We start from the raw sequence: 72,089 nt of genomic DNA on the forward strand, positions 1-72,089 counted from the left end.
TTAGTAATATTACTCTTCTGTTCATCTCTTGAAATAAATACAGTTTGACCCTCACGCCTCACCTTCTGCAAAACACTTGCATGCGTACGTGTACGTCCAGTGGTAACCAGAGCCATGTCATCTAGTATGTAGCAAAGTCGAACGCTCCTCGGTGTATAGACCACATGTACTGACATGTCATCACTTTCGACTGAAGGGTCTGTAGCGTCCTGTAAGGGCATGTACAATGGAAGCAGCGGTTTGGTGCTGCCCCATACTCCACCTAGCCATGAAAATCTGAAACCACTGCACCTCGTGGGGTCAGGCAGCGTCAGAAATCTCCCATGCAGCGAGCTGAAAAGTCCCCATCCTCTCCTATTCTTCCCCCCTTTCTCTCTCTCTCTGAACTTTTTTTACTTTTTCAACGAAGCGGCTGTCTCCTCTGCAAAGCTGCGCCTGTCATCTGCAAGCTACACCTACGTCGCCACGGTGGCATCCGAACCTAGCTGGCTTGCAGGGCATCAGGTCTAGGGCGACGCGATGGCCATGCCCTAAAAGGTCGTGTACCATTTTTTGCACTGCCGGGGCCGTTGCCCCCCCCCCCGGATTTTAGTGAAGGTTGCATTTATTTGACCCTTTTTAACATGTGTATTTTCTCTTTGGCCCTCTTCTAAATCTCAGTACAACCGTTGGGTTCAGTTGAACGAGAGCATTGGTGATATGATGCACCGATGAACAGGATGCATACACATGAGTTAGCCAGCGCCCCCACTTTGAAATATGTAAAATACACCCTGAATTATGGGACGTGAATTTTTGGGATATGTGGCTACGCGCTGCCGATATCCCGGTCGTCCATCAGGGCGTTGCGATTGCTACTTTTAATAGGACTTTTGCAATACGCGCGCCGCGTGAATTCCCACTTCACATGAATACGCTGCCGTATACAACTCAGTAGTGGACCAGGCATCGTTCAAGGTACAGGCGGCGGCAAAACCTCTCGTACTAACGAAGCGTTCCCTACCCTAGCCGCCGCCACGGGCGAGGCGACTAGGGAGGCGATCTTTTCCCACCGATCTCGACCGACGAGGGCGCTGGCCCCCCCTCTCTCTCTCCGGCTACTGCTCCAACGGCAGGAGGGAGGGGGGACCCCGTTCCTCCGCTCTGTAGTTAGGGTTTGGATTTGTAGGTTGTGGTGCACCGTCGGGGTGGCGGGAGCGGCGCCCGGACGAATAAATCTGCCTCAACTCCACTCCCACATCGGCGGTGTCCTTCATGGCGGCGTCTCGGAGTTGGTGGCATCGTGTGTTTGTCGATCCTTCAGATCGGTGATGTTAGGGTTCATGGATGGTGTCGGCAAGGCGGCGGCGGCTACTCCATCAGGTATGTCTCTCCTTCTGCTCTGTCCCCGTTGTTGCGGCATTGTCTCCGATGTCATGGTGGAGCAGGGAGGTTTTGTCGTCCAGGAGTACGCGCAAACGCTTGTCTACACAAGTGATAGCTGGAAGATGGTGCATCTTGTGCTGGGTTTGTGGTTGGAGGCTGACAGTTCTGGTTTCCTCCTCCGACGTCGTAGTCGTGCGGGGGTGTCAGTTCTGGAGTTCGATGGCGTGTCCGGGGACACGTTGCCCCGGTTTGATTCTTTCAATGGCAATGGTTTTGCTTCAGGCAAACTACTTTGGAGGTCCGTTGTGACGCCCGGATAATTAAGCTACAGTGAACCTCTGTTAATGATGCCACGTCACCTCGGTTACTGTCGTCAATCTCCCGATGATTCAATCCCGTTCGAATTCAAAATTCAAAATCAAGTCAAACGGCAAAAGTTTTCAAACATTAAAACTAAAATGTTCTATTTGTGACAAATAATCCCTAGCTAATAATGGTGAAGAAACCCCATTTTTATAAAATGTTTAAATACCCTTAGGTGAATAAAACAGTAGCAAAAACCAATATTTAAATGCTTTTATAATTAAAAAAATACTAAACTAAATTGTCTTGGGGAAAAACCTTTTGTTGTAGTGGGTTTTAATGTATTACTAAATTAGGGATCATTTTAATATTAGATAAAAACTAAATGAAAGAGAAACTAGAAATAAAACAGAAAAGAAAAATAAATAAAAAGAAAAAAGAAAACAAAAGAAAAGAACCCCCCCGGCTCCCAAGGGCCTTGGCCCACTGGCCCAGCTGGACGGCTAGCCCAAACCGGCCCAGGCCGCCACCCCTCACTCCCTTATCCCCTATCCCCGAACCCTAGCGCCCACTATCCCCCCCCCCCACTTCTCCCCGATCCCCTTCTCCTCCCCATCTGGATCGGGCAACTGCCCCGAGCCCATCGCCCCACATCGCCAGCGCCCCTACCTCGTTGCCGGACTCCCCCACTGCCGCGACGCCCGCGTCGCCCCTCTCCCCAGCGGCCATCGTCGCACCTTCGTCGGATCTCCACCAACACCGCCGCCGCTCACCGTCCCCGGAGCCACCTCGACGCCGTGCCTCGTCGCCCGACGCCGCCGGATCCCCTCCGCCTTGACCTCGCCCGTCCTCGTCCTCCTCCCCAAGCCCGCGTACGCACATCTGCAGGGCCGGTGAGCAGCCGTCCCTCCACCCTTTCCTCTCTGCCCCGGCGCCGTTCACCGCGCGCGCGACGCACTCGCGCCCCTGCTCACCGCGGCCTCGCGCCTGACCGGCGTGCCTCTGCACGCGCCAACGGTCGCGCCCTCCACCCCACCTATCTTTACCTCGCCCGTGCCCGCGCGAGTCCCTCTGCTCGCTGCTGCCGCGCACGAGCGCGCCCTCGCCATGGCCACGCACGGCCGCGCCCCCTCACGCACGTCCCCGCTGCCGCGTTCGCCTGTCTCCTCTGTCACGTTGCGCGCGTCTACGCTGCACACTACTCGCTGCCCGTGCCGGCCATCGTCCTGCCCCGGACGGCGTCGCCCTCCGCCCGGGCCGTCGCCCTGCCTTGCCTCGCCGCGCCCCCCTGTTCCTCGCTGTTGCAACTGCTTCTGCTGCTGCTGGGCCTCGCCCCCTCCTCACTGCTCGCCGAAGGCCACCCGCCGGCGCCGGCGTGCGTCGTGCATGCTCAGTGCCCCTCGGGCACGCGTTCGTTTGGGCGCCCGCACCACCGCCCGTTAGCACCGTGCCCGTTATGGCCCGCTGGCCCTATGACAAGTGGGGCCTCAAGCCCCCAGAACGTTTAAAAAAACAAGATTAAAAAAATATTATTAATAATAAAAATATAATTCAATTAATTAATTAATTAATTAACTTAATTAATTATGATGAATTAACCTAATCATCTAGCTAATCTAATTAATCCTGATTAGTTAGTCTCAATCAATGACAAACGGGACCCACCTGTCAGCTTGACTGGTCAAAGGTCAAAGCTGACCGCTGATGTCATGCTGACGTCATAAATGCATTTTAGGATTAAATTAATTCTGTTAATTCTACTAAATGTCTAAATCCTTTTTAAATTAATACAAAATAGACCGTAGCTCGGATGGAAAAACTTTGTACATGAAAGTTGCTCAGAACGACGAGACGAATCTGAATACGCAGCCCGTTCGTCCGCCACACATCCCTAACCTATCGAACTCGCAACTTTCCCCCTCCGATTCATCTGTCCGAAAACGTGAAACACCGGGAATACTTTCCCGGATGTTTCCCCCTTCACCGGTATCGCCTACTACTGCGTTAGGTCACCCCTAGCACTGCGTATTGCCATGTTATGCTTTGTGTTGCTTTGATTGCTCTATTATTTATTGTGTTTCCCCTCCGTTACTTCTTTCCGGTAGACCCCAAGACTGCCGGCGACCCCTAGTTTGACTACGGTGTTGACGACCTCTTCTTGCTAGAGCAACCAGGCAAGCCCCCTCCCCTTGATCACCAGATATCGCTTATTCTTCTCTATACTCTTGCATTAGAGTAGTGTAGCATGTTACTGCTTTCCGTTAATCCTATTCTACTGCATAGCCTGTCTTTGCCACTACTGCTGTTACCTTTACCTGCAATCCTACATGCTTAGTATAGGATGCTAGTATTCCATCTGTGGCCCTACCTTCTTGTCCGTCTGATGTGCTATACTACTGGGCCGTGATCACTTCGGGAGGTGATCACGGGTATATACTATATACTTTGTACATGATACATGTGGTGACTAAAGTGGGGCCAGCTCGAGGAGTACCCGCGAGTGATTCACGGATTCGGGGCTGAAAGGACCTTTGTCCCGACGGCCCTCTGGGTGGATCTTTGTGACAGAGTGACAGGGCAGGTTGAGACCGCCTATGTGAGAGGTGGGCCTGGCCCTGGTCGGTGTCCGCGGTTACATCAATTAACACGCTTAAGGAGATCTTGGTATTTGATCTGAGTCTGGCCATTTGGTCTATACGCACTAACCAACTACGCGGGAACAGTTATGGGCACTCGACGTCGTGGTATCAGCCTAAGCCTTCGTGACGTCAGCGACTGAGCGGCGCGCGCCAGATTGGACCGCGTAACGTGACTTCCTTTGTAATGGAGGTTGCTAGGTCTGCTTCCGGCCGCCCTCGCAGCGTGCAGGTGTGCAATGGGCGATGGGCCCAAACCCCTGCGCCATAGGATTTAGACCGGCGTGCTGACCTCTCTGTTGTGCCTAGGTAGGGCTACGACGTGTTGATCTTTCGAGGCCAGGCATGACCCAGGAAAGTGTGTCCGGCCAAATGGGATCAAGCGTGTTGGGTTATGTGGTGCACCCCTGCAGGGAAGTTTATCTATTCGAATAGCCGTGTCCCTCGGTAAAAGGACGACCCGGAGTTGTACCTTGACCTTATGACAACTAGAACCGGATACTTAATAAAACACACCCTTCCAAGTGCCAGATATAACCCGGTGATCGCTCTCTAATAGGGCGACGAGGAGGGGATCGCCGGGTAGGTTTATGCTATACGATGCTACTTGGTGAACTTACCATCTACTCTCTCCTACATGCTGCAAGATGGAGGTGGCCAGAAGCGTAGTCTTCGACAGGATTAGCTACCCCCCTCTTATTCTGGCATTCTGAAGTTCAGTCCACCGATATGGCCCTTTACACATATACCCATGCATATGTAGTGTAGCTCCTTGCTTGCGAGTACTTTGGATGAGTACTCACGGTTGCTTTTCTCCCTCTTTTCCCCCTTTCCCTTCTACCTGGTTGTCGCAACCAGATGCTGGAGCCCAGGAGCCAGACGCCACCGTCGACGACGACTCCTACTACACCGGAGGTGCCTACTACTACGTGCAGCCCGCTGACGACGACCAGGAGTAGTTAGGAGGATCCCAGGCAGGAGGCCTGCGCCTCTTTCGATCTGTATCCCAGTTTGTGCTAGCCTTCTTAAGGCAAACTTGTTTAACTTATGTCTGTACTCAGATATTGTTGCTTCCGCTGACTCGTCTATGATCGAGCACTTGTATTCGAGCCCTCGAGGCCCCTGGCTTGTATTATGATGCTTATATGACTTATTTATGTTTTAGAGTTGTGTTGTGATATCTTCCCGTGAGTCCCTGATCTTGATCGTACACGTTTGCGTGCATGATTAGTGTACGATTGAATCGGGGGCGTCACAAGTTGGTATCAGAGCCGACTGCCTGTAGGAATCCCGCTTCCGAACTCCTTGGCCAAAGTCGAGTCTAGACATTGCAAAACTTTTACTAACATGGCTGTGTGTCTTACGGGCCCACGTCGCCATTGGGTGGTATTAGGATCTTTTACTCCTCGTCTATACTCTGGGACTTTAATCTCTCTTCTATTCGGGTTAAATGAATTTTGCTAACTCGAACATTAGGATCTCGTGATCACTTCCACCCGGAGGGCCCCTTGTTACCGATGACCGCCTGCTGCACCAGAAGATTCCGAAGATACTCTACGATGTGCTCTCGAGTCTTTGTGCCATCGCATTTGCGATTTCTTTCCACCGTCAACCCCTATGAAAACTGCATACACTTGTTGTTCATACAATCACGAAATACTCTCTGTTGTCCCGAGAATCCTCTGAGCTTACTGCCTTGCAGTTCTTTACCACTTGAATACCCCTACGGGTAATTCCTCACACTTACCGAGTATCCGTTCATCCACAGTTGATTCTTGTATTTCACAAATGTTTTCGAAATACCATTCGATTTTTCGAAAATCCCCAACAACCTATTGCTCTTCAAATTCTTGCTTGCAATATGATTTACCATAAGTCTGGTAATCTAATTGACATCCTTTGTCATTATCATTTCGAGATTCCTTGATTCTATATGTTGCGAATGTCCGCAATCATCAGTTGATCCTTATAAATTATCTTTCCGGCTCAGCCGTCATTTTTAACTGGAGCTGGTTCTCGACCAATCAAATTGCCGTCGATTGTACCCCTAAGCCGGCTCAGCTTATCCATCCTAATTCAGAGCGTTTTCTTCTGATCCCTTGATTTGGAAATCATACTTCCTCGGCAATTAAACTTTGAATTAGTCATTTGCTTCTATAATCCAATGCCTTCGCATTGTTTCTTCCTCTGGTTGTGTGCCGATGCCCACATCAGCTCCACTATGGACCGTCGGATCATTTGTTGAAATATCATCCGACAGCGTCCTTTGTATACAAAAACCTCGAGAAGTTCTTTCCCTGATACCTAATGCCTTAGGTAAATTGTATCCTCTGTTTTTGTCAACCATGCTCTACTATCGAGCTTGTGTTATTTACTATTGAAGCTTGTGGTATATGTTTGCATGATACCCTGACGGGTTGAACCTATGCCTTCCTTAATATGTGTGAACCCGAAAGTTTTCACGAGTCATACTCTTCTGGTGTTTTGCTAGATAAACTTTCAACACTACAACTTCTTAGAAAGTGAGAGGTGAATGGAAGGTTATACATTGAAGAAGTCGGAGTCGACCTTGAACTTTGTGTTCATGCCCATGGACACGATGTAGATCCTACCATAGAAGCTTCTTGTAATAATAACTATTTCGTTGATATAATATCATCTGGTATCTGTGAATTGATCCTATGCAATCGTGGTTCCGGCCATATTTTCTCCTTGATTCTATTTCTCGGACAAGTTAAAGTACTTGCCTTTTGCAGATCAGTACGCCTGCCCAACCTCTATTTTGATCCACCTTCGAGTATTACCCCCTGGTATCTCGAGGATATCAACCCATTGCACTTCATCTTATGAATTTCTAATGAAGTAGTACCTTTCCCCGTCATAATCACTCCACGGGTTCTGGGTTGTCGTCAATCGAGAACGCCGATTAGTGAATCGAATCCGTACTACAATTCAGTACCTTCTAGTACTTTGTTGTTGAGGAGTTTAATACTCCATCACGTCATTCCTAGCCTGATCGGCTATATCATTTTTGTGCCAAAATTTTAAACTGTGCTACCTGGTCCTTCTTCCCGTAGCACAATTTTGGATGATGAGATAACCTTACGCCGATCTTCGTCGTCGTATCATTTCGCGTTGAACAGCAAGCTTGATTTCGAGTTTGTGTCGTACCCTTGGTTTCAATAACCTTCGCCTCACCATTCCTTTGACTTGATGTCGTCGCCGATCGATTACACCTTCATGAAATCTCGCGACAAATGTGTCATGAACATCATCAACATTCTGAGCTCTTCCAATATATCAATCGAATTTATGATGATAAGTGTCATCCTCGTCCCTTGGTAATTTGAGTTACCATCGACAACATCCTTACCTTACTTTCATCACAAACTTGTTCATGTTATGGATGCAACTTGCTTTCGAGCTTGTATTATGTTCTACCTTGAAGTATTACCATCTTTTATGTCAAGGATGTTGTGAGAATTGCTCCACCTCTTAAGAATTCTTGTTACAGTGATGCTTCTCGCCATCGCCATCCTTTCTTGGACCCCGTGTTGCTTCCAACCGGAATACCAACAAGTGAACTCTGTTGTGAGACTTTAGTATTTCTAGAAACCCTATTGCTTTGAAGTTAATGGTCGAAAGTTCATTCTTAGACTATTGGTTATTGAATCACCATTCTAACATTGATCGTGCTACCGAGCCCATGTTTCGGGTGCACCTTTCAACCAATGTTTAAATGTGTATGTTTTCCTTGAGCATACATCATTATATCATTTGATCTGACAAATGATATCTCCTTGTTCACATAAATGTGGAAACCCACCTTTGGAAATCTCGATGAATTGTCACCGAGTCCATCAGCTACCCCCTCATCCTCTCCTTGGTTTAGATGATGAACTCTTGTTTCGGAACTCGCTTCCATAGTACATTTCCCGAGAATCTTAAAATGTCCTACGTTAATTTGTGTTACACCTTTTCTTCTCGGGCATCCTGAGTCTGAGGTATCCTGACACCAATCAGATCTGAATCTCGGTCAGATATGATGGTTGGAACATATATCCAAGAGTTATAACATTGGTCTTTATATGACCCGGTAAGGTGATGTCATGCCTAGCACACCTGGCCGGAGGACCTATTGTTATAGTTTCCTTTTGGCAAGGTTAGTCATTCTTCCGTGAGGAAATTGTAAGACTTATTCTATAAGTTGTTCCTGATGGATCCTTTTTATTTCCAAAGTCTGATCTTCACCTGTTAACCATGTCAATGCTATCTTGAAGCATGTCTATGGTACTCCGATTTTCAACAGGAACATTTGCAGCCCAATGTTAAGTTTTTCCTGCTCAATTATCCAAACACCGCTGTATGGGTAATGTCATGAAAATTCTCTCCCGTACCTAAAGGGTTTCCTACGTTATATCCTGTCATGGATATCACGCTCTGCTTGTCCTTGGGAAGGATATACCCCTGGAATATGTGTTTCAACACATTTTCCTTTCCATTGTTCTGTTTAATCTGATAATCATATTTTCCTTTCCATTGGTTTGTTTGACCTTTTCTTGTGATCTATATAATCTAAGCAGTAATAATTCACTACTTATGTAAACACCTCGGTGTACAACTCTGTCAGTGAGACCCTGTTTCTACTGTTGATGACATTCCGGTAACCGCCGATGGATGAGAACTTTGCCTAATGGCCCGCCTCGTTCAACGAGCAGGAAAATGGTTCTCTTCGTCCCTCACCCTTGGTACCGACGTTGTTGCCGACATAATCGACAGGCTACCCTCTGACATGCCTTGCTTGCATGATCACGCAAGACGTCTCCACCCTTCCAACTTTTAACCCACATGGTGGGCCCATAACCCACAGTTCCACAGGATCGAAACTTGACTCTCCTGTACCCCTGTTCCCAAGGTTATTCCTCGCGCTTGGCTCCGTATGTAAGTCACGGGCCACCTACGTAGTAGTCTATTCTGGTATCAGACACAAGATTCATTCTTCGACTCTTTGAACCCCTTTCACTCTGTTTCAGACATCGAACGATTGTCTATCCGCTTGGAACTCCTTATTGTACCTTCTTACTTTGCTCTCGAGGTCTTTCATTTGTTCAACTCGAGAGATATTCATCTGTTCTTTCATGGGATACTCCTAGACGATTACCCCTTATAGCATTCTATCGTTGTCGAACTGCCCCTTATTCGTAAGTATGATGGAGTTTCCGAAGGAAGGAGGCTGACTTCATCATGATGACTTGGAGCAGAGAAATGAAGACATCAACATAAGGGATCAACTTCTTCGAGAAGAGCAAGCAAGACCGAGAAGATTCGTTAGAATTTCGTAACCAGACCTTTCCCCCTTACTCCCCCTCTTAAATCTCGGGACGAGATTTCTTGTAGTGGAGGAGAATTGTGACGCCCGGATAATTAAGCTACAGTGAACCTCTGTTAATGATGCCACGTCACCTAGGTTACTGTCATCAATCTCCCAATGATTCAATCCCGTTCGAATTCAAAATTCAAAATCAAGTCAAACGGCAAAAGTTTTCAAACATTAAAACTAAAATGTTCTATTTGTGACAAATAATCCCTAGCTAATAATGGTGAAGAAACCCCATTTTTATTAAATGTTTAAATACCCTTAGGTGAATAAAACAGTAGCAAAAACCAATATTTAAATGCTTTTATAATTAACAAAATACTAAACTAAATTGTTTTGGGGTAAAACCTTTTGTTGTAGTGGGTTTTAATGTATTACTAAATTAGGAATCATTTTAATATTAGATAAAAACTAAATGAAAGAGAAACTAGAAATAAAACAGAAAAGAAAAATAAATAAAAAGTAAAAAAGAAAACAAAAGAAAAGAAACCCCCCGACTCCCCAAGGGCCTTGGCCCACTGGCCCAGCTGGAGGGCTAGCCCAAACCGGCCCAGGCCGCCCCCCTCACTCCCTTATCCCCTGTCCCCGAACCCTAGCGCCCACTATCCCCCCACTTCTCCCCGATCCCCTTCTCCTCCCCATCTGGATCGGGCAACTGCCCCGAGCCCATCGCCCCACATTGCCAGCGCCCCTACCCTGTCGCCAGACTCCCCCACTGTCGCAACGCCCGTGTCGCCCCCCTCCCCAGCGGCCATCGTCGCACCTTCGTCGGATCTCCACCAACACCGCCGCCGCTCACCGTCCCCGGAGCCACCTCGACGCCGTGCCTCGTCGCCCGACGCCGCCGGATCCCCTCCGCCTCGACCTCGCCCGTCCTCTTCCTCCTCCCCGAGCCCGCGTACGCACATCTGCAGGGCTGGTGAGCAGCCGCCCCTCCTCCCTTTCCTCTCTGCCCCGGCGTCGTTCACCGCGCGCGCGACGCACTCGCGCCCCTGCTCACCGCGGCCTCGCGCCTGACCGGCGTGCCTCTGCACGCGCCAACGGTCGCGCCCTCCACCCCACCTACCTTTACCTCGCCCGTGCCCGCGCGAGTCCCTCTGCTCGCTGCTGCCGCGCACGAGCGCGCCCTCGCCATGGCCACGCACGGCCGCGCCCCCTCACGCACGTCCCCGCTGCCGCGTTCGCCTGTCTCCTCTGTCACGTTGCGCGCGTCTACGTTGCACACTACTCGCTGCCCGCGCCGGCCATCGTCCTGCCCCGGACGGCGTCACCCTCCGCCCGGGTCGTCGCCCTGCCTTGCCTCGCCGCGCCCCCTGTTCCTCGCTGTTGCAACTGCTTCTGCTGCTGCTGGGCCTCGCCCCCTCCTCACTGCTCAACAGAGGCCACCCGCCGGCGCCGGCGTGCGTCGTGCATGCTCAGTGCCCCTCGGGCACGCGTTCGTTTGGGCGCCCGCACCACCGCCCGTTAGCACCGTGCCCGTTAAGGCCCGCTGGCCCTATGACAAGTGGGGCCTCAAGCCCCCAGAACGTTTTAAAAAAAGAGAGATTAAAAAATATTATTAATAATAAAAATATAATTCAATTAATTAATTGTGATGAATTAACCTAATCATCTAGCTAATCTAATTAATCCTGATTAGTTAGTCTCAATCAATGACAAACGGGACCCACCTGTCAGCTTGACTGGTCAAAGGTCAAAGCTGACCGCTGATGTCATGCTGACGTCATAAATGCATTTTAGGATTAAATTAATTCTGTTAATTCTAGTAAATGTTTAAATCATTTTTAAATTAATACAAAATAAACCGTAGCTCGGATGGAAACACTTTGTACATGAAAGTTGCTCAGAACGATGAGACAAATCTGATTACGCAGCCCATTTGTCCGCCACACATCCCTAACCTATCGAACTCACAACTTTCCCCCTCCGATTCATCTGTTCGAAAACGCGAAACACCAGGAATACTTTCCCGGATGTTTCCCCCCTTCACCGGTATCGCCTACTACTGTGTTAGGTCACCCCTAGCACTGCGTATTGCCATGTTATGCTTTGTGTTGCTTTGATTGCTCTATTATTTATTGTGTTCCCCCTCCGTTACTTCTTTCCGGTAGGCCCCGAGACTGCCGGCGACCCCCAGTTCGACTACGGTGTTGACGACCTCTTCTTGCCAGAGCAACCAGGCAAGCCCCCCCCCCTTGATCACCAGATATCACCTATTCTTCTCTATACTCTTGCATTAGAGTAGTGTAGCATGTTACTGCTTTCCGTTAATCCTACTCTGCTGCATAGCCTGTCTTTGCCACTATTGTTGTTACCTTTACCTGCAATCCTACATGCTTAGTATAGGATGCTAGTATTCCATCTGTGGCCCTACCTTCTTGTCCGTCTGCTGTGCTATACTACTGGGCCGTGATCACTTCGGGAGGTGATCACGGGTATATACTATATACTTTATACATGATACATGTGGTGACTAAAGTCGGGTCGGCTCGAGGAGTACCCGCGAGTGATTCACGGATTGGGGGCTGAAAGGACCTTTGTCCCGACGGCCCTCTGGGTGGATCTTTGTGGCAGAGCGACAGGGCAGGTTGAGACCGCCTAGGTGAGAGGTGGGCCTGGCCCTGGTCGGTGTCCGCGGTTACATCAATTAACACGCTTAACGAGATCTTGGTATTTGATCTGAGTCTGGCCATTTGGTCTATACGCACTAACCAACTACGCGGGAACAGTTATGGGCACTCGACGTCGTGGTATCGGTCGAAGCCTTCGTGACGTCAGCGACTGAGCGGCGCGCGCCAGATTGGACCGCATAACGTGACTTCCTTTGTAATGGAGGTTGCTAGGTCTGCTTCCGGCCGCCCTCGCAACGTGCAGGTGTGCAATGGGCGATGGGCCCAGACCCCTGCGCCATAGGATTTAGACCGGCGTGCTGACCTCTCTGTTGTGCCTAGGTAGGGCTGCGACGTGTTGATCTTCCGAGGCCGGGCATGACCCAGGAAAGTGTGTCCGGCCAAATGGGATCAAGCGTGTTGGGTTATGTGGTGCACCCCTGCAGGGAAGTTTATCTATTCGAATAGCCGTGTCCCTCGGTAAAAGGACGACCCGGAGTTGTACCTTGACCTTATGACAACTAGAACCGGATACTTAATAAAACACACCCTTCCAAGTGCCAGATATAACCCGGTGATCGCTCTCTAACAGGGCGACGAGGAGGGGATCGCCGGGTAGGTTTATGCTATACGATGCTACTTGGTGAACTTACCATCTACTCTCTCCTACATGCTGCAAGATGGAGGTGGCCAGAAGCGTAGTCTTCGACAGGATTAGCTACCCCCTCTTATTTTGGCATTCTGCAGTTCAGTCCACCGATATGGCCCTTTACACATATACCCATGCATATGTAGTGTAGCTCCTTGCTTGCGAGTACTTTGGATGAGTACTCACGGTTGCTTTTCTCCCTCTTTTCCCCCTTTCCCTTCTACCTGGTTGTCGCAACCAGATGTCGGAGCCCAGGAGCCAGACGCCACCATCGACGACGACTCCTACTACACCGGAGGTGCCTACTACTACGTGCAGCCCGCTGACGACGACCAGGAGTAGTTAGGAGGATCCCAGGCAGGAGGCATGCGCCTCTTTCGATCTGTATCCCAGTTTGTGCTAGCCTTCTTAAGGCAACTTGTTTAACTTATGTATGTACTCAGATATTGTTGCTTCCACTGACTCGTCTATGATCAAGCACTTGTATTCGAGCCCTCGAGGCCCCTGGCTTGTATTATGATGCTTGTATGACTTATTTATGTTTTAGAGTTGTGTTGTGATATCTTCCCGTGAGTCCCTGATCTTGATCGTACACGTTTGCGTGCATGATTAGTGTACGATTGAATCGGGGGCGTCACATCCGTAAAGCTGCTGATCAGCGGTGGAGCCGCGTCGAGCTCGGGAGAAGAGGTGATATGTCTCCTTTTCCTTAGTGGAGAGGGCCAGACGCTAGTTTTTCACATAGAATTATCCTATCTTTTCAGTCATGTAATATCAATGTTTACGTGGCTTGTAACTGAATCTTTATGTTATTAATGAGACACGTATTACTGCAAAAAAAAGGTACATGCAGCATTCAATGGATTAGAGAAACAAAGGCCCGGCCCGGGAGATGGGGTAACTCCCGTCCTTCAGTGGGTGTGCATAACAAGAGGAGATGGGTTCAGCAGAAACGGAGATTAACAGGCTAGTGTATCGACACTATACTTGATCTGGAGTCTTTTGTTTATTTGGTTACGACTGAACACTATACTACATCTTTTTTATTTGCCGTATTAGCATGTCGGAGGTTTCGGTGGATAGTTCTGGTTTGAGATGTTCTAGGGCTGGGGATCGTGGGAGATACAAGTTCATCTATGATAAATGATGATTGGGCGTGTCTAGGGCACATCTAGATGTGCTCTAATTATTAAGTGAGTGAATTAAGCATAGAGAGAAAGAGAAAAAAGAAAAAAAATATCTACACGAATCTCAACATAAGATCAATGACATAGGACTTAGATGTGCAATACTTATAGCACATCTAGATATGCTTTAGCAAAACTGATGATGATTTTAATCATTCCAGGGTTCCTTGATTTCCTGCCATGCATTACAGCGGGGGTGACAGCCATTTAAAGGAATGTCGGCAACATGTGGGAATTGTATCATATATGAACCTTGATTAATTTGTCAGGAGATTATCATGGTTAATGTGATTGTTGATTTTTTGTGTGTAGTCAGTCTTTGTTAGGACTCAAGAGATTATCATGGTTAGATATAGCTGGAAACCTTGATTAATTTGTAATGCTGAAGGTGAAATTGAACACACCCGCTTTGTTTATTGCTTGACGAACCATGAGACCATAAGACTAGCCACAATGGAGAGTAACATACACTAGTAACATACACATATCCCTAGACTATGTTACTACCTTCATAGTGGGTAGTAACGTAGGTGTGGTGTCATCACTAGTAGAAAAAGGGCCTATTGTCCCGGTTCGTGAGGGCCTTCTGTCCCGGTTTGTGAACCGAGACTAAAAGGTCGTTACTAATGCCCTTGGCCTTTAGTTCCGGTTCTTACATGAACCGGGACAGAAGGTCCTCCACGTGGCCGCTGTGGCCAGCCCAGGACGGGGGGCCTTTGGTCCCGGTTGGTGACACCAACCGGGACCAATAGGCATCCACGCGTCAGCATCTGGCTGGAGCTGAGGTTTTTGTTTTTTTTTGAAAGGGGCTGATTTAGGGGTTTTGGGGGTTAATTTAGGTTGTTATTAGGTAGCTATTAGAGAGAAGTGTCCTCTCTTATATCTCCGTGCTTGGTTTACCAACACTACGTACTACTATGCCTAAACATGGCTTAGATTGAAGTGAAGGCAACATGTGGTGCATGTCGAAAGTAATACTAATCCTAACTTGATCAAGTTTGGATTGTACTACTTTCGACATGCACCACATGCATGTTGCCTTCACTTCAATCCAATCCATGTTCATTTCACCTGCTAATATATAATAACTCTTCATGCGCGCATCATGCATCATCATATATAATAACAAGTCCTACTAATCATCATCATACAACTTCTACTCGTTATTAATAACAAGTCATACGATCATCATCCTCATAGTCATCGAACCAACCCTACTTAATTGTTCTTAGCACATGATCATCAGTATTAGGTAGGACCGAAATACCCTCTTTAAGGTAAAATAGCATAAAACAATATAGACCCTGACTCTCCATTATGGAGAATGGAGATCATCCTGTCTCCAATTCTTGCGCTTCGCTTCCTTTTGCTTCCAAGAACCTCCTTGCGACTGTCCATACATTTTTTCCATTCTTTGATTTGCATGTCTCCACTTCTTTTAGAAATCCGGTATGGACAGTTGAGATTCGTAGGATGACCTGGTTGTATGTTCAAAACATCAAGCCTACCATTCTGATACATCAAATGAGGCACACAATCCTCTGGGATTATCTGTTGAAAAACATAGTAATAACTTCATAGTTAGCAATGATGTACTAGTTTTAGAAGTATGCAAAATATGCACGGAGGTCGTAATAGTAAGAAATCTTACCAGGGTATCTCCATAGTAGTTACCGTAGTTCAACACGTGCACTAGTGGCACGTATTGACCATAATGTGGAGGAGTTTTACAATAGATATTGTAATTCTCAAGATCAGTACAAAATCTGGCCAGATGAGTTTTCTCCTTATAAGTTAACTCAGAGCCATCGGTGTAGTAGGTTCTGTATACCATGTTCTGCACATTGTTTGAACAATCAAAATAAGCTGTCAATGAAAATAAGCTGTCAACTATTTTGAAATGAACAATATAAATTAGCTAATAACTATGTTTGAGAAACTCACATAGCGGTAGAATTGGAGAAGTATCAACAAGGACCCAAATGTACATATTGTCTTGCTCGATGTCAGGATCACCAAGATCCATGGTGACAAGCATACCCTCATCAAAACCATACATCTTGCAAAATGCTTCCCAATTTTTGCAACCAAAATGGGTTACACTCTCAGAATTATACAGATTTACTTCAAAATCTATATCATGATGGGTCCTTAGGTGAATTTTCTTTGTTTTCATACTTTCATGGTCTTCAAAACCCATCCTCTCCAAGACGTAGCGTCTTGCATGGCATGGGATAAGCTAGCCGAATTGTAAAAGATGAAAAGTACACGTTGAAATAGTTGAAGTCGTGCTTAATTACGAAAAAATAACACTTGTCGTCGTTGCGTACCGTTTCAACATCGAAGGTCTCCTCCAGCTTAATACTGAAGCACCGATCTTCGTCCAGGTGAGGCCTGTCGCATTGACCTCGGTCGTCGTGGCACCAGTCGCACTCCCCCGGGAGACCTTCGTCGTCCGAGTACGACATTTTCTATGTTCATAATTCAAATATTAAACGTCTACAATTAAATATATGTACTAAAAACCCTAAGTTAGATCATTATTATTCATCACGGGTTGACTATCGGTTTGTCGAGTCTTTTCTTGAAAACTCTCAGCTCACGTGGTGTATACATTCGACCGTTGGTGATGGTCGCTCCTCCATTTGTCCCCAAGTGCATTACACCAAAATGTCTAGCACACGGGAACAAAGGAGAAGCGACCCCCACGACAACAGTCGGGATTCTTTGTCCTCTCATATATATATGGTGGAACTCTCCCTCACTGATTCCTCTCTGACATTTGCGACCGTCGGTGATGGTAGATCCTCCTTTCGTTCTCGAGTGCATTACACCAAATTGTCTAGCACACGGGAACGAAGGAGAAGCTACCCCGACGACAACAGTCGGGATTCTTCGTCCTCTCATATATGGTGGAGACTCGATAGACTTACAGTCAACCCGAAATATCGTTTAATTATCTTTCTAAAAGAGGATTTGGCTGGTCTCACCTCGATGTCGGAGGGGGCGGTGATGGGGACGACGGTGGGGATGATGGAGGGGCCGGGGGCTCCTAGATTTCTGCGAAAACAAAAACCCTATAAGCTATCAACTAATCATAGTGCTCTCCAATTTTAGCATTCAAAGTAGGAGTAGTTTTCCACTTTGAGCATTCAATAAGCAAAATCAAATCATAAAATAAAGTAGTATTCAAATTAGGATGCATTCAATTATAAGCAAAACTACATCATCTCCATGCGTGCGTACATCGTCGAATATTATCACTAATACACCTCGAATACTATCATACATATAGCATCGCTAGTACAGCTAGAACAGTAGCGCCCGACGGGTATCGGCGCGGGCGGTGGACACCCAAAGGGACGGAACCATCACAGGATCATAGCTCCAGTGAGATCCCTGAAGAACCTGCCAGGTATTGTCGAACCTGCCCTCCAACGCAACCATGTAGCGACGGACGTGCTGGTCCTCCTCGCTGACACGGTGACGTACCACGTCCGCGGTGTCCGGAAGCCTCGGCACCGTCACTGGCCCACGCGACCGCTACCAAACAAGGATCGGGTCAACGACGGGCTGGCTCCTCACCAACCTACGCCCACCGGAAGGTAGTACCTCCCAAAACCAGCCCGGCGGAGCCCAGTCCCGGACATGGCCCCTCTGATCAAGTCGGCCTCCTCCGCCGAGTCGACGACGAGGATGCGGGATAGGCATCGTCGACGTCGATGCGGGAATAATTGCTTTAACTAAAAAAACAAACTAGTTCTATTAGTTTCCTTGCTAAAAATAAACTACTTCTATAGTAAAATAAACTAGTTTTGTTAAATCAACTAGTTCAACTACTAATTAAGCACTTACTATAAATAAAATAAAGTAGTTTTATTAATTAATCAACTAGTTCAACTACTAAGCACTTACTATAAATAAATAAAATAAAGTAGTTCTTACTAAAAATAAACTACTTCTATATATAGTAAAATTTAATAAAATAGTTTTATTAATTAATCAACTAGTTCAACTACTAAGCAGTTACTATAAATATATAAAATAAAGTAGTTCTTACTAAAAATAAACTACTTCTATATATAGTAAAATTTAATAAACTAGTTTTATTAAATCAACTAGTTCAACTACTAAGCACTAACCTAAAATCGATATCTACTAATAATTAACCTCAATAAAAAATTAATACATATATGAAAAAAATGTATATAAACAAAAAAAATTCTATGAACATTATATTCATACATACATAGCCACATCCATTCATCATATAGCTACCACATACATATATATATACATTATATATATGAAAAATGCAATGAACAAAAAAATAATACAAATTATATGAAAAAAAATAAACAGAGCCGTGGCGTGGCGGCGGCTCACATCGGGCGACGGAGGGCGACGGCGTGGGCGGCGGAGGGCGACAGCGTGCGTGGCGGAGGGCGACGGCGACCGCGGCGGGCCGGGGGCGAAGGGCGACGGTGACGTACGGGCGACACGGCTCGGGGGCGCGCGGCGGAGGGCGATGGCGACGGCGGCGGGGGGTGGAGGACGATGGCGACGGGCGACGGCGTGGGCTTGGGGGCACGGGCGACGGCGGCGGGGTAGCCTGGCGGCGTAGATCGAGCTCGCGGCGTCGTCGGGCGGGGGAAAACTGGCGATGGAAATCTGAAAATTTCCTAAGTGCTGGCTTATATAGCAAAGGCGTTGGTCCCGGTTCGACGCACAAACCGGGACCAATGCCACCTTTAGTCCCGGTTGGTGCCACCAACCGGGACCAAAGGCCGCCGCTTCCCGCCCTTTGGTCCCGGTTGGTGCCACCAACCGGGACTAAAGGGGGGGCATTGGTCCCGGTTGGTGCCACCAACCGGTACCAAAGGGGAGCATTGGTTCCGGTTGGAGCCACCAACCGGGACTAATGTGCTGGCGCGGTGCGGTGGGAAGTTTAGTCCCACCTCGCTAGCTGAGAGAGCTCAGCACCTGTTTATAAGCTGCGTTGCAGCTCAGGTGCTGAGCTCCTTTCTAATATGCAGGCATTACATGCCTACCCTTGTCACTGCCATGTTGGGCCTATTGGGCCTGCGGGCCTGCATCCTGGCCCATGTGCAGATGGGTTTCTAGTCGTATGCAGGCCGTGTGGCCCATTAGGCGGCATTTTTTATTTTTTCCAGTATTTTTTTGTTTTTTGAATTATTTATTTTCTTTTGATTTTTGCTTTATTTTTTTATTCTTTTTGCTTTTAGCTCAGAATAATTATAAACTTTCTGTTACTCCTTTAGTTTCCAAATTTGAATAGTTTAAATTTTCATTCTTTACGAAAATACTAGAGGTTTATAAAAGCTTTTTAGTTGATTCCTTTTGCTATTAGAGTTTATAAAAGCATTTCAAATGAACTCTGAAAAAGTTGAAAGTTTGCATGGTATCATCATTTCATCCACATAGCATGTTCAAGATAGTTGAGAGGGTTACGGCAAAAACTGGATGCACTTCGTGTACAAAACGGACAATCTCTTTCAAAGTATCAGGATTTCATACGGAAACTCGTCTGTTACAAAGGATTTCATTTTTTAAAACTTATTTGAACTCCTGACTTTTTGTGTGTTCAAAATGCACCATTCAAAGCCACATCACCATTTTTCAATCCTTTCTGACTTCATTTGTTATTTTTCATGAATTTACTAATTATTTTGAGCTATAAGACCCTAAAATTGAAAAGCATTTCAAATGAACTCTGAAAAGGTTGAAAGTTGGCATGGTACCATCATTTCATCCACATAGCATGTTCAAGAAAGTTGAGAGGGTTACGGCAAAAACTGGATGCACTTCGTGTACAAAACGGACAATCTCTTTCAAAGTATCAGGATTTCATACGGAAACTCGTCTGTTACAAAGGGATTTCATTTTTTAAACTTATTTGAACTCCTGACTTTTTGTGTGTTCAAAATGCATCATTCAAAGCCACGTCATCTTTTTTCAATCCTTTCTGACTTCATTTGTTATTTTTCATGCATTTATTAATTATTTTGAGCTATAAGACCCTAAAATTGAAAAGCATTTCAAATGAACTCTGAAAAGGTTGAAAGTTGGCATGGTATCATCATTTCATCCACATAGCATGTGCAAGAAAGTTGAGAGGGTTACGGCAAAAACTGGATGCACTTCGTGTACAAAACGGACAATCTCTTTCAAAGTATCAGGATTTCATACGGAAACTCGTCTGTTACAAAGGGATTTCATTTTTTAAAACTTATTTGAACTCCTGACTTTTTGTATGTTCAAAATGCACCATTCAAAGCCACATCATCATTTTTCAATCCTTTCTGACTTCATTTGTTATTTTTCATGCATTTACTAATTATTTTGATCTATAAGACCCTAAAATTGAAAAGCATTTCAAATGAACTCTGAAAAGGTTGAAAGTTGGCATGGTATCATCATTTCATCCACATAGCATGTGCAAGAAAGTTGAGAGGGTTACGGCAAAAACTGGATGCACTTCGTGTACAAAACGAACAATCTCTTTCAAAGTGTCAGGATTTCATACGGAAACTCGTCTGTTACAAAGGGATTTCATTTTTTAAAACTTATTTGAACTCTTGACTTTTTGTGTGTTCAAAATGCGCCATTCAAAGCAGAGACTGATTTCTAATGGTGCATATTCAACACACAAAAAGTCTGTAAAGATCGCCAACCCCAACATAAAAAAATGAGCATAGATGCGCTTATAGAGAAAATTCAACCTAAATTCATAATAAATTTCTATGAATTTCAGAGAAACTCACTCTGAATTTAGGTCAAATTCCCTGTATAAGGTCATCTATTTTCATTTTGAGAGGAGCTCAACAAGGCAGAGAGGGACGGGCTTATAAACCGGTGTGAGCGCCCTTCGGTTGGCGAGGTGGGACTAAACTCTGGCCGCAACGAGGATCAACCCTTTAGTCCCGGTTTGTGGCACAAACCGGGACTAATGGTCATGGGCCAGGGGCGAGGCGCATTGGTCCCGATTCGTGCCTTGAACCGGGACCAAAAGGTCCAGACGAACCGGGACCAGTGGCCCGGCCGCCCCCCTGGGCTCACGAACCGGGACTAATGCACCCCATGGGTCCCGGTTCGTGCGGAACCGGGACTAATGGGCTGGCCAGGCCCGAACGAAAGCCCTGTTTTCTACTAGTGCATGCAAAGCTTCATTTATTAGGTTATAGACTTGTACTGCATTGGGACATGTGATGTTACAGTAACTAGCTAAGTTACTAGAACTACCTCTCTTCATTAACTCATTGCCACATAGACAAATTTGCTGAGTTGGACTTGAAGTTACTGCTGAAATTACTCCCACTATGGCTAGTCTAACACAAAGCTGTTTGTGTTGTAGGTGAACCAGGCAGCAGATACTAGAACATACATCGATGAGCTTGATGGAAAACTAATTACTAGCTATTACATGGAGGACCGCACTGAAATGAAACATTACTGGGCACTGATTGTCGTTCGACAATCTGAAAATGGGTCACAACAAAATGAGTAAGACGACGAGGATGATTGCTCGGGGTTGAGTTTCAGTGGTTGTGGACGAAGAGCACGGCGATGATGACCAGATTGGCAAGGCACATGATGAATATGTTCTTCAGACAAGCTTGGTTGTCTTCAAGAAGTGAGACGTGGTGGTGGTAGACCGTGGAGTGCAAGATCAAGTGTCTGTGCACTTACAGACCGTGGAGTGCAAGAGGTGGTGGTAGACCGTGGACTGAGTATACTTGTCCTCCCACTTACAGAACATGCATCGTCCTACATGCAACGAATTTTTGTCAGGGCATGTACAATGCATAGCCTCAAGGTGATGCCTCGCATGCCATGTAGGATCGGATATGACGTAAAGTAGGTTCCGATAGGGAAGCGGGATCCTCTCCAGGAGGCGGGTGCTTGAAAAAAAAAGTGTGGTCCGGTGACAAAAACTGAAAAAGTTGGAGTGAAAAGTAGAGATGCATGTGTGATAGTCTTTATTTTCTATTTCTTAGTGAGGCCCACTAGTTGTAGCTTGCATTGGGGAAAATAAATAAATGTAGATATCTCAAATTACTTTTTGTTATGGGGCATATGTATCCATATGCCATCATTGTACATGCCCTTAGTAGCCGGGATGAGTATACGGGATGGGTTGAAAAATCGATAATGAACTTACACCATGACATGCAGCCATCCATAAGCACCGGCCTCGCTCGTGGCTTTCACACTGATGGAGGTGGTGTGGTGTGGCGCTGCGCTGGGACATGTATGAACACATGCTTGTGAACTCCGGCCAGACTCTGAGGAGTGAAGAGTGAGCACGAAGAAGAATGGTTGGGAAGCTGGCGGCCGTGATTCCGACCTCGTCGTGGCTGCATGTCTACTCATGATTTATCGCTGAATTATGTTCTTATTAAAGCCTTTTCCTATACTAGTCTACCAGCTGCACTTTTGTTGAGCGTTTGAAAAATGAGTTTCAAGGCGCGCGCGCACACACACAAATCAAGAGTTCCTCTCAATTCTTGTTACTGTGCCATCTCCATATTTTATTGTTATATTGATGAAGTTCAATAAAATAAATTATCTTATGTTGATAAAGCGTAGTAAGTCTTTTCAATACTATGCCTATGTAAAAAAAATTAGGGCCCTCCAAAATTTTGGGCCCTGTGCGGGCCGCACTTTTTGCATCACCGTGGGTCCGTCCCTAATCCTGTCCCTCCCAGCATAATCTAATGGTGCATGATAGAGTGGAGCACCGTATCACCTGACTGGCCGTATCACCAGATACTTTCTCTCAGTTGAACTCAACGAATTTCCCTACTACGTACCAGTAGTATATTTTTCTGTATGAACCCAGTAAATTGGCAAGGCTGCACCCATCGAAGCTACAGTACACACGTGAGAAGACTTTTAGTCCAATTAATTCCCGTATACTCCATTCGTTCCTAAATATTTGACTTTGTAAAGATTTCAAATGAACTACCATATACGGATGTATATAGATATATTTTAGAGTGTAGATTCACTCATTTTGCTTCGTATGTAGTAACTTGTTGAAATCTCTAGAAAAGCAAGTATTTAGGAACGGAGGGAGTATATTTTAACGTGACTGGCCCAAGTAAAAGCCCACACAAGTAGCGTGGATTGACTCGACTGATCGCTTTCCTATCTGGTGTAGCACATAATGCAGGATGGACGCCTCCCCGCCTCCTCCTAAATCGACTTGATTGCCTCCTAGCTCGGCAATTCCCTGCCACGGTCTCTCGTCTATCGTCTCCCGGTTAAGTCTTGGGCACAACGGTCGCCAAAGGCAAGCCGACAACGGCAAATCCCAGTCCAAATTCAAGGTATGTGATATAAAATCATGACATCTTCCTCGTATACATGTTCAATCTAGCCTAGAATCATTGTGTGGTGATGCCCAATGCCCTAATTTTCTAATTATGTTTCCCATCAACTTTGATTGATCTAGGCTAGGGAACAATATTTCTCAAAGAACAATCAGTAACCAGATTCAGATGATGATGCCAGCACTTCAAGACAACCTTGGATGTAAACCAGGTGCATTAAAATGTTGTTGATGCAACTAGTCTTTAAAGAATTCTATTGGGAGCAAAATTAATTTTGATGATTTGCCTTATGATTCAGCTAATCTGAAGAGAATTTCATGGTACACAAATAATCCTAAGAAGCAAGATGAGACTACTATATGTAATATGTGATAAACTTTTTTTTACAGATTTGTTGTCTTTTAGCTATACATTTGTTGTAAGATGGTGTGAAATTGGACTTTTTACACTTGATTAACGCATACCAAATCCTCACAGTGAGTTAATGAGTGAACCCAAATAGCCGAGTTCTCTGGCTCCGCCCCTACGCCACTGACAGGTAAGAACGACTAACTCGGGCTAGGTAGGCAGGAATATACTAACGAAAATAACGTGTGACAGTTTTGTAACTCGTCCACACGCGTGGATTATCGTCCAGTCGAGTTTGCACGAATCTTGACATGCTGAGGCGGATTTTGCATGCCATGTAGGATGGGGCTGGTGTGTGGGCGTTGGAGAGTTCGCCCACCCGCCCCGCAACACGCGGTTTGCTAGCTGCACTGTGTGGACGAACTAGTTGCACTGTGTGGACGAACTAGTTTCTGCCCACACAACCACCACCTAGTCCATGCGACACTCATACATTGTTGGATGGCAACTGCAGTTACGCGTACGTGGCAACCAGGTAAACACACATGACAACTATGATTCATTGCTAGACGGCAACTGCAGTTGCGCGTACGTGGCAACTAGATAAACACATATGTCAACTGTGATTAACCATACATGACAACTATAGTTGGACCACACGTGGCAACCATGTAGTTGCGGCAGGACGTGTGGACATTTTTGCTTCGTGCCACACGCACAGGATGAAGATGAGTAGTACTTATTGAGCGTGTCATGAAGTAGCTGCGCCTACATGTGTGGGCAATTCTAATGTTCGACTACCCACAACCCGTGTAGGCTGCTTTCTACTAGTGCCACACACGGTGTGTAGGCGTTATCGGCGTCCTTATACTAATAAGAATGTGTCAGGCAGCTCCGCGACGATGGCACAATCGCAGCTGCATCGAGGGCTCTTCATCGTGCTGGAAAGAGACGGTGTTGTGTGGTGTGAGGCCGGTGGCGTGTCACAGGGATTTCAGCGTCGCCGCGTTGCGCTCGCGCCACGACGTGCAAGACGGTGTGGAAGCGGACAAAGTCGGCGGCGTCTTGTAGGCGTCCAGAGATCTCGCCGAGCAGGTCCGGCTGGAGAGGCTGGCCCACGAGCGGGAAGGTCCCACGAGCCTGTCCATAGTCATTGCCGGAGTCGGACACGTCCAAATCGATAGATCGAAGGAGACGGAGGCATCCGGACTCCAGTCAAAGTCCTTCCAAAAAAATAAGGACCAATAAAGAAGTCACCAACCAGCCAAAATACAAGCCCTACGATCACATCACATAAAATAGAAGGAAACCCTACGATCGATCTCACGTTGCCCGACTATCGCCGGCCGCCCATCCATCGATGACGATGGGACGTCGCCGCCGCAACGTGGAGATCCCCAGCGAGATCCTACACGACATCCTGATGAAGCTGACGACCAGGGACGTGGCCCGGTCCTGCTGCATCTCCAGGCAGTGGCGCGCCGCCGTCAGCGACCCCTTCTTCCGCAGCACCCACGCCAACGCCATGGCCATGGCCGGCCACGCCGCGGCCCCGGCGGAGGTCCTGCTCGTCTCCAAGACGTGCGAGCCCGGCCTGGGCGACGAGGTGAGCGCCTCCAGCATGTCCACGGGCAAGGACCTGCGCTCCTTCGCCGTCCCCGGCGGCTACGACCTCGCCAACGTCTGCCACGGCCTCCTCTGCTACGTGCACCGCGCCGGCGGCCCCGAGGCGCCGGCGGTGGTGTGCAACCCGGCCACCGGCGAGACGCTGGCGCTGCCCAAGCCGCCCCCGCTCGCCGCCAAGGGCAGGAAGCACCTCTTCGCCCTGGGATTCAGCCCGCCCACCAACGAGTACAAGCTGTTCAGGTTCTCGCCCTTCTCCATGGACGTGTACACCTTAGGCGACACCGCCGGGTGGCGGCAACATTTGCGCAGCTCGTCGTCTTGTCCAACCCAAACCACGGCCTGGGCGCCATTGCTGATCGACGGCAAGCTATACATGCCGACGAATTGCTGGAAGCGGGTGCTGGTGGTCGATGTGGTCACCGAGACGTGCCGCTCGTACGGTCTCCCCGAGGTAAAGACTTTTGACGGCGTGCCGCTAGTGGGTGCCTTTGAGCTCGAAGGCCGGCTGTGCCTCGCCATCCACGAAATCATCCATGACCTTCCCCGGGGCCTCAACCTTTGGATCATGTCGCTACCGCCGGAGGACGGCAACGAACCGCCGGAGGACGGCAACGAACCGCCCCTCTGGGAACCGCGACATAGGTTTGACATCGATGAATTCTACGCGACCAAGCCTTGGAGCGCCTGGGCCGATGATGGCGGCGAGATGCTATGCTACATGCACGGCAACACCTTGCACAAGTACGACAAGAGAGGACGCCCACCGAAAAGTGAACAACTCCGGCTCCCAGAGATACCATCAGCATGGAGATCGTCGAAATGCCGCTGGAGCATCCATGGGGGTTACCATCTCACCCTGCTCTCTCCTCTTACCTTTGCGTTGCCGCCTTCCAAGGACAAACACCAATTCAAGCACACCCTCTCACGTGTACTGTACGACGCCATCCGTCCGTGGGTGAGGAAAGCTGAGGAATATATATGAAAATTAGCCGACAAAAGTTTTACTCGTCATTTTGTGAAGAAAGTTCAGTCACAAACAACTTCGCTTCGTACTTGACAAAGTTAGTGTCTGCTTATGGTGATAAACTATAGGACTACTACAGCAACAAAAAAACAAGAAGAAGAGAGGATAAACCAAGCATGTCTGCTTATTTTCATTACTCTATGACCTGAACCATATTTGGAATATGATTTATGATACGTGCAATTTGTGAACGAAAGTGAGTTTCGTGATATGTGAAATACAATTTGTGGTATGTGAAACATGCGTGTGAGGCTAGTGTATGTGTATGATTCAGACATTTCTATGATCCAGTTTATGAAATATGTGAAAATGTTGAAATTTCAGCCTTTTGAAATTTGAAAAATAGTTGGGAAATTTCAGTTAAAAAAATAGTTGGGATATGTATTGAAATTGTGATTTGTGAAATAGGTGTAGTTCCTAATGTTTAGTTAATGAAATTGAAATTTTGGAAATTTGCGGGTTTAAAATAGTTGTTATGACTTTTAAAAAATATGAAATTGAAAGTGCTAGTTATCGACTAGGGGGGGGGGGGGGGGTGTGAATAGGCGATTTTTATGAAAGTCTTCAAAACATGGGAGTTTAGAAGACAAACAATAGAAATGAACCTATTGACATGCAGCGGAAGGTAGACTACACTAGACAAGCCATAGTCAAGTATTCAATGAACACTAGTAGAAAACAGGGCTTTGGTTCGGGCATGGCAAGCCCATTAGTCCTGGTTCAGTCACGAACCGGGACCCATCGGGGCATTCGTCCCGGTTCGTGAGCCCAGGGGGCCGGCCGGGGCCTCGTGGGCATTGGTCCCGGTTCGTATGGACCCATTTGTCCCGGTTCGAGGCACGAACCGGGACCAATGGGCCTCGCTCCTGGCCACAACCATTGGTCCCGATTCTTGGCTTGAATCGGGACAGAAGGCTTGGCTTTAGTCCCGGTTCCAGCCACGAACCGGGACAAATGAGTTGCCCATATATACCCCATCGCCGCGGCAGAACACTCCAGAGTGCTCTGTTTTTTCTAGCCGGCGAGGGGAGGGCATTTGGGTGCTCTAGCTCACCTCCTATGCACATGAGGTGTTCGATGAAATGTCTGAGCCACACTAGTCGCCGGCACCACCGTGGTGAGCCTCTTGTTCTTATCTTCTTTCTGAAAGAAAAAAAATTCTTACTTCAGATAGATACTTGTCTAATTTTCTTACTTTTATTATTCCTTGTTACTATATACTGCGATGGTTTTGGTATCCGCCCCCGTCGGCCCTCGTCCTGTCTATGATTCGGATGTGGTATATATGATCTTTTTATAACTATTTGGTTCATTTATTGTTTATGACAATTATGCCGACCAACGCGACATAGATTTTATTTATGTAGGAGGTGGTTGAACCGGAAATTCCAACCGACCCTATTGTCGAGAGGTTAAATTTAGTTGAAGAAGAAAACAATTACTTGAAGGAAAAAATAAAAAAATGAGGAGGAGAAGATGATATTGGAGTTGCATGTTGCGGATGTCGTCGATGATCACAAGATCAAGATGGATGCAATGCGGTTGAAGATTAGAAAGATTAGAAAATATGCCATTCATACCGAGGCTTGGTATCATTATGCAGTTGAATCAATTGTTACCTTGGTTGCGATTATGATCGCATTTGTTGTTGCATTGAAATGCTTTACATAATTTCAATGTATGGTTTAATTAGATGCTCTGGAGAGCTATATGTTGTTCAATGAGAACTATGTATGTACTTTGGTTTTAATGTGATGATGAACTTCTATTAATTTGGTCACTTATCTATTCATGAGAGCTATATGCTGCCTTCAATTTCAGGGTCTTATAGCTCAAAATAATCAGTAAATACATGAAAAATAACAAATGAAGTCAGAAAGGGTTGAAAATTGATGATGTGGCTTTGAATGGTGCATTTTGAACACCGAAAAAGTTTGGGGTTCAAATAAGTTCAAAAAAATGAAATCCCTTTGTAACAGACGAGTTTCCGTATGAAACCCTGATACTTCGAAAGAGATTGTCCGTTTTGTACACGAAGTGCATCCAGTTTTTGCCGTAACCCTCTCTACTTTCTTGCACATGCTATGTGGATGAAATGATGATACCATGCCAACTTTCAACCTTTTCAAAGTTCATTTGAAATGCTTTTCAATTTCAGGGTCTTATAGCTCAAAATAATCAGTAAATGCATGAAAAATAACAAATGAAGTCAGAAAGGGTTGAAAATTGATGATGTGGCTTTGAATGGTGCATTTTGAACACATAAAAACTATGGACTTCAAATAAGTTCAAAAAATGAAATCCCTTTGTAACAACGAGTTTCCGTATGAAACCCTGATACTTCGAAAGAGATTGTCCGTTTTGTACACGAAGTGCATCCAGTTTTTGCCGTAACCCTCTCTACTTTCTTGCACATGCTATATGGGTGAAATGATGATACCATGCCAACTTTAAACCTTTTCGGAGTTCATTTGAAATTCTTTTCAATTTCAGGGTCTTATAGCTCAAAATAATCAGTAAATGCATAAAAAATAACAAATGAAGTCAGAAAGGGTTGAAAATTGATGATGTGGCTTTGAATGGTGCATTTTGAACACAGGAAAACTATGGGCTTCAAATAAGTTCAAAAAATGAAATCCCTTTGTAACAGACGAGTTTCCGTATGAAACCCTGATACTTCGAAAGAGATTGTCCGTTTTGTACACGAAGTGCATCCAGTTTTTGCCGTAACCCTCTCTACTTTCTTGCACATGCTATGTGGGTGAAATGATGAATTATCAAAGTATTTTCTGTTCAAAATCATTAAAAGCAAAAAGAATTTTCATAAAGAACTTTTTTGTTACAAACTTTAATTAGCAAAAAGAATTATCATAAAATAAAATAAATAAGTAATTGGAAACAAAATAATATAAACTTTAATAAAATATATAAGTAGAAACAAAATAAAATAAAATAAAATAAACTTTAATAACATAAATGAAATTTATGAAACTAAAATTATCAAAGTATTTTCTGTTCAAAACATTATAAGCAACCTCTAGTATTATTGAAACTAAAATTATATAAAATTGATGCAACTAAAATTATCAAAGTATTTTCTGTTCAAAACCATTAAAAGCAAAAGAATTTTCATAAAGAACTTTTTTTGTTAGAAACTTTAATAGCAAAAAGAATTATCATAAAATAAAATAAATAAGTAATTAGAAATAAAATAAAATAAAATAAATAAGTATTTTGTTGTAAGTAGAAACAAAACAAAATAAATAAAGCAAAAAAGAAAACAAAAAAACTGAGAAAAAATAAAAAAATTGCCACCTACTGGGCCACCACGGCGTGAATACGACTAGAAACCCATCCATGGGCCAGGATTCAGGCCCGCAGAAGGCCCAGTAGTCCCACAGGCATAGTAGTGTTAGATTTGGCCCATAGGCCTGTAATCCAGAGGAGTTCGAGAGGGAAGAGGCAACCGAGCTTATAAACAGGTGTCGAACGCTCTCAACTAGCGAGGTGGGACTAAACTCCCACCACCACGCCGCTGTGCAAGGCCTTTGGTCCCGGTTGGTGGCACCAACCGAGACTAAAGGGGGGCATTGGTCTTGGTTTGTGGCAGCAACCGGGACAAATGCCCCCCTTTAGTCCCGGTTGGTGCCACCAACCGGGACCAAAGGCCTCTGCTTCCCGCCCTTTGGGCTGCTGAAAAGAGACCTTTGGTCCCGGTTGGTGGTACCAACAGGGACTAAAGGGTGGCATTGGTCCCGGTTGGGGCCACGAACCGGTACCAATGCCCGGGGTATATAAGAAAACACTTAGCAGTTTCGACGAAATCCATCACTTCTTCTCCCCCGACGCCCCTGCTCCTCCTCGTCGCCGTCGCCGCCCGACGCCCCTGCTCCACCACTACAAGAAATATGTCAACTTGTGACCCTCACTATTGGCCGCTGAAAGGTCATAGTTTTTCATTTGCGACCTTTTTGTGACCAAAAACAGAAGGTCAAAAGCTGGCAGACGTTTACGACCAAAACAGAAGGTCGTTGAACCCATGACCTTTTGTTTTGGTCACTGGCTGTCTGCCCAGGCCACGTCGGATCCGACGTGGCAATCTGACGTGGCAAAATTGCGACCAATTGAGAAGGTCGTTGATAAGATACAGCCCGGTCCAATTGGGTGTTTTACATGGGCCAGGCCCAACAATTCGGCCTTTTTATATTATTTTTTCTTACTAATTTTGGTCAGTTATATGGGCCAGGCCCAACTATTCAGCCTTTTTAATTTCTGGGCCATTACTATTATTTTTCTATGTGCAGCCATATTATTTTTGTGCCGGTCCCACTAGTCAGATTGGTCCCACTTGTCATGTTGATATCACAATTGGACCCACATGTCAAAAATTTCAAAATTTGTCAAACAATTTTCATAAGTGGGCCCCCCTGGTCAGGTTTCCATTTCATAGGTATTGAAATTATATACACAATCAATATTTCAAACAGACTATAGAGCAAATGAAATTCATCCAAAACAACACTAAATGTTGCAATACATAATATGCTACTCTGACTAATATTACACTCCTGATATTACAATACATAATATGCTACTCTTGCTGATACGCTTCACGGCTTCACACTTCATACTTCACCTATGCAAAAAAAGAAGAAGAATAAGAACCTGTAGATAGCATCAAACATAGCTTATAAGCAAGAATTGACAATAAGCTCACTTTAACAACACAAGATTTTGATATATTTTTATAGTTCATGAGGTCAGCTGACTATTAACGGCTTTCCCATAGATTACAAACAATTATGTGTACAAGGCAATTCAGGATTTAAGTTGGAAGGTGTTCAATAGCAAAATAGAACATGATATGTACTAAAAAACTTGAACTGGCAATACGCAACTAAATTGGCTGTTAATACAACAAGCATGACATGACAACAGCTGCTTGATAGATTTGATTAAATGTGTATGAAGCAGCAGCACGCATAGACAACGGTAGTATATATGAAGGATTATAGATTGCATAACTAGTCAACTAATCTTCCATCTATATTTCTATCAGCAGCACACTAGATAGGCCACACATTTATTCCTACAGTACAGTGAGGTAAAAACAGATTGTGGTGCCTGCCAAGTGAGGTAAAAACAGATTATCAGCAGCACACTAGATAGGCCACACATCTATATTTCTAACAGCAGCACACTAGATAGGCCACACATTTATTACATTTACATGGTGGTGGCTGGCTGACAATCATGGCTGCTAGCTCATGCTGCGAGCGTGCGTGCACATCTCCCCGCTGGAACCAACCCAACCCAAACGAAGTAACAGTAGCAAACCACACATGTACCAGTAAACTTCAGTATGAAACAGTTTCTCGCCGAAAGAAACTACCAAAGCATTTCCAAGAATTTCGAAGAAACCGCCTCAAGTCAATTCAGCTAAGGATATTATTTTCCACAAGCAAAAAACTATGGTTCAGCTCCCACATGGGCATGGGGTTTTTTGGGTTTCAAGACACAAATCACAGAACTGGATGGGCATATAGAAGGTACATTGTGAATCTACGGCATCAACCTGCTGGAGTTACTCGTCCTCGGTGATGAGCAGATGCTTCCTCCTTGGGCTTGGTCATCTGGACAGCCAAAAAAACGTGCAACTGTAAGAAGATGGATTGATGGTAAAAAGAGTGAAGAATTGTGATTCAATGAACAGAAAAGCATATGTACATTATAATACTGCAGACAAGAAAATAATAAGCCTAATATGAAGATAATTGTTTTTCTTATTGATGGCTGTAAGATGGACTGATGGTAAAAAGAGAGAAGAAATGTGATTCAGTGAACAGAAAACAAGACGTTATTATTCAGCAGTGATACTCGATATTTGACAAGTATGGTTTCATGTATACAAGTTAGGCAGAGCAATGTACAAGATAAATCGTTTTATATAAAGCGTGTCCAATCAATATCCAAAATGCTATCGAGCAGAGCATAGAAACAGAGTCCCAAAAATCTAATTAGCTGCTGCGGCGACAGCCACGCGCCATGCCGGGAGCAGCAGGCTGGGGCGAGGGTTGGGGAGGACGCAAGTGTTCTCATGTTATTAACAGGGAAACTGGGTGATTAACATCTCTCAAAAAAGAAAAAAACAACTTAAAATATTGAGTGCGGCAACGACATCTACTTGTTACTGGAGTCCCAGTTCAAGATGGCCAGAGGCCACTTGGCACCATGGAACCTGCACAATTTCCATCATATATATGAATGAGTTAGGAAGTAAAGTAGAGTTGAACTACCCAGCCTCATACATATATATATAAAGTGTGCTGCACTGCTGCTACAGGAAGTTTCATAGGCTTTCAAGTGAAGGGATACACGTTGTTCAACTGTCGTGTTTATTTTTTGTTGTTGGGGAAAGCAATAGCTTAATCAATTCACTTCTCTAAAAGTATGAACAGCCTATCACTCAAACAGTCCTTGAGTGCTAATATAGTCTTGTATTGGTAAAAAAACATGTCACCACGAAGATTTTTAACAGTTAGCACCATTTTTTATTAGAGAAGTTCAGAGAGAGATTTGAGAAATCTATATTAGAGAAAACTTCAGTGCATACAGAAATTCTCTCAAGTCTCATTGCAAATATCAAGTGCATACAGAAGCTTTGATTTGAGTGGGAATGGTATGAAAGGGGCATATAAGGACAATATACCCAAGAGTTGCATATCTACATAGAAATGATGTTGATCACATAAGTAAATAACAGTGAATGACAAACGATCTACACTTAAGATCGCACACACACCAACTAGCACCAAAAAAGTAAAGGGTAAATAACAATCTCACACTATTATCACGAGTGCACGGTTCTTCATAGAAGAAACATTGCCTAATACAGACCTACCTAGGAAATCAAAACATTGTAGGAATAGGTATATCCATATATTTTGAAGATGAACAACAGCAAAGTGATATACTTACACGCACACATGCAGTTTTAATTAATTAAATGAGCAGGTAACAAATGCAATTGGAAATCTAGGGGCAGGAGGTAGTGAGAGCAACGCATGAGGGATCGTCAAGATGTAGGGGATGGAGGTGTCTCACTTGGTTTCAAAATAAGATGCACACAAAGACAACCACATAAATATAGCAGTGCATAGTACTGAGGAAAACAGGGACATCTCTTTGCCAACATGTATAATTCGGAGCAGCAATAGCGAGCAAAGGAAGATGAGAGGGAGATGGAGATGCTACCTGTCATGGTGGGTCGGCGTGGACGTGCTTGAGCTCGGGGTAGGACCTCTTGGTCGCCCTAGGAGCAGAGCAGCAAACCCCTCATGGCCCTCCTGCTCGCGATGCCGTACAAGCCCGCCACCTAAGAATAGCAAAATATGAGTCTGAACCAGGATATGGATTCAGCAACAATAACCATCGTCAACAAGCACACTTCCTTTCATGTAGGTTTAAAATATAAACAAACTCATGATTCACTTATATATGATAAAACAGAACATATGGTTTAGTTATAGTCATACCACCTATACAAAGATCAGGCAAAGATATATTTTGACCTGAGGACCAACATGTCTGCCTCAGCAACTATCTAAAATTATCAAATATGCCAACAATTATTTATTGATGCTTCCCACTAAGCTTCATTAGCTACAGGTGAAATGATGAGAGGTCCAGGAAGAGCTAACACCTCATATAATCAACACACAATGATAATAATAGTAATTAAAAGGAGAGAACCTATCAGATAAAGCACACAATTTCATCTCTATCCGTTTGTGAAAACGATCGTTCAAGCCTTCAGAATTCTTATTCTGAATTTTTTTAAATCTACCCTCGGATAGGACAACTTGACGGGTCCTGATAAACCTAAACATATGGGATATATAACAGTTTATTTTTGCATATATATATAACAGTTTGTACCCAAGTGGAGAATTAGCAGAGAGATAAATGGATGGGTTAAGTGTGTGTCAGTAGCAACCTCTAGCGACTTGTACCCAAGTAAGATATACTGACTTAATCTCTCTGATTCTTAGATCTAGTCCTGCTCGTGTTTCGGTACCATGCGTAGAGACGTGACACGACAGACTTGCTGCTGCTCCGGGCAGAAACTCATTCGCCTCAGCACCCTGCAGCCCTGAGGAAGTTGTCGTAGGGGCTTGACGCCGACAGCTTCAGGAAATGTTGCTGGAAGGGATCGTCTGCCGTCTGCGGGTTGCTGGTGTTCATGTACTCAGGGTAACCCTTGAAGTTGTCATCGGCGAACGGGTTCGTGCTCTACGCCCCGGCCTGCTTAGACAAAGTCTCGTTGGTTTCAGCATCTTGCTAAAATGTAGTACTAACATGCTTCTCTCAGATGCGTTGTGAGAGATTGAAGAATGGTCTGCAGAGTGGAAATTATGCTACCTGAGGCAACAGTGGGTCATGGAAGAGGGCCAGCTCCATCTGGTTGGGCTGATGGCTTGGCAGCGGAGCTGCTTGCATGTTCGTCTGGAAGCTCATGAAGGTACACATCAGTCTTGAGGTCCACTCGCGGATGGCGGGGTCGATCACGTCCTTGTACACCTTGTCCTGCCCTTGCACATACACCTCCTGCACCCACCCACACACACATTCATTCATTCATTCAGCAGCATCACCAAGTGTATGCATGCGTATGGAGCAGAGCAGAGGAGAGGATTCATGGAGGAGTACCTGCCATCTGAATGGGTAGACGAAGGAGTAGCCGGCCTTCTTGTCGATGACCGGCAGGAACTTGCCGTCCGCCGCCGCGACTCCGCAGTACCTTTGTTGGGGTTGGCCAGCGCCATGGCCCTGACGGTGGCGGAGAGCAGCCTCCGCGCCGGCGTCTTGGCGGTCGGGGAAGGGAGGCCGAGGCCATGGCCGTGGAGGGAACTCGTCGCCGGCAAGCACGATGGAGTGCGGGCACTTGGCCCTGTCCTCCTCATCCAGCGGGTCCGGCAGGGACGCGCCCTCGAGGGCGTACAGGTCGGCGAAGTCGCGGGCCCCAGCGGCGGCGGCCTCGGCAGCGACCTTGCGGAGTGAGCCGCCGGCGCGGGAGGAGTTGAGGCGGCCGAGGTCGAGCCCGGAGACGACCCCGACGGCGCCGCCTCGAGGGCCTCCTGGTGCGCGCGCACGGAGGGCCGTGTCGGCGCGCCCCGCCCGCCAGCCGCCTCGTCGACGTGCAGCGGCGGTTGGATCTGGATGGGGATAGCCATGTGGCTGTGGTGTAGCAAGCAGAGGTGGCGGCGGCGATGGGGAAAAGGGAGCGGGAGCGGCAGCGCCGAAGGGGATAAGGGAGCTAGGGTTTCGTGGGTGGATGAGGATGAGAGGGACACGGGGTGAGAGCGACGAGGGAGGTGTGGGCCGTTAGATCCAGGTGCATCCGACGGTGCTTAATGCATGATCCGCGTGACATGATTTTGGACCAATCAGAACGCATTATCTCCTTTGATGAGGTTAAGACCATTTAAATTGGTCATAATAATTGATTGAAGATAAGTTGTTAAATCATGTCTGCTATTTGATGGACTAGAAAATTTATATAAAAGTAAATAGAAATCAAAAACCTTCGCATTGTGTCACCAAGTGTGACCTACTTGTCAGTAAAAATAACAACCTTTGAATAATGCAAATATCATTAAAAAAGTGTTCTCATAAATGAGTTTTTTTGTAAGATAATCATTTCTCGAGTGCCCAAAATGAGCTTTTTTGTGAAGGACCTACCAAATATTTGTTGCAAAATTGTACCAAATCAATTTTCTAAAATACTAGGACATATTTAATGCACAATTGACCAAATGGTTGGGTGTCAAAAGTTTTGATCCACCTCTTGTGAAAAAGACAAATTTCTGCCGATTCAGTAGGAAGCGGGTCAAATTTGAACTGCAGCTGCCTCATCGTTTGCTCTTTATTTTTTTCCAAAAATCATTTCTAGGTACATAACTACCTATTTAATCATAGAAACATCAAAAGTTTTCCAAGATTCAACAACTAGCTAGGAACGGTCAAGCCCGCAGTTTTGACCGCATTTTGAAACGGGCATAAAAAATTCAAAAAAATCAAAAAATTGGAAAACCTTCTCATTGTGTCATTATATGTGACCAAGTTACCAGGAAAAATAATAAACTTGTAATACAAAAATTATTTTAAAAAAGTGTTCTCAGAAATGAGCTATCATGCGTGAAGATTCATGGCTTTCAAGCCAAATGATCAATCTTATGGCCACATTCATGGCATAGTTTGTTCAAATGATCTCATATTGTGCACAAGGGTGCATCTTGTAATGACAAACAATGTTGCCTAAGGGAGTTATCATTTTCTTTGCACGAAAAAATCATTTTCCATTTTTTGAGTGCCCAAAATGAGTTTTTTTGTGAAGGACCTACCAAATATTTGTTGCAAAATTGTACCAAATCAATTTTCTAAAATACTAGGACATATTTAATGCACAATTGACCAAATGGTTGGGTGTCAAATTTTTTGATCCACCTCTTGTGAAAAAGAAAAATTTCTGCCGATTTAGGAGGAAGCGGGTCAAATTTGAACAGCAGCTGCCTCATAGTTTCCTATTTATTTTTTCCAAAAATTATTTCTAGGTACATAAGTATCTATTTAATCAGAGAAACATCAAAAGTTTTCCAAGATTCAACCACTAGTTAGGAACGATCAAGCCCGCCGTTTTGACCGCATTTTCAAACTGGCATAAAAAATTCAAAAAATCAAGAAATTGGAAAACCTTCGCATTGTGTCATTATATGTGACCAAGTTACCAGTAAAAATAATAAACTTGTAATACGAAAATTATTTCAAAAAAAGTGTTCTCAGAAATGAGCTATCATGCGTGAAATTCATGGCTTTCAAGCCAAATGATCAATCTTATAGCCACATTCATGGCATAGTTTGTTCAAATGATCTCATATTGTGCACAAGGGTGCATATTGGAATTCCAAACAATGTTGCCTAAGGGAGTTATCATTTTCTTTGCACGAAAAAAATCATTTTCCATTTTTTGAGTGCCCAAAATGAGCTTTTTTTGTGAAGGACCTACCAAATATTTGTTGCAAAATTGTACCAAATAAATTTCCTAAAATACTAGGACATATTTAATGCACAATTGACCAAAAGGTTGCGTGTCAAAAGTTTTGATCCACATCTTGTGAAAAAGACAAATTTCTGCCGATTCAGCACGAAGCGGGTCAAATTTGAACTGCAGCTGCCTCATAGTTTGCTATTTATTTTTTCCAAAAATTATTTCTAGGTACATAAGTATCTATTTAATCAGAGAAACATCAAAAGTTTTCCAAGATTCAACCACTAGTTAGGAACGATCAAGCCCGCCGTTTTGACCGCATTTTCAAACAGGCATAAAAAGTTCAAAAAATCAAGAAATTGGAAAACCTTCGCATTGTGTCATTATATGTGACCAAGTTACCAGTAAAAATAATAAACTTGTAATACGAAAATTATTTTAAAAAAGTGTTCTCAGAAATGAGCTATCATGCGTGAAAATTCATGGCTTTCAAGCGAAATGATCAATCTTATAGCCACATTCATGGCATAGTTTGTTCAAATGATCTCATATTGTGCACAAGGGTGCATATTGGAATTCCAAACAATGTTGCCTAAGGGAGTTATCATTTTCTTTGCACGAAAAAAAATCATTTTCTATTTTTTGAGTGCCCAAAATGAGCTTTTTTTGTGAAGGACCTACCAAATATTTGTTGCAAAATTGTACCAAATAAATTTCCTAAAATACTAGGACATATTTAATGCACAATTGACCAAAAGGTTGCGTGTCAAAAGTTTTGATCCACATCTTGTGAAAAAGACAAATTTCTGCCGATTCAGCACGAAGCGGGTCAAATTTGAACTGCAGCTGCCTCATAGTTTGCTATTTATTTTTTCCAAAAATTATTTCTAGGTACATAAGTATCTATTTAATCAGAGAAACATCAAAAGTTTTCCAAGATTCAACCACTAGTTTGGAACGATCAAGCCCGCCGTTTTGACCGCATTTTCAAACTGGCATAAAAAATTCAAAAAATCAAGAAATTGGAAAACCTTCGCATTGTGTCATTATATGTGACCAAGTTACCAGTAAAAATAATAAACTTGTAATACGAAAATTATTTCAAAAAAAGTGTTCTCAGAAATGAGCTATCATGCGTGAAAATTCATGGCTTTCAAGCCAAATGATCAATCTTATAGCCACATTCATGGCATAGTTTGTTCAAATGATCTCATATTGTGCACAAGGGTGCATATTGGAATTCCAAACAATGTCGCCTAAGGGAGTTATCATTTTCTTTGCACGAAAAAAATCATTTTCCATTTTTTGAGTGCCCAAAATGAGCTTTTTTTGTGAAGGACCTACCAAATATTTGTTGCAAAATTGTACCAAATAAATTTCCTAAAATACTAGGACATATTTAATGCACAATTGACCAAAAGGTTGCGTGTCAAAAGTTTTGATCCACATCTTGTGAAAAAGACAAATTTCTGCCGATTCAGCACGAAGCGGGTCAAATTTGAACTGCAGCTGCCTCATAGTTTGCTATTTATTTTTTCCAAAAATTATTTCTAGGTACATAAGTATCTATTTAATCAGAGAAACATCAAAAGTTTTCCAAGATTCAACCACTAGTTAGGAACGATCAAGCCCGCCGTTTTGACCGCATTTTCAAACAGGCATAAAAAGTTCAAAAAATCAAGAAATTGGAAAACCTTCGCATTGTGTCATTATATGTGACCAAGTTACCAGTAAAAATAATAAACTTGTAATACGAAAATTATTTTAAAAAAGTGTTCTCAGAAATGAGCTATCATGCGTGAAAATTCATGGCTTTCAAGCCAAATGATCAATCTTATAGCCACATTCATGGCATAGTTTGTTCAAATGATCTCATATTGTGCACAAGGGTGCATATTGGAATTCCAAACAATGTTGCCTAAGGGAGTTATCATTTTCTTTGCACGAAAAAAATCATTTTCCATTTTTTGAGTGCCCAAAATGAGCTTTTTTTGTGAAGGACCTACCAAATATTTGTTGCAAAATTGTACCAAATAAATTTCCTAAAATACTAGGACATATTTAATGCACAATTGACCAAAAGGTTGCATGTCAAAAGTTTTGATCCACATCTTGTGAAAAAGACAAATTTCTGCCGATTCAGCACGAAGCGGGTCAAATTTGAACTGCAGCTGCCTCATAGTTTGCTATTTATTTTTTCCAAAAATTATTTCTAGGTACATAAGTATCTATTTAATCAGAGAAACATCAAAAGTTTTCCAAGATTCAACTACTAGCTAGGAACGGTCAAGCCCGCCGTCTTGACCGCATTTTGAAACGGGCATAAAAAATTCAAAAAAAATCAAAAAATTGGAAAACCTTCGCATTGTGTCATTATATGTGACCAAGTTACCATTAAAAATATTAAACTTGTAATACGAAAATTATTTTAAAAAAGTGTTCTCAGAAACGAGCTATCACGTGTGGAGATCAATGGATTTCAAGCCAAATGATCAATCTTATGGCCACATTCATGGCATAGTTTGTTCAAATGATCTCATATTGTGCACAAGGGTGCATATTGGAATGGCAAACAATGTTGCCTAAGGAAGTTTTCATTTTCTTTGGACAAAAAACCATTTTCCATTTTTCGATTGGCCAAAAGGAGGGTTTTTTATGAAGGACCTCCCAAATAATTGTTGCAAAATTGGACCAAATCAATTTTCTAAAATACTAGGACATATTTAATGCACAATTGACAAAATGGTTGGGTGTCAAAAGTTTTGATCCACCTCTGGTGAAAAAGACAAATTCCCGCTAATTCAGAAGGAAGCGGGTCAAATTTGAACTGTAGGTGCCTCATAGTTTGCTCTTTATTTTTTCCAAAAATCATTTCTAGTTACATAAGTACCTATTTAATCATAAATACATGGTTTGGTGGCGATACGTCGAGGTTTGGACGGTGGCCGACGGCCCCAACTCTAGAGCGCGTAAACTCGCATGCCCGCCGCGTGGTCACCGCGTGACCGTGGCGTTGCCATGTGTTCTGGGCGGCCTAGGCATGTATAGTGGGTTGGGCACTCCCCAGGTAGGTGCTAGGAAGAAAATCACAACATAAGATTCTCACGAGGAGACCGATCGATGCTCAAACATGAATAAGCAGCCAAGTGTTTGATTAGCGGTACAGGAAATGCACATGGCTAATGGGCATGAGTTTTGGCTGAGGATGATCAGCTACTAAGAAGACCGTCTTCACAAATTTTTAGCTCAAAAGGAGGAGCCTAGGTGGTACTTGCTTTGCAAAGTACCACATTGGACATAAATACGAATGTTGAAGCTGGGCTCAAAATAATGAATGGATTGAGCTGGCATTTGGTGGAGGATGGTTATTTGGGCATAGGAAAGCACTGTAGAAAATGGATACCATTTGGACATGGCAAAGTGGTGCTTCCTTCACAAAGTGTTTTCTGAACAGAATAGGAAAATGAATATTTTTGAATTATTTTTGAACTAGGCAAGGAAGGTTTTTTTACATATTTGACGAAGATATGACCCAAAAAATTTATGAGATTTTTTGGGAATTTTGGGAATGACAGAAATATAGGTTGCTTCACAACCTAGGGCAAAAACTACCACATGGACATGACACATAGGCAAAACTGATGAGGTGGCACCTAGTCATAGCAACCCACCACAATTTACAAGGTTATGACCATCTATATTGGTCATGATCAGCTAGAAATAAGGCAACGGACCAGTGCTATCTGCTTTATGACCATTTCGTGTAGGGAAATTACGACCTTTCTGACCAAAATGGTCGTTATAGTTTAGGGTTTGGAGCCCCCCGAACAGCTTTTGACCAATTGGTCTCAAATGGTCATAGATCTATGACCAATTCTTCCAGGGTCACTGACAGAAGGTCACTAGTTGACATATTTCTTGTAGTGCACCTTGCGGTCGCCGCCGCCACCGACGCCGTCAGGCTGCTCAACGTCACCGTCGCCGCCGCCACCGACGCCGTCAGGCTGCTCAACGTCGCCGCCGCCGCCGCTGACGCCCTCTGCCCGGACGACGGCGTCCACCCTCGCGCCCCTGCCGGCCCTGACGCGCCGCCAACCATGCCCGCCGCCCCCTATGAGCACCAGCCTGCTCCCGCGCCCCTCCCCTGTCCCGCGCCCCTGCACCCCTGCCCCGCCGGCGTCGGCGCCGACCCCTCCGCCGTGCCCCTCCGCCCCTGCGTCGTGCTTTTTAGATATTTTTAGATGTTTTTTAGATGTTTTTAGATGCTGTTTTTAGATGTTTTTACATGTTTTTTAGATTATTTTAGTTTATGTTTAGTTTAGTTTTAAGATTAGGAAAATTTCAGATGTGTAGTTATATTTATTTAGATGTGTAGTTAATTTAGATGTTGTAATTTGTTCATAAAAATTGTGCACTTTTGTATAGAAACTTTATTTTTTTCATATGTACAAAAATGTAGAGTGAAAACGAAAACAAACATATAAGAAAAAACAAAGGAAAAATGAAGAAGGAAAAGAAAACCGCCCGGCCCGGCCACCACCGCTTTTTCATAAAGTGTTTCCACCGAGTCCACGTCGCACCGATCGAGCACCCGCGGCGAAGCAAGTCTTTTTTTTAAGGTAGTTCTTTGTTAAAGTGAGGGGGACGTCGGATACCTTATACCACGGGAGCACCCCCCGTCCCTGTCGCTCGACTAAAACTCTCGAGGACACCCAAACTCTAGAAAAAAAGATGTCGGTCTCCTACCCCCTCCCGCCGCGCCCCTACCCGACAAACTCTCTTGAGGCCACCCAAATTTACCAAGTTAAAAGAGCGTTGTCGTCGAGGCCACCCCAAACCCTTGAAGCGTTGTCGAGGCCACCCCAAACCCTTGAAGTGTTGCCGATCGAGGCCACCCCAAACCCTAGAGAAGCAGCGTCGAGGCCACTAATATGATTCCTTATTGTGATTAGCTAGCTAGTTATACGTTTGCCACTAATATATCCATCTGTCATGCTTGAATAATAATTGCCATGTTGTAAATATTTGCAGAAACTATGGACCCCCGAGACGAAGCAACAGAAGCGGTGTTGGGGGACATAATCGCACAAGGAAGTGATGTCGTCTTCTCATTTCTCAACGACACCGATGGTCTGGAAGGAGAGGGTGAAGAAGCAGACTATGGTGATCGAACAATGGAGGAGGAAGGACATGATCATGATGGCTCCGGTGACCCAATGCCGGTGCAAGAAGGACACCGTGATGACGGCTCCGGTGACCAAACGGAGTCCGGCCAGGTATATATATTAATTAAGCATGTGCTGACTATAGCTAATTGATGCATTAATTGTTTTTGGTATGTACACATATTAATGAACTCTCGTCTTTCTTCTTTATTCTAGCCCTCCGGATCGAGCACAACTTCGGTAAAGAGACGAGGCCCGAAGAAAAAGTTGCGCTCGGATGAAAGGTTTGAGATCATAGAAATCGCGCGCGATGGCATGCCGATTGAACCCATCCGGACAAAGGAAGCATTTGCTGCTCAGTGCAGGGTTCTTATTAGGGACAAGATCCCGATCAGCATCCACCAATGTTTAAAGCCGGCTAAAGAAGACCCTGAGGTGTCTTATGTCGACAATATGCAGAAAGATGATCTTTGGACCGCGCTTACGGCAAATTTCACCCTACTGCCAGAGGAGGATCCGGAGAAGCCAGTTAAAGAGAAATTGATCAAGTCTTATGCTCTTAAGAAGATGGCAGAACTATTCAAGAGGTGGAAGAATGAGCTGGAAAAAATTTGTCGACAAAGAAGAGACACCAGAATTCATCGGCCGGTATGAGAAGATCAGAGATCACTGGCCCGCATGTGTGGCCCACAAGACATCGGACAAGAGTAAGAAGATGTCTGTGACAAACAAGAGGAATGCTGCGAAGAAGAAGCATCACCATCGCACGGGGTCAGGTGGCTACCTCAAAGCCCGGCCGTTGTGGGCCAAGGCTGAGAATGACCTGATTGATAAAGGGGTCGAACCAGAGACATTGAATTGGCCAGACCGTTGCCAGACTTGGTTCTTCGGGGTTGGCGGAACCTTGGACCCTGTATCAGGGAAGTGCGTTTGGAGGGACGAGCAACTGAGAATACCCGTCACGAGGCTTCAGGAGTATATCGATGCAGCGCAGCAAGGGACGTTCATTCCAGACAGAGAGAACGACGAGCTCACAATGGCCCTCGGGAATCTTGAGCACCCTGGACGGACACGAGGCACGCCAGGCTCCATTCCGTGGAAGGCTGGGTTTCCGGGCGCAGACGGTTGCAAATGCCAGGAGAGGAGGAAGAAAGTGGAGCATACCCAACTGCAGGCGCTGCACGCAAGGGTACAAGCGATAGAGGAACGAGAAGCAAATCGCAGCAAACGACCTGTCGAAGCTTCCCCCGAAGCTACCCCGCCATCTCAGCGGGGAAGCAGCATGGCTTCCACCGAGCAGCTTCAGCTGGAGCCTGTCTTCATGGCTCCTGCTAGCTACCCCGTGGATGCTATCACGGAGTCTCAACATTGCCACCTTATGACGCAATGGATGAAATTGAAAGTCAAGGCGGCTGTTGGCTCTATTTTACCTCCTGAACCTGGCGCAACCTATCACTACCGGCCGATTCCAGAAGGATATGCTAGGGTGATGGTGGATGAAATAACTGACGGATTTGAGGACCTCGATCTTGACCACCCTACGGGTGATGGGGAGACTTGGTTGGGTTCTTCTCTGAAGACTCCATGCCTATGGCGGAAGGAGCTCATCAACCTTCCGAACTGGACGCCTCCGCCTCCTCCTCCTCCGGCGAGTCAGGGCACTCCGCCTCCTCCGCCTCCTCCTCCGACGAGTGATCAGGGCACTCAGCCTCCTTCTCCGGCGCGTGGCGGCACTCCGCCTCCTTCTCCGCCTGCGCCGGCGTGCCCGAGCAGCCAGCCTCCTCCTTCTCCGCCTCGTCAGCAAGGGCGGAAGAGACCCGCCGCCGCTCCGGCTGCTCCGGCGCATCGTAGTCCTTCTCCTTCCCCTCGTAAGAAAGGAAAGAAGACAGCTGCAGCCGCTCCGTCTGCTCCGGCGTCTAGCAGTACAACCAGAGGCGGGAGGCAATACAGATTCGGTCCTTCTCTGAAGACTCCAGAGAAGTTACCATACGAGAGGAGCCTGGAGGAAAACGCGAAGATTGTGCGAGCCGAAGTGATGAACTTCTTTGAAGGGGTGAAAGTAAAGAAACATCCACCTCCGGAGGAGAAGATAGATCCGGTGAAAGCGAAGCGCACTCTGGCTACCCTGAAGAAACCACCAAAGTCTCCGCCGAAAACCAACTATGAGTGCATTACTAAAAAGGTATATATCGAAGCGGAGCGGTCAGGAAGTACTATCAGTGATCGAAGGTTAGCAGAACGACGAGCTGGGAAAAAATTTGCGCAGCTCGGCGAACAAGCGAACCAATCGTGCCCCCCGCTCAAGGTGTCTAGCGATATCATCGCTAATGATCCGAGGATGGTGCCCGGTTATACCAATCTTGGAGATTACCTGCCCGACGATGTACATTATGATTTCTTGGAGGTGGACGAACACAAATACCATTACAGGAAGCCTCTCGTCAAAGATGAAAAATCTCTAACAACGATGATGCGAAGATTGCATGATTGGTACATGGAAACCTGCAGAGAGTCTGGGGGGCGAATACTTTGACGCTGAGAGTTGAAGAGGAGCACGACCTCGTTGGAATTGATCTGTTGTCTATTCCATTTGAGGAGTTCTTCCAGTTTTACAATCAAAAGGCCCTCGATAAATTAACTGTCACTTGCTACTGTCTGTAAGTACTACTTCTATCATTAAGTCTCTATATATAGCTCAGCTCTTTCATTGCATGTATTTATAATTATCCTCACTATATTATGCAGATTGAAGATCGTCGAGTGCAGAAAAGCAGAAATGTATGATATTGGGTTCATTAAAACAAATCTCATAGATGAATTTACGGTTAAAAAGAGTGCCAAAGAAGCCGAGGCCAACTTGCTCAAATCGTTGGTAATAAATCAAAACAAAGATAAAATACTCTTTCCTTACAACTTCAAGTGAGTGTTACTGTCTTGTGCATATTCGGTTTCCCTTATTACTCGAGGTTATAGTAATGTAATTAATTGATGAGTTATGCATGCGTGTGCAGCTTCCACTATATTCTCCTGGAGATTAAGCTTGAGCAGGGACTAGTAATCGTCTTAGACTCGAGACGAAAAGATCCCGAGACATATGCGGACATGACTAAAATTCTCAACAAGTAAGTTCAATCGATCATTATCGCACCATATCGACAACTTTTTGTTCATTTCGTGATATCTCAAGTAATAATTATTTTCTTTGTCTTGCAGGGTTTGGAAAAAGTTCACCGCAGAAGCTCCGGGACTGCCGAGTGAGCTGCGATATACATAACCGAAAGTAAGTACAACTAGCTAGCTACTTCCGCGCATCTCCCGTTGATTCTAGCTACTTTCATCAATGCCATTTATAATGCTTCATTGTCAGTTTGATTGACCTCTATTTCTCGTAAAGTGCTTGTGGCAGGAACAAGGGAATGATTACTGTGGATACTACGTGTGCGAGTTCATCTACAACGCGACTTGCAAAGACAAGCAAGGCTACTCTAAAAGACGATATGAAGTGCGTAAGCAATAATATTCACAATTTCATTTTATTACACCATCATTTCTGTTGAGTTTCATTCATATATATGTACTAACCCCCTTCTTCAAATTAGATGTGGCAGATGCGGAATGAACTCCTACCAGAAGATCGCATGAAAGCAATTCAAGAGGAATTGGCGGGATTCTTTCTTGACCATGTCATCAATAAAGCCGGAGAATACCATGTGGAACTTGAGTTCAGATGCTAGGGGATTGTAAGAGATCTTACATATTGTATATGTATGTAGCCCGTAGCGTCGGATAGATAATACGAAAACTTGTTGTTCGACCAATCTCTCGGAGAAGGAGAGGTAGATCACTTCTCTCGGTATGCATGATGGACTTCTGTACTTAATGGTTTCCTTCATTTGCTTACTAGCTAGCGTGTCGAGGGCCTCTCTATACGTATAGTACGTACCGTCGACCAAGCACGGAGATAAGAGAGGACATTTCTCTCTATTAATTAATTAGCTACCTAACATAATATATGAAACACCTTAATTAACCATACAAAACCCCCAAATCCTCCCCCCCTTTCAGAAAAAAAACAAAAACCCTAGCCCCTGAATAGCTGACGCGTGGATGCCTTTTGGTCCCGGTTGGTGCCACCAACCGGGACCAAAGGCCCTCCTGCCTGGGCTCGCAGCACCGGCCACGTGGAGGCCCATCTGTCCCGGTTCGTGTAAGAACCGGGACTAAAGGCCTAGGGCTTTAGTCCCGACCCTTTAGTCCCGGTTCCCAAACCGGGACAAATGGGCCTTACGAACCGGGACAAATGGCCCTTTTTCTACTAGTGGAAGTGAAAGCACGAAGACTATTAGCAGCTAGGTATTATGGATCGGGATGGAAGATAGTATGGAGCCAAACAGTAATAGTCTTCACACAGTGAAGTTAATCAGATCAAGCAAGCGGGCAATGACTTCACGAGGACAAATTGTAAGTAAAGAGAAGTAAGAGATAGAACCAGTTGCTTGGTGAGGACAGTGATTTGTTGGACCAGTTCCAGTTGCTGTGACAACTGTACGTCTGGTTAGGGAGGCTGAGATTTAACTCAGAAGACCACGTCTTCACCTTATTCCCCTTGAGCTAAGGACACTCAGTCCTCGCCCAATCACTCTGGTAAGTCTTCAAGGTAGACTTCCAAACCTTCACAGACTTCGTTCACCGGCAATCCACAATGACTCTTAGATGCTCAGAACGCGACGCCTAACCGGCTGGAGGATTCACAGTCCTCAAGTGTAACAAGTCTTCAGGTCACGCGGACAGAAAGACTTCAGTGATGCCAAACACTCTTTGGGCTCTGGGTGTTTTGGGCTTTGTCCTCGCAAGGATCTCTCTCACAAATGCTTCAGAGGTGGGTTGCTCTCAAATGACAAAAGCCGTGCAATAACTCTGAGCAGCCACCAATTCATGGTGTAGGGGGTGGGCTATTTATAGCCAGGAGGCAACCCGACCTGATTTTTCCAAAATGACCCTGGGTCACTAAGGAACTGACACGTGTCCAACGGTCATATTTCAAACACACGCGACAGCTTGACTTGGGCTACAAGTAAAGCTGACTTATCCGACTCTGAATAAGATTTGCTCTCATTGTCTTCGCTCAAAGACATAGGATTTGGTTGAGCATCACTTCAGTCACTCTGACTTTGTTCACTTGGACCCCACTTAACAGTATGGTGGTTCCTATGACTCAACAAAGAAGAAAAGGAAACTACAAAACAACTATGTCTTCGCTCTCCATTGCGATGTCTTCTTATGTCATAGTCTTCAATGTGAATATCTTCACAGACCACCATTATCTTCAATGTCTTCACACATTTTTAGGGGTCATCTCCGGTAGGTAAACCGAACCAATGAGGGACTACTACCTGTGTTATCCAGCAATTCTCACAACCACATTAGTCCCTCAACCAAGTTTGTCGTCAATACTCCAAAACCAACTAGGGGCGGCACTAGATGCACTTACAATCTCCCCCTTTTTGGTGATTGATGACAAACTGGTTGAAGTTTTCAACGGGGATAAAAGTATGTGAAATTGTAAGGGTAAAGATATTGTCTTCATAAGTAGCAAAAGGCTCTCCCTGAAGATGTGCATATAAATAGTTTGCGTCTGAATGCAAATGCACATGGCAGGTTTTACTTGTGGAGATCCTCTTCAACTAATTAAGACAATTTATCATGCATGAAAAGATATAACGAAGATAATGACATGCATAATGAAAAATGGACGTATGTGGAATGACTTCGTGCGGAATTTATCGTCGCATCACATAGTTGACAGAAAGGTAGCAGACGACCATCAAGTTTAAGTGTTACAACTCAAAGAACCAAAAGTATCAAAAGCGAGAGTTGTAAACACTTGGTAAAAAGTATAGCAACCACCCACAAGGACCCGCTTGAACACTATCAACTCATATGCTTCTCCCCCTTTTGTCAGTAAGGACCAAAAAGGTTTGAAGACATAGAGCTTCTACTCGTTCCCATGAGGATTAGGCGAAGGTGCAGGGTCGACGTTGTAGTCCGGTGGTGCAGAAGAACTTGGTGCAGTGTCGATACGAGGCGAAGTTGAAGTTGGTGAAGTAGCATCATCTTCGTCATCGATGACTCCGGCATTAACAGTGGCCGCCGAGGACGAGTACTCAGAGTCTTCGAGTGAGGGAGTCCGATGCAAGACAGCGTTCCTGGGAGGAGTGGAATAAAATTTGAATCTCTCTGTGAAGCCATCTTGTCGAAGATCATCTTCGGAACTAAGCAATGTCAGACTCTTCCACGACCGCCGACAGGTTTCATGAGTGATAAATGCATTCTTGGTGGCTAGATTGCGAATGCGATTAACATCCACCAAGAGACTCTGCATCTGACGCTTGAGCCAGTCATGATGCTTATCTTGTTTCTGATGCAAGGCCACGAGAAGCTCCCGGTCATTGAGTGCACGAGATCGCTTCCGAGGCCTTTGAGAAATTGTGCTTTCAGTGGCTTCAGTATGGGCACGATGAGGTGCACGTGTTTTCCAGCCAAAGGATAAACACGAGTTGCAGCAAGAACTCCTTCAATAGGTTGAGTGAAACTTTGACGATCGACGTTGTGAAGATAAAATGGCTCCTTGGCAGGCTCTGGGTATATGGCTTCGACAGACATATCAACCTCTGGCAAGAATATGAGATGGTTGCACGAAGAAGGCTGATAGTTGATAGCAGAGTGAAGCTTGATGAGGCGCATTACCCATGGAGCATAAAACTTCAGACCAAATAGATCAGAGCCAGATGCAGCAAGTTGTCTGATGAAGAAATCCCGAGCATTGAAGCTGATGCCATTGAGAATATAGAAAACCAATGTCTTCATTGAGCCTTCAAGCTTTGCTGCAGAAGAATGTCCTTTGACGGGCCATAGAGTTCGCTTTATAATATGATAGATGGTGCCGGGCAGATACTCTAGGTCTTCAACAAAGAATTCCTTTGGATATTCAGCATCTCGTGGCAGTGGCTTCATCATGCTCAACATTTGGCTCATATTTGGCTCGGGCTTCTGGAATATGCTCTCCAAAGCATTGCGGTGAAGCTGACAACCAGGTTCATACAGCTCACCTGGAGTGGGCAGGGTAGTAAGCTCAATGATATCAAGAGCTTTGGCTTCATGGTGTACATTGCCTTTCATCCACTTAAGGACCCAAGTCTTCGGATCCCTGTTGTAGCCGCGAATGTGAAGAGTAGCATAGAATTGTAACAGAAGCTCTTCATTCTAATTTTCTTTGTCAGTCACAAACTGCAGAAGGCCAGCATCTCTGAAGCAGTCGAGGGCTTCTTCCAAGCAGGGCAGGCCAGCAATGGCTTCGCAGTCTAGACGCATATGGGGAAAATGCGCCCTTGATTGTATAAGACACAAGAATAATAAATGCACCGCTGATAGCTCCAGAACCGATCAGATGAAATTCTTGGCCTTGAATATGGGTTCTTGGCACTATCAAAGAAGGTGTTGTGTGCTTTGAAGCCATTCAAATTGAACGATCCTGGCGAAGACGCAGTACCTGGAAACCTTGGCAGCCGGGGCTTTGGCTTCTGAACCTGAGGCCTGTGCTCCACATGGTAGTCAAACTGTGGTCCGGGAGCAGGCGGAGGAACCAGAATAGGCCATCGAATAGTGACAAGATGGCCGCGATCAAATGCTTGCTCAATGGTGTGAGGCCTTGGAGGCGGTACATGAGCATTGGCATTGACATGGGCTTCAGACTGCACATTGGCTTCAGGTGCATCATTGGCTTCAGGCACCATATTCACTTCAGGCGCCACATTAGCTTCAGCCATGACAACATCATTGGCTTTAGTAGTGTTGTTTGTGGCCGCCTCGGTATTTTCAACCTCCACTTGAGTAGTTGGAGGGTCGGGCACAGACTCGTTCTCCTCGAGAACATCTTCTTGGGAAACAGGGGGTGTAGCAGCTCTTTCTTCATCTCGTGGTTCTTGATTGTCATCGGCTGATGCAGCCGGAATGTCTTCAGCAGCTTTTGCTTCAGACGCAGAGACGTTCACAGTTGGAGTGGCATCAGGAAACACTGGTCGTGCCACTGAGTTGTTTTGCACTGCTCCTTCTGGAACGCTGGTTAGAGCAACTTGTGGCCTTGGTCCTTTGCGAAGCCTGCGGAATGCGGGCGACGCTTTTCGAGAGGGAGTTGGCTGGACCACATAGTCGTCATCATCAAGCACGGGAGTGGTGACTTGAGGTGGTGGAATACTTGGTGATTCTTCTTGACAGGGGGGGTCTTGAGTGTGATCAGCCCATGAATCATCCTGAGCAATTGGCGTCAGGGGACGACCAATGCTGATGAGTTTGCTGTTCGTGAGAACAGGCGATGATACTGTTTGGTGCTCTATCTGAGGAAGAACTTCATCATCATCTACATTGTCTTGGGGACCAATGTCTTCAGCTACGATGGGGTCAACAGCTGGAACTTCTTCAGCTTCAGGAGCCTCTGTGGAAGCAGGCTCGTGAAGTACTAGCTGACGCTCTTGGTGTTTGGATGCAGGACGAGCAACTGAGATGGTCTCGACAACAAGGGGCTCTAAGGGAGCAGCCCGATCTTTCTTCGAAGAGTTCATCTTCCGCTTCTTGGGCCGTGGTGCATCATCAGTGGCATTCTTGTTCTTGCGCTTTCTAGCTTCGGCCTCAGCTGTCCTTGTCTTCTTCAGTTCTGAAGCAGCTGTGGGGACCTTAGGCTTCGAGCATGTCATGCTGGCAGGGAAGACAATGTGAGGTGCTTCCCGCCCTGATGCTTCAGCTTGGACCACAGCAGGCTTCTTCTTTTTGGCAGCCAACTTGGGGTCGATGCCAGGATGCCCAAGAGCCTTGCGCTTTTCTGCTTCATTGTGAGTTTGAACACATTTTGCAGCAAGGTGTTTCATTCGTTCTCTTGAACCTTTTGCCTCTTCACGTTTCTTGTGAAACGCCTCCTTGAGGTCATGCAGCATCTGCTTGAAGTTTTGAACATCAGCCACGCTGAGCTTGGCCATGTGCTTCTTGAATTGAGCCTTCTCATAGTCAATTTTGTTCTTCAGCTCGACGATCTTGTGAGCCAGAGCCAGCTCATGAGCAATGGCTCCGTGGAAAGAGACACTGATGCCAATTGGGAGCTGTAGATCATCGATACTGAGGCTTGGGTTGTCAAACCACTCATCAATGAAGTTCTTCAAGATATCCACATCAAAGAGGGGCAGATCGTTGAAGATCTCCGCCTCTTGCTTGCTCTCTATCAGCAGCTCAAGAGCATCATCATCAAGAGCTTCGTCACTTGACAAATCAATGGCTTCATTCTCGTTCCTCAGAATGGCAGCTGGGGTCAGTGCTTCCCCAGAACTCTTGATGGGCTTCTTCTTCTTTAAAGACTTCTCGGTCTTCTTGGAGATGCGAGAGAGATCTTCAAACTGCACACTTGCTTCAGGAGGTGCAGTGGCCAGTGGCTTCAGATGCGAAGCTTTAGGTGCAACAGGGGGCTTTGAAGCCTTTGTTTTCTTCTGCTTCTGCGGCTTTGGTGGAGCTGGCGCTTCATCAGTATCAGCATCATCCGCAAATCGATCCACTGTAGCCCTCTGAGCGGCGATGTAGGAGAGGAAACCATCAAAGTTGTCGAAGGGGCCGATGACATTGGGATTGGTATCACGTGTGCCATCAACCCTGGGAGCAGAAGGACCTGGGTTGAAATTACATCCAAGATTCTTCTTGTTCTTCATGGCAGAATCCTTGGCAAACTTGTAGTTGCGCTTGAACAGATTGTCTTCGTGACACCATAGCAGAGAGGATGGGTCAGCATTCTCTGGCTGTGGTCCGCGAACCATGCAAGGATAGAAACCTTGAGCAATGGCTTCAGACTTGGACTTGGGTTGAAGATTTTTGTATAAGATATCTCCCCAAGGTCGCTTGATGGCATTCTTCTCTGCATACTCTGCAGTAACAAATCTGTACAGAAACCATTGTTTAGCCTAGTATCTGTGAATCCATTGGATTCGAGTCTTGCGTTCGCCATAGATTTCTTCAGGGTCTGTCTTGTATAACTCATAGAGATCTGGTGGCAAATCTTTGTAAGTGTTCCCACGGCACTGTCTGCCGCCCTTTCTTGCTGACTTTTCAGTGGCCATGTAGTTCAAATTGAATGGCTTCAGAATTTGCAAAGGCTTCCGTCTGTTGGTCAGACAGGAACTGGCTTCAGGAGAATTGATGTGACGCTGTAAGAATTCTGCAAATGAATGCAGACTATGAGAACCAAGGGATTCTCCCACGGACATGTACCTATGATAGCATTAGAGATGCGAGGGAAGGGGAAGAGGTCATATGCATTCTCAGAAGATTTGAAGATAAATCAGTCTGAAGACATTGACCTCATAGCGCGAAGACATTCACTTATTTGTTGAGAGTTGGTTCCAGATTTGTATGAATCCAAGAATAGGTACAAGTGAGGAATCTAACTTTTTGTGAACCATAAGTGAATATACTAGGCACAATATGAGATACAGAACATGATAGATTCAATTTCGTAGGCTAGAAACCACTTTTCGTGGAGAAGGATGAATCTATCGGGTCAAAAGGGCAGTAGAAAGTAAGTTTTAATTACCACACGAAGAACTGCTAGACGGAGCGGAGTGGGAGGCTGAGCAGTTCAATCTCCCGTGCCCTAACTTGGCGACGGAAGACACATACGGCGGTGGCGGAGGAGACGAGGTCCGCGGGCGGCGTGAGGACGGCGTCGGTGAGGTCGCGACGGCTAAGCGCTTCATCGCCGGCGTCGTCGAGAGCTAGCGGTGGCGCTAGGGTTTGTGCGAGGAGTAGAGGTGGGAGAAGGATTTTGACCGCGATGTGATGTGTATTTATAAGGAAAGGGACAGCACAGCGCAATTACGCAGGTGGCCCTGGCGGTTCACATCTGAAGGACACGTGGCAAACATGCAACACATTGGAAGTTGTTCCATGCTCTCACGCACGCCTGGACTGTCAGGTGGTCGTTCCGGCTTCTCCGGGTTTCAGGCAATAAGGGAATAGCATTTAAAATAGATTCAATTTTTGTCTCTGTATCTTCTACTCACAAGGACGCAGAGAAGACATTTTACAGTTTCAATAGAATGCATATGATTTGGATAGATAGAATTTCAGGTAGAAGCATAGAAGAGGTTAGGGTCCGATCACATTCACTTAGATCAAAAGATTCAAGCAAGAAGACATAGCTATAAGTGAATGCTGTAGAGGACAGAACACAATTATATGTATATATCAGAATAAGACCAAATCAACATTGTGAAGATAAACATGAAGACAAATTAATGTTGAAGATAAATCAAATGCGAAGACTTTGCAAATGTAATGCCAAATGAAACACTTCAAACAAAAGTTTGGTGGTGGCGTTACCCACCGTATAGGAAGTATTAGACCCAGACACGGCGCACAATTATCGTGGCGCTCTGAAGTCAAATTACGCATTAATGTATTCACACTTAGAGTGTATGTCTTCATTGATTGAAGATATACGTTACTTCGTGTGTTGCACATCTAAGTCATCAATATGCATAAGTGTTAGGATGTGTGTCCAATCACAGGAACATTCAGGATTCCAAGATATTTAGCTCACACCGCAACTTGCAAAACCTTTTCTCAGCGAAGGGCTTTGTGAAGATATCTGCCAATTGCTCTTCAGTGTTGACGTGAATGATATCAATATCTTCCTTTATGACATGATCTCTGGGAAAGTGATGATGAATTTCAATGTGCTTTGTCTTCGAGTGCTGAACTGGGTTGTTGGCAATCTTGATGGCGCTTTCATTGTCGCGGTAGAGTGGCACATGCTTCAGGTGGACACCATAGTCCTTGAGGGTTTGCTTTATACATAGAAGATGAGCGCAGATCTAGCAGCAATGTATTCAGATTCAGCAGTGGAGAGTGTCGGTGTCAAAACCGGTGGGTCTCGGGTAGGGGGTCCCGAACTGTGCGTCTAACACGGATAGTAACAGGAGGCGGGGGACACGATGTTTACCAGGTTCGGGCCCTCTCGATGGAGGTAATACCCTACTTCCTTCTTGATTGATCTTGATGTATTACAAGAGTTGATCTACCACGAGATCGTAGAGGCTAAACCCTAGAAGCTAGCCTATGGTATGATTGTCGTCCTCCTACGGACTAACCCCTCCGGTTTATATAGGTACCGGAGGGGGCTAGGGTTACACAAAGTTGGTTACAAGGGAGGAGATCTACATATCCGTATTGCCGAGCTTGCCTTCCATGCCAAGGGGAGTCCCATCCAGACACGGGATGAAGTCTTCAATCTTGTATCTTCATAGTCCAACAGTCCGGCCGAAGGATATAGTTCGGCTGTCCGAGGACCCCCTAATCCAGGACTCCCTCAGTAGCCCCTGAACCAGGCTTCAATGACGATGAGTCCGGCGCGCAGATTGTCTTCGGCATTGCAAGGCGGGTTCTTCCTCCGAATACTCCATAGAAGATTTTGAACACAAGGATAGTGTCCGGCTCTGCAAAACAAATTCCACATACCACCGTAGAGAGAATAATATTTCCACAAATCTAATCTGCTGACACATTCTGCAGCATGACATCACACCACGGCCCGGTCATTATTCGAGCCGTTTTTCATAACCAGCCACTGCACATATCGCGAGGCGGTTTTCTTGGCACGTCTTGTCAAAGCAGAGATCGTGTCCCCTTATCACGGGATTCTCATCAATACGGGTGTGGGTAACCCAACCGCGCCATCAATTACGACGCTTGGGGAATAAGCGAGTTTACCAGGTAGGTGGGGAGGCGCATAGCTTCTTCCGCCCTTATAAAGGGACAAGGATTCCCCCTTTTCACCCACGCCTTCTTCCTCCTTGCTCATCCATTCTTGCGCACTCGAGCTCCAGCACCCAAGTTCGCGTTTTTCTCCTCAAACCACTCCAAGCATGTCCGGAGCGGGAGGCAAGTGGATGGTCTCCTCCGTTACGGAGGAGGACATCACAAAGCTACGGGGAGCCGAATATCTGGCCGCAGATATCGCACACCGGCTGCCAGATGCGGGGCAGATCATCCCTACTCCAGAACCCCATGAGAGGGTGGTTTTTCTTACCCACTTCGTCCGCGGACTGGGATTTCCCCTCCACCCATTTGTCCGCGGGCTCATGTTCTACTACGGGCTGGACTTTCACGATCTGGCCCCCAGTTTCATCCTCAACATCTCGGCGTTTATCGTCGTGTGCGAGGCCTTCCTCCGCATCAAGCCCTGCTTCGGCCTGTGGCTGAAGACCTTCAATGTTAAACCGAAGGTGGTGGTCGGCCAGCAAGCGGAGTGCGGAGGCGCCATGGTGGGCAAAATGCCCAACGTCACCTGGCTCGAAGGCTCGTATGTGGAGACCATAAAGGGGTGGCAATCGGGTTGGTTCTACATCACCGAGCTGCGCGACACCAACTGGGTGGCGGCCCCCGAATTTTGATCCGGAATCCCCATGCGGCTCACCTCCTGGAAAGAGAAGGGCCTGTCCTAGGGTTCCTCGGTAAAGCTGACCGGACTCCAGACATGCATCAAAAACATGATGAGCAAGAAAATCAAGCTCGTCAACGTGGTCCAAGCCATGCTCTTCCGTCGGATCCTCCCGTGTCAAAGACGGGCATTCAATTTGTGGGAGTTCGACCCGGCCGAGCACCAGACGCTGCGAGAGCTCTTCGACACGATGCACAAGGACGTCTGGAAGGTGTTGTTCAAGGGCGCCGAGGTACCTCCTCCCCTCACCGAGGACCGCGGACTCAGCGCAAAGCGCCCTGCCAATCCGGTAAGTCTTTTACATCTCATAAGATGTTCTTTTCCCCAGTATAACCACGCGCGGGATCTAAGCCTCCACGCCATTTAACAGGACTGGGTAGCGACAGCGGAGCAAATCGATTGTCCGGCTCCCCTGCCCGAAGATCCAGCAGATGCTCTCCTAACGGAGATGCTGGTTCCGACGCCTTATGAGGTGCCGAAGAAGAAGGCCAAGAAGAAGGCGACGGGGACCAGGAAGGGTCTCCAGCGCAAGGTTATATCGGACTCATCGTCCGAAAACACCGACGCGCACTCCTCCCACGAAAACAAGGAGGAAGAAGAGGAAAGTCCCCCCCCCCAGCCGGGGGAGACAAGAAAAGGAAGGCCGCCCCGGCTGGGGCCGAAGGGTCCAAGAAGGGAAGGACCCTCCTTCCGAACAACTCGACAACCACCGCCTACAGCGACGGCGAGTGGCTGCCCAGGGATAAGCCCCTGGCGAAGTCGTAAGTATCCGGATAACATAGTAATTCTGGTATGTTTCGTTTTGTTGCTTCTTATCATGCCGAACATGATCATACAGCCCTTCCAAATCTCATATCAGCGTATCCTCTTCGGAGGAGTCTTTGGGCGAGTCGGAGATGAACAGCGATTCGCTCCCGACCGCCTCCTCCCCCCGCCCTACGGACAACGTCGAGGTGTTGTCTCAAAGGGCACCGAACCAAGGGGAGATAGTCCCAGAAGCGCCCCAAGGCGACATTCCGAAGACTGGGCGCGTGGGGAGCAAGACTCCCATGGGCCCACATGACGGGGGCGGCAAGCTTAGCCCCCAGCCGAATACGGCGCCAGAACCTCCAGTGGTTCAGGACTCTGTCAGGCGACCCCTCACTAAGGGGGGCGAGCCGTCTGTGCCGATGGTCTCTGTCCATCCAGAGGCATCGGACAACTTCCTGGAAGCGCTTCGCAGCGCTTCCATTGATGAAGAGCACCGCACTATCATGAGTGCGGTGGTCAAGAAGGTTCAGTCTGCCAAAAGCGGATTGACTGAAGCCTGTGCCAGCCTCCTAACAGGCTTTGAGGTAAGTAATCAAATTATAAGAAAATATTCTGGCATAGACAGTAGCCCCTGACGCTCTGTTTGGCGTTCGCGAAGGAAGGCCGAAAAGAGGATCAAATAATAATCGCAGGAGCCTAATCAGAATATGTCTATGTGCATATGCAGGCTTCACTGCTGGCCACTGCCGCACATACTGCGGAGGTCGCCGCACTGAAGCGGGACCTTGAGCAGTCCAAGGAAGAGCTCGGCCTTACCAAGAGGCAGCTCGAAGAGAACAAAGGTAAGTGATACCCCGCCTGTATATTAAAAAATTTTGGTTTTGGAATAATAGGATCGTCATGAATTTTGCTAGGGGCCACGACCGAAGTGGCGGCCCTGCAGAAGGCGCTATCCGAGGCCGAAGACAAAGCGGCCAAGGAGCGCATCGAGCGAGAGAAACAAGAGGCCAGAGTAGGCGAGGTGCAGCAGGAGCTCCAGGCTCTCGTCAAGAAGCACGAGTCCTTGGAGCTTGACTCTAAGACGCAAGGGTCCGAGCTTGCGAAGGCCCTCGAAAGCGCACAACATGCCAAGGCCGAAGCCCAAAAGGCCCTCCAGGAAATTGAGGCAGATAAGAAGATAGCGGCGGGTAAGGCATTCATTATGCAAAGCAAGCATGTAAAGGAAACTTTCTTTTTACTTACCCGAGTTCGGAGCTCTCCAGGAGCGTTCGCAGATCTGCCCCGCAGTGTGTCGGATGCCACGGAGTTCTACCGGGCTGAGGAGGGGAGCTCGACGGAGAAGTTGTTCTGGTCTCAGTATACTAGGACCGAACACCCATTACCCTTGAGCGACCAGCTGAAGCAACTGGTCGAGCTTCACAACGCGGCCGAACAGGCCATGAAGGGTCTTATAGTCCAGATGTGGCCTGGCGAGCCCCTGCTTGATAGCTACTTCGTCTGGCGAGGCGGCTTGTGAATTCCTGCCCACGGTTTGAAGTCATAAAGCGGCCCGTCTGCATCGAGGGTGCGCGCAGGGCTTTTGCCCGGGCGAAGGTGCACTGGGCGAAGCTGGACGCCGAAAATCTGGTGAAGGAGGGGCCGCCGGAGGGCAAGGAGCATCGCCACCCCGAAAAGTATTATGAAAGTGTCCTAAAGGGTGCTCGCCTTGTGGCGGAGGAATGTGCTAAGGATGTAATATTTGAATAAATGTACTCATGCGATCCTGTAATATGAAACGAGTTCATTTGCGCTATGCAACGCTTGTGAATTTAAAATATTACCTTTTGTGCGGTCGTTTATAAAATCTGAGAGTTGGCCAGTCGTCGGCTTCTGCCCCCATGTAACTAGTACTGAGGTGTTCGGGGTAAATCTGAGCACTCTTTATCCCAATTTTGGGTCCTTCGAGGGAGGTGTTCAGCGCAACGAACCAGGCAATCGGACTATAAGGCTTTATCACTCTCACTTAGCCATAGAAGTCTACAATTTTAAATTTTGGCGAAGCCCCTAGTATTCGGAAGGCCGAATTTGGGGCGCTATATATGCCTAAGTCGGGCAAGGCCGACTCCTCGCCCGAAGCGGAAAAAGGACTTGAGACCTCTCGAACAGCGACCAGCTCTCGCCTTATCATGACAGTCAGTTTTCGGCTTTCTCTACTGAGGTGCTCGTCCGGAAGAACCGAGACACAATCGCAGTAGTTCTCCCAGTGCTACCTTAGCCGATATTGCGGAACGTAAGGTACCAAAACATGGGAGCCGAGCAAACCCATCTATTGACCCAAGACATGATTCGGAGCTGATGCATATAATGCTATAAGTTCGGGGTGCCGCAGTGTCGAAAGTGTTCGGACTTCTCAGGCCGTATTTATGGGGTATACTGAAGCACCTGGCGTACTGGTCGTACCAGAATATACGGGTGCAATTTTTCGTAAATAAACAGACAAGAGAAAAAAAAGAAAGGGTAATGCAATGATAGACTAATGCTATGCATTGTTAAATAATACGTCGAAGCGTACTGATACAAGTAGTGCAATAAGCAAAAAGCAGGACTATTTGACATGTCCTACCCAAGGGCAAGCTGCGTATGGGTATTTAAAACGGGTATTTCGATCATTGTCAAAGACCACCTGGGGATTCCCTTGTACGTCTTAGCTTCTTGCCTCCTTGGTATTTCCTTCCCGTAATGCGTCCAGCAATCAGACTGCCGAAAAGGGCTTCCAGAGAGTAAGGTCCTGAAAGAGAGAAAATGATAAAGGTATACAGCCCCTGGGGCGGTTGAGCCGCATTGTGGGGCGTGTCCTGGCCGTGCCCCCGCCTATGCCCATGGTATTTTTAGTGCGTAATTATGTACGCGCGGCACAGATTTCGTCGCTTGACCGTGACTAGGACGGAGGCCGAATTGCTAGGCGAGCTCTGAACGTGCGAGGCGATCCTGTTGCAGGTTACTACGGACTCGCTTGAAGGTGTCCGGGGTCTTTATCGCTGAATTGGCGGTTTGCCTTAAAAGGCTGCTTTGTGCTTCTGCTGTGAGGGCCGCAGTGTGCTCCTCCGTGTGGAGCGAGCGTTTTGTGTTTCCATTGACTGTTATAACCCCACGAGGTCCTGGAATTTTGAGCTTGAGGTATGTATAATGCGGTACCGCATTGAATCTGGAAAATGCGGTTCGTCCGAGCAGTGCGTGATAGCCACTGCGGAACGGGACGATATCGAAGACTAACTCCTCGCTTCGGAAGTTGTCCGGAGATCCGAAGACCACTTCCAGTGTGATTGAGCCCGTGCAGCGGGCCTCTACACCTGGGATGACACCTTTAAAGGTGGTTTTAGTGGGTTTGATCCTCGAGGGGTCTATACCCATTTTGCGCACTGTATCCTGATAAAGTAGGTTCAGGCTGCTGCCACCGTCCATAAGGACTCGGGTGAGGTGAAATCCTTCAATGATGGGATCAAGGACCAATGCGGCAGAACCACCATGACGGATACTAGTGGGGTGGTCCCTACGATCGAAAGTGATCGGGCAAGAAGACCATGGGTTGAACTTTGGGGCGACTGGCTCCATCGCATAGACGTCCCTTAGTGCATGCTTCCGTTCCCTCTTGGGAATATGGGTTGCGTATATCATGTTCACCATTTTCACTTGGGGAGGAAATTTCTTCTGTCCTCCTGTGTTCGGCGGCCGGGACTCCTCCTCATCGTCGCTATGCAGCCCCTTTTCCTTGTTTTCGGTATTCAACTTGCCGGCCTGCTTGAACACCCAGCATTCTCTGTTGGTGTGATTGGCTGGCTTATCGGGGGTGCCGTGAATTTGACACGAGCGATCGAGTATGCGGTCCAAACTGGACGGGCCCAGGTTGCTTCTTTTGAACGGCTTCTTCCGCTGACCGGATTTAGAGCCACTGAATCCGGCATTGACTGTCGTGTCTTCGGCGTTGTCACCGTTGTTGCGGCGCTTGTGTCTGTTGCGACGTGGTCTGCCGTTACTATCTTTGGCATCTGAATTTCCATGACTTCTTGATGTGTTGTTGCTGCGAGCCAGCCAGCTGTCCTCGCCCGCGCAAAAGCGGGTCATAACTGTCGTGAGGGCTGCCATGGATTTTGGCTTCTCTTGGCCGAGGTGCCGGGCGAGCCATTCGTCGCGGATGTTATGCTTAAATGCCGCTAAGGCCTCTGCATCCGGACAGTCGACAATTTGTTTTTCTTAGTTAGGAACCTGGTCCAGAATTTCCTGGCCGATTCCTCTGGCTGCTGAGTTATATGGCTCAAGTCGTCAGCATCCGGTGGTCGCACATAAGTGCCCTGGAAGTTGTCAAGGAATGCATCTTCCAAATCCTCCCAACTGCCAATGGAGTCTACTGGCAAGCTATTCAGCCAATGCCGAGCTGGTCCTTTGAGTTTTAGTGGGAGGTACTTGATGGCATGTAGATCATCACTGCGAGCCATGTGGATGTGGAGGAGGAAATCCTCGATCCATACCGCGGGATCTGTTGTACCATCATATGATTCAATGTTTACGGGTTTAAAACCCTCTGGGAATTCGTGATCCATTACTTCATCAGTGAAGCATAGGGGGTGTGCGGGGCCTCTTTGCCGGGTTGTATCACTACGCAGTTCATACGAGTCTTGTCTGCTGTATTCGGCCCGGCCAAATTTGCTTTTAGTATATCCGGCATGACGGTCATCGTCCCGCGTTGGGGCGCGCCCCCATGATCCGTAGATCGATCTTGCATGTTTTTCTTTGTTTTCCAATACGTCTCGTAGGTCCTGCGTGTTGCCCCGAGCCTTGGTATTTTTGTTTGAGTGGCGGCGGGGTGCGGGCTGGACTTCGGGCTGATATGCCTCTCTGTCTCGGCCACGAGGTGGCCGATCAGCCGCATCATACGCTGGTGATGTAGGTTTCAATGCTTCCTCCTCGAGTTGGGGTAGCAACCTGCGCTTTGGGTAACTCTAGGTTGGGCGCTCGAGTTCGTATTCCTCGGCCGCCAGGACTTTAGTCCATCTATCCGCTAGCAGATCTTGATCAGCTCGAAGCTGTTGTTGCTTTTTCTTCAGGCTATTTGTTGTGGCTATAAGCCGGTGCTTGAAGCGCTCCTGCTCGACGGGATCCTCGAGCACGATAAATTCTTCGTCGCCGAGGCTCACCTCGTCTTTAGAGAGAGGCATATAATTGTCATCCTCTGATTCTCCGTCTGCTGCCTGTTCCGGAGGGCTAGCTTGTTCATCCTCCCGCTCGAGCTCTGGCTGGAGGGGATTATCGTCTTCTTCGGCACTATCCGGAGCATTATTGTCTCTTGTGCCTGTATCGCTACTTTTGCTATGGCGGGACTTAGAGCGGCGCTGCTGACGTCGGTGCTTGGATTGCTTCTTGGAGGGATTATCCTCCGTTGTCTTATCGCCATCCCCTTCTTTGGGGGTGTCCACCATGTATATGTCATACGATGAGGTGGCAGTCCAGCGCCCTGTGGGCGGTGGTTCTTGTTCGTCTCCTGCATCGTCGTCCATACCGCCGATGTCTTCGGAGCCGAAGTCGAGCATGTTGGTTAAATCGTCGACAGTGGCTACTAAGTGGGTGGTGGGTGGGGAGCGAATTTCTTCGTCGTCCGCATCCCATACTAGCCGGACATAGTTCGGCCAAGGGTCTCCTGACAGGGAGAGAGACCTCAATGAGTTTAGCACGTCGCCCATGGGTGAGTGCTGAAAGATATCCGTGGAGGAAAACTCCATGATCGGTGCCCAATCAGATACGATAGGCACGAACGCAAGCGGTTCGGAGTCCGTGGCCGGGGACAAATCCAAGTGTCCGGCAACACGGGTCTCATAAGAGGTGAAATCAGCATTCGGCTCTATCGCCGCTGAGTGTGCGGCCTCCATGGCGGGGTCCATCCGCCCGTCCTCGGACGGCGTAATCTGCTCCGGATCAAGGGCCGGAGTAGCTGCAGGTGGGATCTCCCGAACACTGTCCGTCGGCAGAGCTAAGTCATGCCTGTCGTGACTGTGTGGCGCACCTGACATGGGCTCGAATCCGTCGAAGATCAAGTCTCCGCGGATGTCGGCAATATAGTTCAAGCTTCCAAACCTGACCTGATGGCCAGGGGCGTAGCTTTCGATCTGCTCCAGATAGCCAAGCGAGTTGGCCCACAGTGCGAAGCCGCCGAATATGAAGATCTGTCCGGGGAGGAAAACCTCACCCTGGATCGCATCGTTGGCGATGATCGGAGGAGCCATCAAGCCTTTATCATGAAGACACAGTGGAACTCTCAATGAAAGCACCAATGTCGGTGTCAAAACTGGCGGATCTCGGGTAGGGGGTCCCGAAATGTGCGTCTAAGGCGGATGGTAACAGGAGGTGGGGGACACGATGTTTACCCAGGTTCGGGCCCTCTCGATGGAGGTAATACCCTACTTCCTGCTTGATTGATCTTGATGATATGAGTATTACAAGAGTTGATCTACCACGAGATCGTAGAGGCTAAACCCTAGAAGCTAGCCTATGGTATGATTGTCGTCCTCCTACGGACTAACCCCTCCGGTTTATATAGGCACCGGAGGGGGCTAGGGTTACATAGAGTCGGTTACAAGGGAGGAGATCTACATACCGTATTGCCAAGCTTGCCTTCCACGCCAAGGGGAGTCCCATCCGGACACGGGACGAAGTCTTCAATCTTGTATCTTCATAGTCCAACAGTCCGGCCGAAGGATATAGTCCGGCTGTCCGAGGACCCCCTAATCTAGGACTCCCTTAGAGAGAGACACACAGTTCTGCTTCTTTGAAGACCAACATACAAGTGATCGTCCCAGAAAGTGACATGTGCCTGATGTAGACTTGTGATCCACCTTGTCACCAGCATAATCAGCATCTGAGAATCCAACTAGATCAAACTCTGAGCCCTTTGGATACCATAATCCTAGTGTTGGGGTGTAAGCCAAATATCGAAGAATTCGCTTCACAGCTAAGTGATGCGATTCCTTTGGTGCCGCTTGGAATCGGGCACACATGCAAACACTAAGCATTATATCTGGCCTAGATGCACATAAATAAAGTAAAGAATCAATCATGGAGCGGTATACCTTTTGATCGAACTCTTTACCATTGGCGTCGGGACTCAGATGACTTTTGGTTGGCATAGGCGTCGTGTAACCTTTGCAGTCTTGCATTCCAAACTTCTCCAGGCAGTCTTTGAGGTATTTCTCTTGAGATATGAAGATGTCGTTGCTCTACTGACGGATTTGAAGACCAAGGAAGAACTTCAGCTCACCCATCATGGACATGTGATATTGCTCTTGCATCATGTGTCCAAACTCATCACTGTATTTCTTGTCAGTGCAGCCGAAGATAATGTCATCCACATAGATTTGGCACACAAATAGTTCTCCATCATATGTCTTCGTGAAGAGTGTAGGATCTAGAGAACCAGGTTTGAAGCCTTTGCTCTTCGGGAAGTCTTTGAGTGTGTCATACCAAGCACGAGGGGCTTGTTTGAGTCCATACAGTGCCTTGTTGAGCTTGTATACCATATCAGGATGTTTTGGATCTTCAAAACCAGGAGGTTGTGCAACATACACTTCTTCTTCAATCTTGCCGTTGAGAAAGGCACTCTTCACATCCATTTGATACAGAAGGATGTTGTGATGGTTGGCATAGGCTAGAAGTATGCGAATAGCTTCAAGCCTAGCCACCAGAGCAAATGTTTCATCGAAGTCAATTCCTTCAACTTGTGTGTATCCTTGAGCAACGAGACGAGCCTTGTTTCGGACAACTTGACCATGCTCATCTTGCTTGTTGCGATATATCCATTTGGTGCCAATGATGTTGTGCTTGCGGGGATCAGTAGGCTTGACCAATTCCCACACATTGTTCGGCTCGAACTATTGAAGCTCTTCTTGCATAGCTTGAATCCATTCAGGTTCCATGAAGGCTTCAGCAACTTTCTTGGGTTCAGATATTGAGACGAATGCAAAGTGTCCATAGAAATTTGCTAGCCGTGTTGCTCTTGAACAAGTGAGTGGACCTAGTGCATTGATGCTATCAATTATCTTCTCAATCTGTACTTCATTTGCAACACGAAGGTGAACTGGACGAAGATTTTGCTCTTGCTGATCATTGTCTTCATTTTGAGAATTGTCTTCAGGTTGATGCTACCTCTTGAGCACTGCGTTGGTTTTCCCTTGAAGAGGAAAGGGTGATGTAGCAAAGTAGCGTAAGTATTTCCCTCAGTTTTTGAGAACCAAGGTATCAATCCAGTAGGAGGCCACAAGCAAGTCCCTCGTACCTACACAAACAAATAAGAACCTTGCAACCAACACGATAAAGGGGTTGTCAATCCCGTCACGGCCACTTGCAAAAGTGAGATCTGATAGAGATGATAAGATCATATTTTTGGTATTTTTATGATAAAGACTGAAAGTAAAGAAAGCAAAATAAACAGCGATAGAAATAGCTCGTTGACGGGAGATTAATATAATGGAGAGTAGACCCGGGGGCCATAGGTTTCACTAGTGGCTTCTCTCAAGATAGCATAAGTATTACGGTGGGTGAACAAATTACTGTCGAGCAATTGATAGAAAAGTGCATAATTATGAGAATATCTAGGTATGATCATGTATATAGGCATCACGTCCATGACAAGTAGACCGACTCCTGCCTGCATCTACTACTATTACTCCACACATCGACCGCTATCCAGCATGCATCTAGAGTATTAAGTTCATAAGAACGGAGTAACGCTTTAAGCAAGATGACATGATGTAGAGGGATAAACTCATGCAATATGGTATAAACCCCATCTTTTTATCCTCGATGGCAACAATACAATACGTGTCGTTTCCCCTACTGTCATTGGGATCGAGCACCGCAAGATTGAACCCAAAGCTAAGCACTTCTCCCATTGCAAGAAAGATCAATCTAGTAGGCCAAACCAAACTGATAATTCGAAGAGACTTGCAAAGATAACCAATCATACATAAAAGAATTCAGAGAAGATTCAAATATTGTTCATAGATAATCTTGATCATAAACCCACAATTCATCGGATCTCGACAAACACACCGCAAAAGAAGATTACATCGAATAGATCTCCAAGAGAATCGAGGAGAACTTTGTATTGAGATACAAAGAGAGAGAAGAAGCCATCTAGCTAATAACTATGGACCCGAAGGTCTGAGGTAAACTACTCACACATCAGCGGAGAGGCTATGGTGTTGATGTAGAAGCCCTCCATGATCAATGCCCCCTCCGACAGGATGCCGGAAAAGGCCCCAAGATGGGATCTCACGGGTACAGAAGGTTGCAGTGGTGGAATTAGGTTTTCGTGGTGCTCCTCGATGGTTTGGGGGTACGTACGTATATATAGGAGGAAGAAGTAGGTCGGTGGAGCCACGAGGGGCCCACGAGGGTGGAGGGGCGCCCCCTGCCTCGTGGCCTCCTCGGTGATTTCTTGACGTCCACTCCAAGTCCTCTGGATCATGTTTGTTCCAAAAATAACTCTCCCGAAGGTTTCATTCCGTTTGGACTCCGTTTGATATTCCTTTTCTGCGAAACACTGAAATAGGCAAAAAAGCAGCAATTTGGGCCGGGCCTCCGGTTAATAGGTTAGTCCCAAAAATAATATAAAAGTGTATAAATAAGCCCATTAAACATCCAAAACAAAATATATAATAGCATGGAGCAATAAAAAATTATAGATACGTTGGAGACGTATCAAGCATCCCCAAGCTTAATTCCTGCTCGTCCTGGAGTAGGTAAATGATAAAAACAGAATTTTTGATGTGGAATGCTACTTGGCATATTCTTCAATGTATTTCTCTCTATTGTGGCATGAATGTTTAGATCCGAAAGATTCAAGATAAAAGTTTAATATTAACATGAAAATAATAATACTTCAAGCATACTAACAAAGCAATCATGTCTTCTCAAAATAACATGGCCAAAGAAAGTTATCCCTACAAAATCATATAGTCTGGCTATGCTCTATCTTCACCACACAAAGTATTTAAATCATGCACAACCCCGATGACAACCCAAGCAATTGTTTCATACTTTTGATTTTCTCAAACTTTTTCGATCTTCACGCAATATATGAGCGTGAGCCATGGACATAGCACTATAGGTGGAATAGAATGGTGGTTGTGGAGAAGATAGTCTCACATCAACTAGGCGTATCAATGGGATATGGAGATGCCCATCAAAAGATCTCAATGTGAGTGAGTAGGGATTGCCATGCAACGGATGCACTAGAGCTATAAGTGTATGAAAGCTCAACAAAAGAAACTAAGTGGGTGTGCATCCAACTCGCTTGCTCACGAAGACCTAGGCATTTTGAGGAAGCCCATCATTGGAATATACAAGCCAAGTTCTATAATGTAAAATTCCCACTAGTATATGAAGATGATAACATAGGAGACTCTCTATCGTGAAGATCATGGTGCTACTTTGAAGCACAAGTGTGGAAAAAGGATAGTAGCATTGTCCCTTCTCTCTTTTTCTCTCTTTTTTTGTTGGGCCTTCTCTCTTTTTTTATGGCCTCTTTTTTTATTTAGTCCAGAATCTCATCCCGACATGTGGGGGAATCATAGTCTCCATCATCCTTTCCTCACATGGGACAATGCTCTAATAATGATGATCATCACACTTTTATTACTTACAACTCAATACTTAGAACAAATTATGACTCTATGTGAATGCCTCCGGCGGTGTACCGGGATATGCAATGAATCAAGAGTGACATGTATGAAAGAATTATGAAGGTGGCTTTGCCACAAATACAATGTCAACTACATGATCATGCAAAGCAATATGACGATGATGAAGTGTGTCGTAATAAATGGAATGGTGGTAAGTTGCATGGCAATATATCTCGGAATGGCTATGAAAATGCCATAATAGGTAGGTATGGTGGCTGTTTTGAGGAAGGTATATGGTGGGTATATGATACCGGCGAAGAGGTGCGCGGTATTAGAGAGGCTAGCAATGGTGGAAGGATGAGAGTGCGTATAATCCATGGACTCAACATTAGTCATAAAGAACTCACATACTTATTGCAAAAATCTATTAGTTATCGAAACGAAGTACTACGCGCATGCTCCTAGGGGGATAGATTGGTAGGAAAAGACCATCGCTCGTCCCTGACCGCCACTCATAAGGAAGACAATCAATAAATAAATCATGCTCCGACTTCATCACATAACGGTTCACCATACGTGCATGCTACGGGAATCACAAACTTTAGAACAAGTATTTCTCAAATTCACAACTACTCAACTAGCATGACTCGAATATCACCATCTTCATATTTCAAAACAATTATCAAGTATCAAACTTCTCTTAGCATTCCATGCACTTTATAGTTTTTATCTTGGATGCCTATCATATTAGGACTAATTTTATAACCAAAGAAAGTTACCATGCTGTTCTAAAGGACTCTCAAAATAATATAAGTGAGGCATGAGAGATCAATAATTTCTATAAAATATAACCACCACCGTGCTCTAAAAGATATAAGTGAAGCACTAGAGCAAAAACTATATAGCTCAAAAGATATAAGTGAAGCACATAGAGTATTCTAACAAATTCCGAATCATGTGTGTCTCTCTCAAAAGGTGTGTACAGCAAGGATGATTGTGACAAACTAAAAAGCAAAGACTCAAATCATACAAGACGCTCCAAGCAAAACACATATCATGTGGTGAATAAAAATATAGCTCCAAGTAAAGTTACCGATAGACGAAGACGAAAGAGGGGATGCCTTCCGGGGCATCCCCAAGCTTAAGCTTTTGGTTATCCTTGAATTTTACCTTGGGGTGCCATGGGCATCCCCAAGCTTAGGCTCTTGCCAATCCTTGTTCCATAATCCATCAAATCTTTACCCAAAACTTGAAAACTTCACAACACAAAACTTAACAAAAAATCTCGTGAGCTCCGTTAGCGAAAGAAAACAAAACACCACTTCAAGGTACTGTAATGAACTCATTCTTTATTTATATTGGTGTTAAAATTACTGTATTCCAACTTTTCTATGGTTCATAAACTCCGTTACTAGCCATAGATTCATTAAAATAAGCAAACAACACGCGAAAAACAGAATCTGTCAAAAACAGAACAGTCTGTAGTAATCTGTAACTAACGCAAACTTCTGGAACTCTAAAAATTCTACCAAAATAGGACTACCTAGATAATTTGTTTATTGATCTTCTGCAATTGGAATCAGTATTATATCACGTTCTGGTATTTTTTAACAATTGTTTTCGTGAACAGAAAGTTTCTGGAATTTTCAGCAAGATCAAATAACTATCATCCAAGAAGATCCTATAGGTTTAACTTGGCACAAACACTAATTAAAACACAAAACCACATCTTAACAGAAGCTAGATGGATTATTTATTCCTAAACAGAACCAAAAAGCAAGAAACTAAAATAAAATTGGGTTGCCTCCCAACAAGCGCTACCGTTTAACGCCCCTAGCTAGGCATTGATAGTTTTGATGAAGCTCACATGAAAGACAAGCAGAAAGAGAGCATCATATAGCATGTGAAAAACACATCTAAGTCTAACATACTTCCTATGCATAGGCATCTTACAGGCAAACAAATTATCAAGACAAGCAAATACTAGCATATGCAAGGAAGAAGTGAGAAACAATAGCAATCTCAACATAACAAGAGGTGATTTAGTAACATGAAAATTTCTCCAACCATATTTTCCTCTCTCATAATAATTACATGTAGGATCATAAGAAAATTAAACAATATAGCTATCACAAAATATATTCTTAACACGATCCACATGTATGCAAAGTTGACACTCTTCCAAAATAGTGGGATTAACATTAACTAAAGTCATGACCTCTCCAAACCCACTTTGATCAAAAATTTCATAAGATTGAACATTCTCCAAATATGTGGGATCTAAAGTTGACACTCTTCCAAACCCACTTTCAATATTATTGCAAACATTATTATCAATCTCATATTCATCACGGGGCTTAAATAAATTTTCAAGATCATAAGAAGAATCACCCCAATCATGATCATTGCAACAATCATGGACATAGCAAAACTAGCATCCCCAAGCTTAGGGTTTTGCATATTATTAGCACAATTAACATTAATAGAATTTATAATAACATCATTGCAATCATGCTTTTTATTCAAATATCTATCGTGAATCACTTCATAAGTTTATTCTTTCAACACTTCATCACAATTTTCAGATTCACGAATTTCAAGCAAAACCTCATAAAGATAATCTAGTGCACAAAACTCACTAGCAATAGTTTCATCATAATTGGATCTCTTAAAGAGATTAGCAAGTGGATGAGGATCCATAAACTTTTAGCAAGCGAAGATGCAAGCAAAAAGAAGGCACGTGGTAACACGAGCAAACAGAAGGACGAACGGAAGAGGGGCAAATAAAACGGCAAGGGTGAAGTGGGGGAGAGGAAAACGAGAGGCAAATGGCAAATAATGTAATGCGAGGGATAAGAGTTTGTGATGGGTACTTGGTATGTTGACTTGTGAGACACCCCGGCAACGGTGCCAGAAATCCTTCTTGCTACCTCTTGAGCACTGTGTTGGTTTTCCCTTGAAGAGGAAAGGGTGATGCAGCAAAGTAGCGTAAGTATTTCCCTCAGTTTTTGAGAACCAAGGTATCAATCCAGTAGGAGGCCACACGCAAGTCCCTCGTACCTACACAAACAAATAAGAACCTTGCAACCAACGCGATAAAGGGGTTGTCAATCCCTTCACGGCCACTTGCAAAAGTAAGATCTGGTAGAGATGATAAGATAATATTTTTGGTATTTTTATGATAAAGACTGAAAGTAAAGAAAGCAAAATAAACAACGATAGAAATAGCTCGTTGACGAGAGATTAATAGAATGGAGAATAGACCCGGGGGCCATAGGTTTCACTAGTGGCTTCTCTCAAGATAGCATCAGTATTACGGTGGGTGAACAAATTACTGTCGAGCAATTGATAGAAAAGTGCATAATTATGAGAATATCTAGGTATGATCATGTATATAGGCATCACGTCCGTGACAAGTAGACCGACTCCTGCCTGCATCTACTACTATTACTCCACACATCTACCGCTATCCAACATGCATCTAGAGTATTAAGTTCATAAGAACGGAGTAACGCTTTAAGCAAGATGTCGGAGTAAATGGCCACGGGTAGCCTAACCGACTGCCCCTGGCTCTTTGAAAAATTACCAGACCATTCAAGCCTTCAAGCCTACGAAGCATGGGGCCGCCTTCCCCTGGCCGGCCATAGCCTGGGCCGACTCCCGGAAGGCGACCCAGTCTCAGAAACCTCCCCCAAGGAAGATACGAGATAGCCGACTCCAGGGAGCCGGCCCCAAGAGGACCGACTCCCAGGAGCCGGCCATGAAGAAGGACGGCTCCCGGAAGCCGGCCAAGACTGCGCCCACCAAGACTGCATCCACATAGCGGTGCTGAGACGGGGCGTGGCCGCAGTACAACCCACTACCCCCGAATCCCGGAACAGGCATGGCCACAGGGCGCCGTACGGGTCAGCCATCTCCCGTCCGGCGCGGCACTGTAGCCATGTTGGCCGCGATGTCACCCACGACAGGTGTCAGTATGACCCGTAGGCGGCGGGCCCCTCTGCCAGAGAGACATCTGGAGGCGGCCCGGCATCCTCTAGTCGGCCGGGGATGTGGCCGGCTCCCAATAGCCGGCTACCTCCCTCCCTTGAAGTATGCGCCCCATTAAGGAGACAAGACGAGGTAAGGCCACAGTGATAGCCCGCAAGGCGGCGACACTGTAGCCACGCTTACCTCGACAAAACCCTCGTCATCAGAGGCGAGGCAACAGTAACCAGCCGCCGACAAAGCCCCCTAGCGGTGGGGCCGGCATGTCGGCCAAGAAGCCGGCAGCCGGCGGGACCCACCAGTCGGCGGGCCCCATCGATCGGCGGAGAAGCCGGCGAGCATAGACACTGACGGCTGGGACCGGCGCCCAGCCGGATTACCATTGTACCCCTGGGGGTAGGCCTATATAAACCCCCTGGAACGCCCATGCAAAGGGTTGGTCTCATAGAGTTTCACACACCACATAGAGAGAGGAGGAGA

The 72,089-nt window shown here is 46.0% G+C and overlaps 2 protein-coding genes across 2 annotated transcripts; one reads left to right on the top strand and one right to left on the bottom strand.

Moving 5' to 3' along the window:
• The first annotated feature begins 25,190 nt into the window (after window positions 1-25,190).
• Window positions 25,191-26,438, top strand: LOC141023028 (F-box protein At1g52495-like). Its single transcript, XM_073499331.1, has one exon. The coding sequence runs from the start codon at window positions 25,191-25,193 to the stop codon at window positions 26,436-26,438; it is 1,248 nt and encodes a 415-aa protein (XP_073355432.1).
• Window positions 26,439-30,894: 4,456 nt separating this feature from the next.
• Window positions 30,895-52,438, bottom strand: LOC123494087 (uncharacterized). The gene is made up of 7 exons (XM_045228721.1): window positions 52,000-52,438; window positions 35,190-35,695; window positions 34,902-35,087; window positions 34,477-34,784; window positions 33,735-33,855; window positions 32,056-32,113; window positions 30,895-31,116 (listed from the first exon to the last, which is right to left on the bottom strand). The coding sequence occupies exons 1-4, from the start codon at window positions 52,436-52,438 to the stop codon at window positions 34,773-34,775; spliced, it is 1,143 nt and encodes a 380-aa protein (XP_045084656.1). The 3' UTR covers window positions 30,895-31,116; window positions 32,056-32,113; window positions 33,735-33,855; window positions 34,477-34,772.
• Window positions 52,439-72,089: the final 19,651 nt, after the last annotated feature.

This window comes from Aegilops tauschii, chromosome 5 (genome assembly GCF_002575655.3).
Source record: "Aegilops tauschii subsp. strangulata cultivar AL8/78 chromosome 5, Aet v6.0, whole genome shotgun sequence".
Classification (NCBI taxonomy): domain Eukaryota; kingdom Viridiplantae; phylum Streptophyta; class Magnoliopsida; order Poales; family Poaceae; genus Aegilops; species Aegilops tauschii.

Coding starts and splice junctions, on each gene's coding strand:
- LOC123494087 (XM_045228721.1), bottom strand. CDS start 52,438: ATGAAGAACAAGAAGAATCTTGGATGTAATTTCAACCCAGGTCCTTCT. Junction 35,696..51,999: donor TGAAGCCATTGATTTGTCAA/GTGACGAAGCTC, acceptor ATCCCCATCCAG/ATCCAACCGCCGCTGCACGT. Junction 35,088..35,189: donor TCTACCCATTCAGATGGCAG/GTACTCCTCCAT, acceptor GGGTGGGTGCAG/GAGGTGTATGTGCAAGGGCA.
- LOC141023028 (XM_073499331.1), top strand. CDS start 25,191: ATGACGATGGGACGTCGCCGCCGCAACGTGGAGATCCCCAGCGAGATC.